General features: G+C 44.6%; 1 long non-coding RNA gene and 1 other non-coding gene across 2 annotated transcripts; one reads left to right on the top strand and one right to left on the bottom strand.

The window, feature by feature from the left end:
- Window positions 1-21,750: 21,750 nt before the first annotated feature.
- Window positions 21,751-48,999, bottom strand: LOC146188598 (uncharacterized). Its single transcript, XR_014707237.1, has 3 exons — window positions 48,899-48,999; window positions 21,898-22,002; window positions 21,751-21,822 (listed from the first exon to the last, which is right to left on the bottom strand). It is a non-coding gene; the product is annotated as an uncharacterized LOC146188598 (long non-coding RNA).
- Window positions 48,184-48,256, top strand: TRNAT-AGU (transfer RNA threonine (anticodon AGU)). Its single transcript has one exon. It is a non-coding gene; the product is annotated as a tRNA-Thr (tRNA).
- Window positions 49,000-72,089: the final 23,090 nt, after the last annotated feature.

Genomic DNA, 72,089 nt, shown 5'->3' with positions numbered 1-72,089 from the left:
TATACAATTATACAAAATAAGAATGTCTTTATACAATACTCTCAACACACGAACATCGTAGCTGAAAGGAAAAAATGAACACAACGCACATACATACATGAGCGTCCCGAACGAAAATAACAATTCAAACCACATAACCCAGTGACATGCCGCCCATAAATGTGACACTTGAACTCCAGATACCATCAACGTATGACGCTACTCGTCAACACTTTGCCTTAATTTTTCAACGAGAGCGCACCAATTCGACCAATACATGTTTTAAGTAAAGTTGCACTCAGGCTCACTACACGCGTCATGCGGCAGCGTACATTACATAGCATACCACATTTTCACAATCTTCATTGGTAATTAGCAGTACAAAGCTTAATTCACATCTACGCAGGCGGTTCACGCATGTTACGCATCAAATTTTAAAACACTTCTGACTCGCGAGGATTCTGTCTTAGTTCTCCACTCTGTTATACCGTGTACATGCCTGTTCCTAGTTCGGCTACTACTTTCTTTAGGCATGACTGATAGTTGCTTCCCAAACCAAGCCAACAATGTGGCCTAGTGATGCGCCTACAACCAGTAGTGCCGACGGATAGAAACTCACCTGCATCAGGGTGCACAAACGCCCAAAAATAACCATTGTGGCAGTACTCTTCCCGAGGTAGCGGTATGCCTTCCGCCCAGAGCTGAATATTCCCAGTAGTACTCCCACAAGCAGGAGAAACACTTTCTACACCAACTTCTGCTTAGGTATTCAAGACTCAATTTCATGCGCCATCTCTTTTTGGCCATCGGCATGTGGCGTGTTCGTTTCACTATTACTTTCTCGGGGTTTACCTCCGACTTCTCCGACCCTTGCTTTTCTCGCGTTCCATTTTCGTTTTATGATCACTGCAGCGCCAGGGGGGGGGGGGGGGGGGGTTGGATCTTGGTCCTCAGTAAACTTTGCTCCGTTAATGTTGCCAAAGTCCATATCATAGATAGTGCTATTCATGCAGAGTTCTGTCAGTTCTAAATGCTTTGGGGAGTAGTTGAACTGAGCCATCAATTATTCTTACAGGGCTTTTCTCACTAGCCAAATCGCTATCTTGAATCAAACTTCGCTTCACGAAAACAGCACTGTTACCGGTGTCTCGCAGCACAGAAAGTAACTTGCCCCCTATCTTTCTTCTCGACACCGCCTTCCGTCTCGCCACAGATCCAGGCTGCGTATATACTACGGTGTTAACCACCCAGACTTTCTTGCCCTTCTTCAGATACTCAAACTTATCTGCATCCTCTTCCTTTAACTAATCTGCATCCTCTTTCTTTCGGCTGTCCAACACATGACATTTTTGCGTTCTTCAGAACCCACCTTTTGCTCGGAGTCGTCATTCTGCTAATAAATCAGCCTCGCTGCCCGGACTCCCGGTGATGACCTTCTGCACTGTCGTCTTTTTAGCATATCTGTCAATTTACCTGCAGTCTTCATCTAAGACTGCAATGAATTACTAACTATCCACGTTCATTGCATGCTTGCCTACTTCTCCTCCTGGTTCTATGTCGTCTGTGATTATTAAATATCCAAATGTCTCATATGCAGTGTCAGCGTATCAGTGTGCACACTCTTGAACCTCCAAGATCATTTTTATAGCATTCTCCTTCCTGACATGTTGCGCTTACCACATTATTTTTCTGGTTCTTGGCAGCTTTAACAAGAAGGTATGAGCCTGGCTCGTTTGTTGGCTCCGGCGACCGCACATGCGTTGCCAACGAAGTCGTTTGCATGTACCTGGCGCGTTTCCGAAGTGCAGGGGCAGAACCTACCTCTACGAATTTTGTCATGAAGGCGCGAATTGATTAAGGATACCCCTTGTCAAGCACCTGCGTCACGTAGAGGTATCAGAACGCTTCACGCTTCCCTCAATTTTATCAAAAATTACCTTGGCAGTCGGTACACCCAGTAGTCAATATCGAAAATTGCGACGAAAGGCAGGAATTGGCATCGAAAGTGAAATTCGGGGTAATGTTAAAGCTCTGTATCGATCACTGTGAAGGCGTGCAGACGGTTAGCGTGCATGCTCCGATGAAGCTCCGCTGCGCACACCTGTAGTTGGGAAACAGGATCTGGGCTTTACTCTGGCCTCTCCAGGCACTTGGCACTGCGATGGTTTCAAGTTGATTTCGATAAACATACCGTGATAACTGACAGCTCAAGCGAGTGGCTGTTTCAAGTAGTACACAGGAAAGCACACAAGCACTAGGGAGGCCGCTGTCAGGAAGTGACCACATCATATATGGCTAGACTGAATTCCTCGCCAACGGGCCTCGGGCCTGCTGGTACCTGGTGGCGGACGATGACTGCACTTATTGGTCGGTGGCTTGTATGCCACTACGACACCAGATGACATCATCAAGTGCAAATGAGGCGCCAGTTCCAGCAGCTTCTTAAGTATGAAGAGGTGAGATAAGAAAACACTGTCCGAGACCATGTGCATTCAATTTATTGGCTCAGCTGATTCGTGGCATCACAAACACATGAGCTTTTGCCATTTATTCGACTAATGTCACTAATGCTGAGTCTGCGGCTGACCAATGACTGACCATGACCTAAACTTAGAGCTTTCTCCTTGAAATGACCTTTGGTTTAACATTTCGGCGGTTACCAGAGCCACGAGATGGAGGTGGTGGAAGGGTGGCTGATCCTGGCCCTGATGGGGCTGGGACAGGTAGGTCCCCGCCGCAAGCGGCGGGGCTTAGCCTGCCACGGAATTTTTATCTATTGTAGGCCGTCATTGCACATGCCACCGCTTCGGTGGTGGGGGACGATGGCTTTTGCGGCGCGCCTTTTTCTCTCCCTCTTCTTTTTCTTTCTTCCAATTTTCTCTTCTGTCCGCACGAGGGAGCGTAGGTGGCTGAGCTACAGAACCAGTAGCAGGCCCATGCATTTTCTTTGCCTCATTCCTGCAGCCGCACCAACCAGAGCCATGAGCAAACCAAGTAGTTTCTGAGCAGTAGTTCTTAACTCCGTGATATGGGTTGTGTAACCGAAAATCTTGAGATTTGTTTTGCTCACCGATCGTTTACAAGCCATTGCGTTAAGGCACCCTTCACCTACAAATGCACATGTACGCTTTGCGAGCAAAACTTAGTGGCATGGGAATTGCAGGGATAGCTAAAAGGTGATATGGTCACATAATCTCGGTTATTCTGGTTTTGTTACCTCATGACACCAGATGACATGGCCAATCTCCCGGTGCTACAAACTAGAGCCTTGCCTTTCAGACGCTAGGTTAAGATGATAATCCTTGTTTTCAGGATGCCTCGATCTCAATGTAGACGCGTTACTCCTAGGCTATGCGGGCAGGTTTTGGCGGCCTCGATAAACAGTGATCTATATATGAAGGATATCATTACATGTTATTTTGTATCTCATAATTCTATGCCGATCCTTGTGCATAAGATCGTCGGGGCACTAATTGCCGCATTACTGAAAAGCGGTTCCCGAAGTGCACGCACAAGAATAAAGATCAAAAAGGGAAGGCAGTAAATTGAATGCACTAAGACTGTCGCAATACACCCTTAAATGTTCTGCCTTCTAGAAGGTGAGTTATTGGGCGAATCTTTGGTTGGCTCGGTCTTGGGTGTTGCCTTCAATGTCTACAATATTCGTGTGCGATAAAGAAAACAAAGTTTTTATAATCCCTAAAATAAATTTGCCTTTATAAAAGAGCAAATATCTCTATGTTAATTGGCGCCACTTTCTGCCTAAAAAAGAACCACATGTTCTCTTTTCTTGAATGCTGCGACTAATCTTTTAGAGGCAGGTAGCCTCTAAATCTACTGGGCAGGTGGCCCGTTTCTTACTAGGCGTCGCTAGATAGTTTATTTTCAAAATACGGCTATCCAGGAAACAATGAAATACCGTAGCAGCAGAAGAATCAAATAAGCAATTGCCTCTTTACAAGATTGAGACTAATCCCTCCTTTCAAGTCTTCCATTTTGAATAGTTGCAGTTTTTGTTAATGGAATTTTTATGTTTCTCTTATTTGCGTTATTGGCTTATTTGCGAAGTCTCGAAACCTGTGGTCACTGCAGCCAAGACTTCACAAGAAAGGTCTGTATTTGGAGAAATAGAGAAGGAAGAATGTATGCATAATCAAGACTTCTTCCAAACAAGAAGTTCTCATGAGTACAGAATAAAAGAAAATGACCAAAAGCATCTCTGATGACAGCAATTGTTCCTGCTGAACAATTGCTGTAAACGCATTCCCAATATTCCGTAATTGTGAGCAAAAACATCCGAGACAACCTGCCCACTTTTAAATGATGCCGCACTGGCAACAATTGATTCCTACGGTTGCCTGGGGCATGCCTGGTGGGAGGTTATTTTTTTTTTTGAAACCGACTTGCCACCTTCTTTTCTGGCTTCTTCTAAGACACCAATCGAAACACACAACCAGACCGACCAAGTTGCCAGCGTATTTTTTATCTGAAGGCACTGAGGGGATGAGAGTGTGATGACCGAGTAGGACGACGACTGAACACAAATTGTCGAAAGTCGACAGGTCTATATTCGCCCTGCAATGAAGTTTGCTGTAGCGATAGCCGCGCCGTAATACATAGCCTAGTGGGAAGAGCAAATACATTTGAGACGCTTTCGTAAGGATTTTTCAGGCCCCTGCGTGAGCTTACAGGGATCAGATTGCATGCCCTGTCGAACCTTTCCATGACGTGTCAGATAACTGGACTACATTGAGAGCGCCTAGGCAATGAAGTTATCCGTTATATGCCTATCTGTAACAGTGATGAATATGCTCTGTTGTTTATCGCGAATCAAGCGGTTAACCGCAACACGTTTTAGGCGCGCTGAGGAACAGATGCAGTGCCACCTCGGAAGTGCAGGTTCCCGATGGGTGAGAACAGTCGTTGCAGATGTTTCGGGTGTCAGATTGTGCAGGATCAGAAAGGTAGGGCCTAGGTAAGCTCAGCAGAATGTTAGGCCACTAGACGGGGCTCAGTAGAGGCAAGCAGCCTCAGGTAGCCGTTCCACGGCTGATGCGTCAGGTTTCCAGGCGTTCGTTAGCACGGCGCGGCACCTAACGCATGGGCTGGCGATGAGCTGCAGTCAGGGACCGAATCGCCTACTCCCAGGTCCGTTCACCCGGGACAGGAACAGTGCCACGACAGGGTACAGCAGGCAGGCCCCAGGTCTGGACACCCGAGTCAGGCTTCCCAGAACACGAACTGCCCGAGCTCCGTGGAAGCCCGAACAATAGCACCGCCCGAACAAAAATCTTTGGTGCAAGACTCTGAAGAACTGTTTTGGAGGAGCGTACCACACAACGCTGCCGGACACATCACTGGACACACCACAGAGCAGCCACACCATTGATACTGTCTGTTGAGAGTCTGTGTCACGCGTACACACAAAAGAAAAACAAGTGACGTCATCACTAAAAATGCTAATTAGACAGGCCAGAAACATGTTTGGGAAACCGGAATCGTCACTCGTTCAGGACCGGCTCCACTATTCTGCGGCAAAGTTAGTGGAGCTTTTAATGGGTTCAACCCGGAAAAAATACACCTGCAGTACTGGGCTCCATTGCAGCACACGACTTTTAAAATGTTTGCCCTGCGTTAAGTACTCTAGCGTTTGGTGGTCCGTCTGGATAATAAAAGTACAACCATAGAATTAAATATGGCATTTTCCCACCGCCCACATGAGTGCTAAGTTTTCCGGTTCTATTGCGGAATATTGTGTCTCCGTCTGAAGAGGTTGCATGCTAGCGTGCAATATCGGATGGAGGGTATCTCTCTGCTCTTGCATAAGAACTACACCTAGGCCTGTGTAAGAAGCATCGGTGCGCTGAATAAATTCCTTCGCAAGGTTTGGTGCCCGAACAACCGGCCGTGTTACAAAGGCATCTTCCAGTGTTTCAAATGCCTTTTCCCGCTCGGGGTTCCAAATCACCAGATTACTTTCGGTCTTGCGGGTAAGTTCAACCAAAAGTTGCTCCTTAGCGACATAGTAGGAGATTAGGTCCCGATATAATCTGCTTCCAGCGAAAGGAAAGACCAAGTCTGCTTCTTAGTTGTAGAATTAGCTGTCTGTCCGATTTCGCAATGATTGAATCAACTGGCCGAATCACACCCTCGCCCATCGAATGTCCCATGAGGATCACGAGACTGGTAGCCTGCTCACATTTCTTTGGTTTGATGGTGAGACGTGCCTTCTTGATGCGCCTAAACAACTCTCGAAGCGTTGCCAAATGCTCCGACCACTTTTTGGTAGAGACAAGGACATATATACGTAGTGAACCCTGTTAGGTTAGGGGTTCTCATAAGGCGGGTGAAAATCGCAGAGGCAGTTTTGATGCCAAAAAGCATGAATAAAAACTAATAGTGACCTGACTGGGAGGAAAATGATGTTAGAGGCCTACATGTGTCACTTGGAGCCGCTTGCAAATAACTTTTCCAGAGATGTAGTTTAGAAAAAACATGTTTTGGTGCCCACCTCGGCAAACATCAAATCCGCCCGCTAAATGGGCTCGAAATCGTCGACCAATATGCTGTTTATCCGACAAAATTGAATGCACCCAAGGTATCTTTTGTCCATTTTCTCAACTAATCCGAGCTGCGAGTTGCAAGGTGAGAGCGAGCATTCGATAACTCCAAGCTTCAACATGTCCGAAACTTCATCCTCAACATCCTCCTGCATTGAAAATGGCAATCGATATTGTGTACTGTTGAAGATGTCTCATATCAAATCTACGTGACACTGAAATGAATTAATATGGCCAGCACTTCGGAAAAGATATCGCAATGGTATTCGAACAACGTTTGCAGTTTGTCTAACTGCTCCTTATTCAAGCTGTGAGCTCGCTTGATGGCTCTTATTCCGGGAGCAGGTATGCACTCAACGTTGGCAGAATGATTTCATACGCCACATCCTCAACAACTACAAAAGCTGAAGCTTGAAGGGAATTCACCGGCCGGCGCTCTTCGTAGCGTTTTAGCATGCTTTTGTGGAATAACGTTTTTCTAGAGCCCACGTCAAGCCAGTAATCTACATCCTTTTCTTGCTAGTAACCACAAAAGGTCCTTTCCAGTGTATAATGAGCTTATTATGGGATGCGGGTAAGAGAATTAGAGCTCGATCTCCCACCTTCAACTTCTTACCTAAGTGCGCCTACCATGGTACATCTTTTGTGATCTATAGGCCTTCATCAAATTATGGTGTGCAAGTTGCAGCGCCTATTTTAAGCCTTCCTTAAATCAGGAGCATCCCCGTACGTTGTTCTGACAGTGTCAGACAGTTTCTCAGCCATCCAGAATTTTTTTAAAACGGTGACTGGCCCACGCAGTTCGCGACCATATATCAGTTCAAACAGCGAAAATGCCAGGTTAGCTTGGAGTGCCTCTGCGCACGCAAAAGGCAGTGGAGCAAGACAACAATCCCATGACTTCGGTTGTTTCTGGCACAATTTCCGTAGCGTACTCTTAAAAGGGCCAATAAACCATTCCACCAACCTTTTGAACTTTGGATGATATGGTGTTGAACTCAAGTGCTTAATACCTAGCAAGTCATTCACGTCCTGAATAATGGCAGACGTGAAGCATGAGGCCCGATCGCAAAAGACATCGAGCAGGAATCCAATCCCGCAGAACATCTCCAGAAGACCCTCAGCCACCATGACTGAGGGTCCTTAAGGATGGAGTCTTCTGAGGTAACCCATTAGCAATCTTTAACACATTGTTTCGAAACACAGGCATCGTTTCTTTTTCTGTGTGGGCTTAGGATCCTATTAGAATACCAGATTTACTGCTCATTGCTTCAGCCAGCATGTATGACTAAAACCAACAAAAACATTTTGCAACAAGTGAAAACGAAAATGTGCTTTATTTTCCAAACAAGTGTTTCTATTTTAATCCCTTCCCACCAAAACATGGTTCTCTCATGCAAACAAAGGGCTTTAAGATTTTATATTCGTCTATCTAGAATGCAATTCACCACAAACTGCATCTTTCGGCCTCTTGCTTGTACATTGCAGAGTCTTTAGAGCAGTTGAATGCTGTTGCAAATGCTTCAAGGTTTTGCAGAGGTAGATTCACCCTGAAAAAACAAATGTTTCTACTTTAGGTAAAAGGTTTACTCCAGAAAAGGATTTCGGTCCGTTAGTTGTGCTGGGTATCATAAATAAACAAGACTTATTCATGAATTTTAAGAACACCATCAAACTGAATATCATTTCCTCTGCAATAAGAAACTGGGTGCAGTGGTGGCGTAGAGGAGAACATTCCTCTCGTATACTAGGTGGCCGTGTTTCGAATCCCGGTGCGGCGTAATTCCCTATCAGATTCGAAAACATTCGCGTGTAAATGCAATTGCATAAACATGTTTGGGGTGCGACATGGTGCCATTTAACATTTCCGGAAACGCAGACCTACACCAGTGCAGTGTTTCGTCACGTTTTTGCTTTGAATGGCCACAACCTCCTAGGAATGCCAAAATAAACTTGTAGCCCTCAGTCCCTTGTTGCTGCGTGCAACTGACAACAGTGGCAGTCAGGTCTGTGACGCAGTGGAGGGAGTTAATAATTCCTCGCTCCGTACTGGCTCCCATTGGAAACTTACCTTGGAAACATTTATTTCTAGAACCTTAACAGGTGAGGCTAGTTTAGCAATGCTGTAAGAGGACCTAGAGGGCATGAAATGGAATATTATGAGGCTTATAGTGTTTTGGAGGCCAAATGAGGCATATACTCGAATAAAGGGGTGTTATGTACTATGTCACCGAGGTGTACCGGAGACGCGATGACCAGGAGTAGGGTTCCTTGTCAATAAGCATATAGCTGGTAACATGCATAAGTTCTATAGCATTAATGAGAGAATGTCATACATCGTAATAAGCTTAATAAGCGGTATAAGCTGCATTTTGTACAGACCCACACACCTAAATATAGGCAGGTTAACCAGGCAGCCAAAAGCTTTCATGAAGATTTAGAATCGGTAATACGGAAAGTAAAAACTGACTATAATGTATTTATGGGTGACTTAAATTCCAAGGTAGCAGAAAAGGCAGCTGAAGACAAAGCCCTTGTTAGCAACTCGGAAGAATACCAGGTGTATTTAGTTGAGTTCGCCGAACAAAATAACTAACGGATTATGCATACCTCCTTCCGAAAACCGAGGAACCTGAAGTGGACCTGGAAACGCAATAGCATGGGGACTAAAATTTATTTGACCTTCAACTGTAAACCGTTAAGTAGGGTGGGCGTTATGACTGTTTTTTTTGTGGGGTCTAATGTCCTAAAGCGACTCGGGCTATGAGACGCCGCAATGAAGGACTGCGCAAATGTTGACAACGTATGATTATTTAATGTGCATTGGCATCACACACCACTAGGACGATTTGCTTTTCGCCGTCATCGAAAAGTAGCCGCCGAGGCCGGGATTCGAACCTGCATCACTAGGAGCAGTAGTCGAGCGTCTTATCCCCTGCGCACATGGGCGGGTAGTGTGGACGTTACAGTGGACATCAAATTGGAACTTAGAGAGGACTTCAGCTTGAAACGGTAAGTGGCAAGCCACCATCGTGAACACTGCTTGGTCATAGAGAAATTTTGGACCCAAAGCCTAGATAGTCAGCCGTCTAATTTGGAGCTGCCGACAGACCAATAGGGATCGCCAAACGTGAGAAGTTCTCCCATTATTAAAACCTGTCAGTTGGCCAGTCACAACTGCTGACTGAGGTTCAAGGCCTTAGTGCACAATTGAGAGCTAGTGAAGTAACCTTCTCTAATCTTACCAGCAGATTACCTAACCTAGAATTGCATACTGACCTAGTCCGAGGCACCATCAACAAGAGGGAGCAAGAAACAACCAAACGATTTAAAGGATGAAAGCCCGCCTAGACGATGCTGAGAATCGCGTCCGAAGCAGAAATGTCATTTTTCTACAATATGTAAAACAACATTGTGTCAGAAACATACGCTGAGTATCAACAAACTATCTTCCACCTTTGCTGTGGTCACTAAGATCTAACAATCGAACCTAAAGAAATTAAAACTGCTACCAGCCTTGGCTGCTATCCTGTTGAGTACATTCGCTGCATGGTAGTAAATTGAAGAGAGGTTAATTGGTTTGTCCGGAAAACTTGAGACGGCGACGAGTGGCGCACGGTGATAGTCCTGAAAAGCACAGTATCGGCAACGCCAACCCAGCTCCAGATTTTAGTGCGTACGAAGAAGCCTTCATATTTTGGGCAACTGCAGTTTCAACTTCTTTACAATTGTTGGGCGGAAAGAGAAATCCTGGCTAGTCAAGGCGAGGGGACAACAAAGGGGTCGAAGTATGGTTTTAGGGGACTAATTTCAACAACTCTTCGCACACGAGGATGATGATCCGAAGAAAACGTTGCCGCCTCCACGATGCAGTTCACTGGAGATGTACACAGCAGTGCACAGTCAGTAAGGGAAACGATACTTTGCTGAGAATTTTGAATCAGCCGGAGCAGACAGTCAAACGATGTTGTTCGTAATTAAGCCAGAAGCGGGCTTGCAGGGATTGCTCTCTTCTCGGCAAAGATCTTGAATGTCGGACGTGAAAGTGATTCAACTGGCAACACTGCTCATAATGACGGCACACCTATGGATAACATTGCATTTGAACCGCGCGGCATCGCCATGGTCATCGATAAACTAAAAAATTCTTCATCCGCTGGTATTGACGGCATCAATGCCAAAATCCTCAAAAACACCAAAGACCTCTGCAGTATCATATTGTCTCTGATTTTTCAGCAGTCATATTCTACGTGCTCATTACCACGGGACTGGCGCATTGGGAAGGTCATTCCAGTCCACAAGAAAGGTAACAGATATTCACCACTTAACTATAGACCAATCTCATTAACCTGTGTTTGTTGTAAAATTATGGAACATATCATATATTCTCATACTGCCAAGTTTTTATCATCTCGTAATTTTTTTCATTCTAACCAACACGGCTTTCGTAAACACCATTCCTGTGACACGCAACTTGTTCTTTTTCTTCATGATATACACGCATGCCTAGATCGTAACATTCCCACGGATTCAATATTTCTGGATTTCGAAAAAGCATTTGATAAAGTCCCGCACGCGGGCCTAATTCTTAAACTGCCACGCCTAAACCTTCATCCCCTAGTTCTGGATTGGATTCGAGCCTTCCTTACTGATCGTTATCAATTCGTTCATGCTAACTCACACTCGCCATCCCTCTCCCCTGTCTTGTCTGGCGTCCCTCAGGGGACCGTTTTAGGCCCTCTTCTGTTCCTTATCTACATAAATGATTTACCCTCTAACATCAGATCTAATGTCCGACTCTTTGCGAATGATTGCGTCATCTACCGCCCAATACATAATTCCTCCGACGCCACCATTCTTCAAGAAGATCTCGCACGCGTCGAAGAATGGTGTAGTACTTGGCTCATGTCCTTAAATAGCAGTAAAACGTCACTTATTTCTTTCCATCGCCGGCGCAACCACCGTGAAAATACTTATACAATTATCAACAATCCTATTTCATCCGTTGACTCATACAAGTATCTTGGTATCCATTTAAGTAAAGATTTAACCTGGTCGCATCATATTCACCACATCACCAATTCAGCCAATCAAGTTCTAGGGTATTTGCGCCGTAACCTATCACTAGCTCCCCCTCCCATTAAGCTTCTTGCTTATATAACTTTCATACGTCCTAAACTTGATTACGCATGTGCTGCATATGATCCCCACTATACTAACCTAATCACCACGCTCGAAGCAGTCCAAAACCGCGCCGCCAGATTCATTTGCTCAGACTACTCTCGCTATACTAGCGCTACAGCACTAAAATCTCAGCTTAATCTCCCAACACTGGCCTGTCGGCGTAAAATCGCCCGTCTTTCGCTGTATCATAAATTTTATCACACTTCCGATCATGAAACTGCCCCGATAACACGCGCTCATCGCTTTTCTCGTCATAGTCACCCTAACGCCGTCTACCCTGAACGGGCCCGCACCGAAACATATAAAATGTCATTTTTTCTTCGAACAGCCAATGACTGGAATGACCTTCCATCCGAAGTGGCGGCCATCATCAATCGTGTTCTATTCAAAACCGCCATTGAAGACCATCTGTGTTCGTATTAACTTTTTGTTTGCCCACCCCTCATGTAATGTCCCCTGTGGACCCTTGAGGTAACAATAAATAAATAAATAAAATAAATAAACAGCAGAAAGTGACTTGTATTCCGAGTTGTTTGGATTGCAGAGAAGTACGGTGTCTAGCAGACAGGAAGGCTCGCCACAGTATACAAAGGAGAAAATCCAGTCGTTGCCTGAGACGCAGTGTTGTAGGCTGAGGTACGGAAGTACGCGGTCCTAAACCTGGCTTCAGACAAAATGCATATGGCCAGCACGTCGCCAAGAATCTGGTTAAATCTTTCTGTGAAGCTGTTTGGCTGCGGCTGGTAAGCAGCGGTGGTGCGATGTATTGTGTGGAAAACATCCAATATGCCGCGGAACACTTGTGTTATGAAAAGCATCCACGGTTGCTGAGATGTGGCTAGGTACCCCGTGAGGCAAAACGAATTGACGTAGGATGAAGGAGGTGGCGTCGAAAGCTCTATCTGTAGTCATGGTTGAGGTCTATGCGTAGTGAATCAGCTAGTCCATGGCGAGGATTATCCAGCGAATGCCTGCGTTCGACTATGGAAGGAGCCCATACACGTGGGTTCCAAGCCAATCTAAGGGTTGAGCTAGAAACGGCTATGGTTGAAACTGGCCTGGGAAGAGGCGTGGAGACGACTTCCGCTGCTGACAAGCCCTGCAGGAGAGTATATATTGGCGGACAATGTTGTACATACCCCACCAGTAGTACCGCCGGCGGAGACTCATGTCAGTAGCAAGCTAGCATGTATGCTTTACTGGTGAGGATAATGATGGCACAATTATCTCAGCTAAGATGGCGAGCAATGACCAAGAGCCATTTACGGCCATCTTTATGTCAGAAGATTTGGACAACCCTGCAGTGGCCACAGGATTGGAGGAAGTCAGTTTACATCCCCATTCCAAAGAAAGGCAGTGCCAAAGATTGTTCCAACTACCGCACTATCGCGCTTAATTCGCATGCTAGCAAGGTGATGTTGAAAATCGTCCAAGGTAGGCTGCAGCAGTATGTGGATTGGGAGCTTCCGGACGTGCAAGCTGGGTTTCGCAAGGGCAGAGGAACTAGAGACCAAATTGCCAACCTTCGATGGATCATGGAAAAAGCAAGAGAGTTCCAGAAACCCATCTACTTCTGTTTCATTGATTATACGAAAGCGTTTGATTGCGTAGATCACAGCAGATTGTGGCAAGCTCTCCAAGAGATGGGAGTTCCAATTCACCTCATCTGTCTCCTCAGGAACCTTTATAAAGGGCAAGAGGCCACAGTCAGAACTGGGCATGGTCTTACTGATTGGTTTCCGTTCGAGAAAGGAGTGAGGCAAGGCTACACACTGTCGCCCTGCCTATTTCACCTGTATGCAGAGTGCATCATGAGGAAGGCCGGTCTGGACGAGTCTTCAGCTGGAGTGAAGATTGCTGGAAAACGTATCAACAACCTTATATATGCGGATAATACCACTTTAATGGCAGAAAGTGAAGTGGAACTCAAGAGACTTCTGATGCTTGTACAAGGAGAGAGTGAGAAGATTGGGCTTAAACTGAACATTAAAAAGACAAAGATCATGGCGTCTTGCCCTATCAAGTCCTGGAGCATCAATGGACAAGAAGTGGATGCTGTGACAGATTTTCTGTTCTTGGGCTCCAAGATTACCTCGGAAGGAGACTGCAGCCATGAAATTAGGAGACGCCTGCTTCTGGGAAAGAGAGCAATGGTTAGCCTTGGCCGCCGTATAACTCGTGCTATGGTCTTTTCAGTTGTGAGGCATGTATGCGAGAGTTGGACTGTGAAAAAGGCTGACCGCCGAAGAATTGACGCATTTTAATTGTGGTGCTGGCGAAGACTCTTGAGAGTTCCTTGGACTGCCAGAAGATCAAATCAGTAGATATTGTCGACCATAAACCCTGACTGCTCATTGGAGGGTCAAATTCTAAAGTTAAAGCTCAGCTACTTTGGTCATCTGATGGGAAGAGAGGAGTCGCTGGAGAAAGATTTGATGTTGGGAAAGGTTGAGGGTCGCCGGAGAAGGGGTAGGCAGCAAACGCGATGGTTAGATGGCATCCTCGAGGCACTGCAGATGAAGTTATATAATGTTAGGAAGATAGTGAGAGACCGAAAAGCGTGACGTGACATGGTGCATAGGGTCACGGAGAGTCGGACACGACTGAACGACTGAACTGAACTGGATGAAGCAGATCGTCCTGGAACTCAAAATAGGGAGACTGACAAAAACGTCTTACGGGAACGAAAACGCAGAGGACGCAGCGAGGACGTCGAGTAGCGAAGATATCCAACGATTCCGGCGTTGTTCCAAAAACAGGTCCTGGGGAGTAAGGGTTTTAATTGGGGATTCTGATATCGCCTTCGATTTTGCAGGAGAAGGCAGTGCTGAGATCGATAAGGCGTCAGCGTCGGAGTATGAGTGTCCGGACCGGTAAATGAAATCAAAATCTAAGTCTTGAAGACAAGGGTTCAGCAGCTGAGGGGTCAAAGAGTCTTACATGGAAGCCAAGCTAAAGAGAGTATTGTGCTAGCTGATGACGTTTTTTTTTAACTAAGAGGCAAGCATATAAGTAGAGGCAAAACTGTGTTAAGGCCTACACTATTGCAAGAGAGTTCTTTTCCGTGACGGTGTAAATACATTAAGCTTTGCCTAGCGCCCGTCTAGCTTAGGCAGCTACATATTGAGAACATCCCTGTTTAGTTGAGTGAGGCCAGCGCATAGACCGCTTCCGCTGTAGTCAGTGTTCACCTCAGTAGGGCTAGAGCGATCGTAATGAGGGAGAATTGGCGGTGAAGTGCCTGGATGTGTCGCAGGTTTGGGTCAAGTCGGGCAAGTATGTGGGACCATTCAACAATTTTGTAAGCAGTGCAGTAATGGTTGAAAAGTTGCAGACAAAACGGCAAAAATATGAGCACCAGCCAAAAAAGCGGCGCAACGCTTAATGAAGTTGGTTTCGGGAACTCAGTTACCGCACGTAACCTGTCTGAATCAGGCAAGACGCTGTCTTTGGACTCGAGATGGGCCATTATCGCCAACTTGTGGGTGCCAAAGCAACATTTCGTCTAATTAAACACCGGCACCTGTGAGACAGTTCAGTATTTGGTGTAAGCGCACGAAGTGCTACAGAAAATCGGGTTACAAAACGACAACATCAATCAAAAATCAGAAATGTTCCATCCACCGCATACGATATTGTCCATCATTTGCTGAAACATAGTAGGAGCGTTGCAAAGGCCAATCGGCATCATGGTGAACTCATTGCCTCCATCAAGGGTGAGAAATGTTTTCTGTGGTAGGTAAGATTCAGCCATGAGAACGTGCCAACAGCTAGAACGGAGATACATGGACCGATAAAACTCGGCTCGGTGTAATCATTAGATGGCGTCGTGAATGCGAGGTAGGGGTATATACCTTTACAAGTAATTTTGTCTAGATGGTGGTAGTCAGCAGAAAATTATATTTAAAAAACAATCTTCTGTCGACTACCGCCCATACGAACGCTGAGTTGCACTGCATTGCAGCATTTCGTTGAATTGCTACGCAATCACACGGTGCTTGAAGGCGACACACGGTAAGGCCTCTGGCAAAAAGGAGAATTTTTACCGGTGTTGATGTGGCCAACTACCACGGCCACACGGTTAAGGAGAGCTAGAAGGGGCTACCGGTGAATTGAGTTGAAGTCATTGGCCACGGAAGATTGAAAAAGGTCCAAACTCACTCGATATGAAGAAGAAGCGGTAATTTGGCTGACGGAGGCTGCATGGCCAAGTTGTAATATACATCAACATAAAAAGACTAGCTCAGGGCAGCAGCTTCAACATGTTCAATGCATTCACCACGAAGTGGTAGGACCTCAGCGGATGAGGTATTCGCGAAAAAAACGTCGTTGGAACTGCGGGTAATGTCGACGAGAGCAAAGGTGAAGAGGTGGCAGCGAAAAGCGACCATACGAGACGGTGCAAAGAGGACAGTTGCGTCAAAACAAGAGGTCATACTCCGGAACACTAAGGGAATAGTTGAATAGTTGGAGGAATGTCGGTCCGGGCAGCGAAAACACGTTCAGCGCAAGAGAATGACAGCGCGCCGTCGATAACCGCATCACAGACTGCAGAGAAGACGATGTGGGCACAGGCGCCGTCAATAACAGCATAGTGGCGGGAATAAAATCCCAGCCAATAATTAGGTCATGCGAGCATGAGGACAATTAGGTCATGCGAGCATGAGGACATCACCAAAAACTCGAATATGTATAAGACGTACGCGATGACAATGCGCGTTATTGAATCAGCAGACGGACGAATGCTATAGGCGGTAGCGTTGCGAAGGAAGAGTCCGGAAGGCGGTGTGGTGATTTTATGAAGCGAGGGGCAAAACGGTTTACCTAATGACGGAAATACTAGCACCGGTATCCACAAACGCAGGGTCACGAACGCCAACAAAACTTCGATAACATTTTGTGGATAGAGACGATGACTTGTAGGCGAAACGAGCGTAGTTTGCGCCTCAGAAACTGCGGCTGCTAGCTTTCCAAAATTTGGGCCACGCTGCGACGCCGCGTTGGCGACAAGGAACGACGTCTAGGGGATAGCGAACGGTGCGATAGAATGTGCTGGCTGCCTGGCGAGTTGAGGGCCGGCCTTGAAGGTATCACCGAAGGTGGGCTCAAGATATCGCACGAATGCGAGTAGCCAGGCGTAGTTTTTTAAAAAAGTTCTTTTTTTTTATCTCGAGCTTCTGCTTCCCTTTTATTTATTTTTAATTGGTTTTAGGCCTGGCAAAGCTTTTGCTGGTCAAAGCTCCCTCTTCTATTTATGTTTTTTTCTCAGTTCGAGAGGACGAATAAATGGTGAAATGGCAAGGCGCCGAGCTCAGCGACACAGGCAGCGACGGGGCCTGGAATACATAAGCATAGCAGATAGGTCGGTTGTCATTAGTGCGCCAGAGATCCTAGGAAGTTATCATTGACCGGAGCCGTGTAGCGACAGACGGTAGAGCCATAGTCTGCAATTATGCAAATAGCTGCTACGGTGATGGTCGGGTGGTAACTTCGGCTTATGTAGAAGACTTCTGCACCTGTAAAGAGAGAGGCGGCAAAACAACAGGTGGGCCGTATCTTAAGATCTAGCAAAAAGTGACGGGCGCAGCAAAACGGGGTCGACTTGAGGTGCTATAGGCACCCGGTGCCAAAACCAGCAACCGGTTTCGCCAGCTCGAGCCTCTCCTTTCATGTGGGAGGGTGACATTAGACTTGCCTGCTATGACATTGCATGACAGTTGGATTCATGTTACCCTCATACCATGCAGTAACATTCATAGGTGTTAGTTCAACTGGGGCTTTATATGTCGGTTGATAGCCTAAAATGTCGCATCATACCCTTCAAGATAGAGCTGAATTGTGAACATATATTTGTCACAAAAGGCACACTACACTAGCCTTGAGCATTTCGCCTGTGCCTGAAACAGAGTCGCATTGTCTAGCAACTGATTTCGCTACCTCGGGCCTCTTCTTTCATGTGGGAGTCTAACGTTGGGATCAAAACGGAACGGTGTTTGTGTACGATGCAACGGGTGGCCACCCGCAGCAAAACCGTTAGATCCACATTCGGTTCAGCAGCGTTGAAAATACTACAGTATATTAAAACGCTACACTTATTTCTTTCTAATGGCCGCAAGGTAGAAAATTCCGACTGCAACATTGCGGATGATGTTTCACGCCCTGTCCGTAATGCATGCAGGCATGCTGCCTTCGGAAATTCGAAAGCCACAAATTTTTTCCTGTGCTTCAAAACACAGTTCATCGCAACTAAACTCAATACGTTTGATAGATCGTCGCGGACAGCAGAAAATATCTCATACACACTTTTATCATTGAGCAATTACACTTAGGAAACTTCCTCGCAGTAAAATGCAAATTTTGTTCTTGTCGAATATTTTCACAAAATTACGCAGTTTCCTTCCCAAGAGTAGCATGTTTTTAAATCTTGTCCTATCCTCGCAAGCAACTCACTTATCCTAACTGAAACATTGCGCACAGAAGACATCAAAGATTCAGATGCTCTACCAAATGTCCATATTTTTTGTAAGGACCGCGACAGCTTTCGCCGAGGAGAGGTCTTTATCACCACAAAGAGTGGCCGCGTACCCTTATTAACATCCAATCGGAGTTATCAATTATAAGGTGAAGTTTTGGTTCTGCACCACAATGCATTATATTTCATTATATTAGGTGACTACTACAGACCACCCCAAAGTAAAATGACGTTTTCTTGTAGATTTAATGATAGCCTAAACCAATGCCTAATGAATATCCCAACGCGCGCATTCTTTATGGTCATTTTCCGAATATTAACAGCCAATCATAACTCCAACAAGTAATAGAAAAATAACAAACTGCATAGCTGCTTTCCTAAATTTCGGCCATACCCAATTAGCAGCAAAACCCACACGCGTCCCCCGTGGATCTGATCTTCGGACATGTTAGATTTGAGAACCTGAAAGACTTTTGTCTCTTCCTTCTGCGAAATCAGCGACTACAGAGTTTATGCAAAAATCACTTTTTTAAAGCAATCAAGCTAAATATACAGTTAAAATATTTGCCTTTATATTAGAGTCAATCTCAATGAAATCAACCATAAATTGCAGTTTTTTTTTTAATTTTGCAAGCTCCACCCTTCAAGGTTCGCTTAGTTGGAGGCACCTGGCTGGCTTTAATAACCGTGATTACAAAATTTAGCAATCCCGTTTATTCTCACAATAAAATTTCGTGCAAATCGCAATCAACCATGGTGTTCGAAGCCACTAAAGACACTCGAAACCACGACAAAGCGTTTTTTACGAGCAGCTGAGTTCAATTCCGAGCGTTTGCGTACCGGACAAGTACTACGCAGCCGAGGATATCTATTTCCAGTGTATTGGTTACGCCAAACCAACCTTTTTTTGCACTGATCTGTTCAACCTCACAAAAATAAATCGGGAAAGTTCTGGAAAGTACTTAACCCTCAAAAGGGAGCCATCATCAAACTTACCTACTCAGTTGTGAGGAGGCAAGCATCACTGATAGTGCAGATAGGTTCCAATCTGCATTCTCATTATGTTGATACGTTCAAGTCTTTACAATACAAACTAATATGCCACAAACCATGACTACTGCTTATCATTGGCCATTTATATCCATAATCACATTTTCTGTTCAGAAATATCTTGTATCATAAGAAATATTATATCAACGTCTTCCACAGTCGCTACTGAACTCTCAACCAAACTAGTAAAAAATACTCGGCACATTACCATATCATATTGTTATTGTTTTCGCAATCACATAGCCAACGATTGAAAGGGGGAAAATGTCGTTCCTTCCTTTAAATCAAGTAACAAAGAATCACCTCTTAACTACCGCCCTATTTCTTTAACCAGCGTGCCATGCATAATCATGGAACATGTCTTTAGTTTCCACATAATGAATTTTTTCGAAGGTAATAATTTTTCATCTCTCCCGCACGTTCTTCGTCAGCGCCTCTACAGCGAAAAGTTATTAGCCATTTTCGCTTATGACTTGCCTGTGAATCTTCAGTCTAACCTTCCAATTAACTTCTGGGCTTTGCCAAAGAGTTTTGCATAATACCCCACAATCGTTTACTACTGAATCTTTCTCGGTTGAACTTACACCCTAACATACCGCATGGGATTAAAATAATTTCTAAGTAACAGCACCCAGTTTGTTTATAATAATGGGGCCTCTATTTTTCAATCAGTACAATCAGGCGCCCTACATATCAGTCATTGGTACTTGTCTATGTTTAATATATATTGGTTGGTTAAACCCCAAAACCAACCAATATATATATTAACGGCCTACCCCTATGTCTCCAGTAACAACCGTATGTTTGCCGATGACTGTGTTATCTATCGAACTCATCATAACCCCGCTGATCAAACAGCTGCGCAAATCAATTACATACAGGACTGGCCTAAAAAATAAATGCGAAAATGATTGCAATTAGCCGCTACACGTGCTCGTCTCATGTTTTCTTGTGTAATCCTTGTTTAATCTCCCATGTTAGGATTGAAATAACAGAATCTTACAGTAATCTGGGCGTAATCATAATCAACAATTTAATATAGAACGCGCATATCACAGGTGTAATATTATATGCTAAAAGGAGCTTGGATAGGTAAAACGCCCTCTGCGCCATTCGCCACGAAACCAAAAATCACTTGTCCAGTCTAAGCTGGAATATGTCTCGCCTATTCAGACCCCTACCCAAATATCTCTAAGCAGTTCCTTACAAACGGTTTCGAACCGAGGCACTAGATTTATTCATTCATGCTACTCGTATAAAATCAGCATATCATCCTTCAAGAGGGAGTTTTGTCTAAGAAACCCGGCTTGTCGCCATCGAATCGCAAGTATGTGATTACGTCACAAGTTTTTTCTTTACATTTCACTTCGTCTAGAACCCTACATCAGCCCTCAAGCATACATTGAGCACCGCATCGGTCGTGCCCTTCAAATTGCCCGGCCATGTTTTACTATATTTGCCGCATCATTATTTTCCAATCAGCCCTGGCCTGGCGTTCTACACCACGTTGTGGCGATCACTTGTCCGTCCTATTTTTCAACTTTGTCGGTATCATCAATAAAGGAGAATAATATTAGCGTTTTCAACTTTTTTGCATGTTTTTTGTTCTTCTAAGTGTTACCGACTCCTAAGGTAACACCGCCAAACTTGGTGCCATTTAAGGTATTGAAGTGGAGTGAGGTGCAAGGAGTCATTGCTCCTGTAAGGTCACAGACAAATGCACAGCTTAAGTTTCGCACGCAATATTTTGATATGGCATTTTGCGGCGTCTCGCGCTGACTGATAGTTTCAATTACGAGGCCTTCGTCCCTAGAAATACTAGCAGAATTTAACAAGCTATATGATTTGCTCTCGAGCTATGAGAGCAAAAAAACTCGGGCTGAGAGACGCAGCTATAAGCTGCGCTTAGGCACATATGATAAACTGTAATAAAGACTCGGTAGGGAAGTCTTCATTTTTAGAGGTGGAAGAAATACACCAACATAAGCCTTCGGAATGCACAGAATATTCAGAAATAGGTAATTGCATTTTCATATTGTTATGATATTACCCGTGCTCGTCAAGCAGTACAGTGGCAGAAGCACAACTGTTATTTGGTCTGTTTAAAAGGAGTATATGAAAAATTATTTATCCTTTGCCACAAGCATCGTCTAGCATTAGAAACATATTACAAGAAGTCAATGAATCATACCGTGCCGATTGAGGGCTATAACAATTAGTGAAATCAGCTAAGCAGTGTTGAAGGCCTAAAATAACTATTTATTGCGTCCATTGCTTGCACTACTCGATACTTAACTAACAAGCTAGTAATATTTTGAAGGAAGTCCAAATACTTCCGTAAACGAATAGAACACGTTTTTACAAAGATTACGACATGCAGTGGCGGCATTTATTGGTAACCAGACTATTGTTTCAACGAGCATTAGCTGCAACATTATTTTTTCATCTATGCATTATAAAAGTATATTTAAGACGATCACTAATCATCTCTACTTACCTGTGATGGTACGGGCTGTGGCCCATTACTGTGGTCAGCCACCAAAGCAGATTTGGGTAAGTAGTTGCCCCACACAATGACTGCGTTAAGAGAAGAATGTTGCATTTTGTTGCCTCACGTTCATTATGTTATCTAAAAATTTAGGAAACACTTACCATGGCCCTAGTAGTAAAGAACAGGGCCAACCCTGAAAATCGCTCCAGACCTTCTAGTCGAGTTTCAATATTTTCGCATTCATCCTCAAGAAGTTGGGTGTAAGCCTGAAAATAAAATATATTTCAAGAAGTCCTGCAAAATTTAAGCAAAAACACACATATAAAAGGCACATATCTCAGGAAACATGCGTTAATAGTGATTTGTCTTGCTGTAAACGGAGTTTGTTGTGGCCTGAATCGCTAGCTAAGAAACCCACAAAGCTTAAGTCACATGCCCTTTAGTCATTAGTACATTACATACTTTTGCATTGCCCTTGGTAGGCTGGAATATAATTATACTTATGCGAAGATATAAATTCAGTTTATTACGAACTGTATTCTTTTAAGCAGTTGAGGTGTTGATTAAGAACTATTTTTCAATATAATTGTGTACTAATTTATGCTGTGCATGATGTTTCTTTTTCGCAACCCCAAAGTAATGCCAGGAAACAATCTTATGGGATACTTACCTATCCTTTAGAACTTGGTGTTAGGGCCCATTACCGGAAGAATATTAATTATTGCTAAAGATTGGTTACAATGTTGTAATTACTATCTTTCATTAGTAGTGTGAGCAAGTAGTATTAAGTAAAAAGGATATGTGGTAATGATGCTCCGTGCTGTTAGTACAGCTATACAGTGTGCAAACCTAGGTGGGCACCTTTGAAGTTACTGGGCTTAACTACCTCTACTCATAGGTATCATTGTTCCTGGAGTGTGTTTTATGTTACAACATGGGGGCACAAGGAATTCAAACTATCGCAGTGAACGAACACTTGTCATTGGTGTAAGCAAAGCACGCCTGGTTTGATAACCAAGACACAGTATTTCGATTCCGCATAACCATCTTGTTTATTCTAAGCAAAAGTGCTCCTCGTTTTGCCATTGCATATTTAATGCGGTTTTGGTTCACGCCCCCAGATTATATTAGAAACCGCAGGATCCTAACAAAATACATACAAACTCCACTCTTTCATGTTGTTATATGACATCTCGCAAGTTGTCAACGTATCCGCTGTCACTCTCTAAACCTGACTAATATCTGCTTAGAACCCCTCCCTAACGGGCTGCGAAATTAAATTGGTTTATATGTTTACCATAGCTTAAAACGTTATGTAACAAAACACACCGATACTGGTCACATGGGGGAGAAAATCACATGATCACATAATTTCATGGCGCTTAATAAATTTTTGTGAGAGACGCTTTTTTATAAACCCCATACTTTAGTTACTGATGCTGCACGCCACTTGGTTAATCTCTGAATGACGGCCGCAAGGTTACTGAAATAAAGTACCGTAGGCAGAGCTTATGGACTAAAATAATTCAATCATTTGAAACGTATATAGGGCCACTAAAACATGACAAAGTGGCGAAACAATTAGCTGACGCATTATTACCGGCAATAGACTTGCAAAAATAAAATATAATTTTTATGATTTATACAAAACCCGCGTGACACTATAAGATATGCGGCCGCTACATGTGCGCTCTATCTCAGTGATGAATGATTGAATGAATAGAAAATTTAAATCTAATACCTTCATCGTGCCGCCGAGTGGTTACAGTGCTGACATTTTAGATGGTATTGTAGTGGGGTGATCGATTGAAAATATAATTCTACCTTGAAATTCCTTCACTGATTCCTCTTCCTCCTTGTTTTTTCTTCTTTATAACTTATTGAAAGCTCTGTCTAAAGTGGTATTCCGGGGTGGACGCATTGCATATGTTAAGCTATGTCAGGCGCTCTCTAACATCGGCGAAAACATAAGATGTATTTCATTGAAAGGGTTGGCGGTAGCTCACCTCAGCACTTAAGGATTGTGCGCGCGTAGCGCTCGTTAAATGTCGACTAAGCAAGCCGCAAAAAGGATCTGCAAAGGGCAGCGCGTACGGAAGTCCTTAAAGCTCTCCTACCATCTCCTTCAAGGCGGAGGTCCTGTTTCTCCCGAGAGTTTTCATTTTGTTCCTTATTTTTCTTGAATATATAATATACTAGAATAAGGAAAATTAAATCGAATTTGTATTTATTAGACAATTAAACGGTTTCACGTCATTAATGCTGTCCCTGCACATGTCTGAACGAGCACTAAAGTTTAGTCTTTCAGCCTTACTTTATTCGTCATTTTCTCCCAAGAGAACAAACTTGACGCTGACAAATTTAAAAGAAGGCTAGAACAACTCTTCTGCCGAAGACTTTAACCCACTGCTTATAAATACTACAATGAGTCAGACTACATTGCGTAGGTACGATTTCTTTGTGCCAACTGCACCTTGAGGTAAGTACTTATTGAGATCAAGGTTTGTGGTGGTCACGTGCGGAGTGCAAAATTATCTTTCATCTCTAAGGCATTCCTTCAAGGCAGGTGGCTAAATATGTTCTGTTTAGGTAGCTAAACAGCTCAACAACAGCTCACTCAATGCTGCCTCGCCGTGCTTGTTTTTGTTTTCTGTACCGAGTACTCCTCTGTTATAAAAAAGAACATTTTGGAGTGCGGTGGCTTCGCCTGATAGCAGACAAAACAAGAGGATGAAAATACTGCTATATGTGGGTGTACGTTCGTCTGATTTGTGTGGGCGCGTGCAAACGGAGCGCCCATGGCACGCGCATCATTCTACGTAATGGTTTCAACTTGTGAGGAGAAGGCGGGCTGGCCCCGCACTGTCGTCAGCCAGCGGAAGAGCATATGAGATTGGTCGCAGAAAGGCGTCGTTCCCGAAAGGACGCCCGGCCCTCCCCTAACAATCCCCAGCCATGCCAGAGAGTTGGTTTCTAATTATTTGAGGGGCGCTGGTGATAAAAATTTGTAACAGCGGTGGAAGACACTTGCAGCTGCCCCGAATAGCCACGGCAAAACTACAGAGCAAGGGGGTATTTCCCAGGATCTTGGTGAGAACTTCGAGAAGGGAGATCTACTTTAAAGAGAGCCAATTGAGGCAAGAGGATCAGAGAGACTGAATTCGGGTGCCTAGAAGAGAGGCCGCACCCTGGAGAGCAGTTACGGCACGTTTTATGTATAGCTGTGAGTAAATTTGTATTCTGCCCAAGTTAATCAGGAGCGAATGGAAATTTGAAGTAAAAGATAATAACCTTCTAGTTTAACTGGCGCAGTCGGCAGGGTCTCTTCATTTTAAGGGGACCGGCTATCGGAGTCGATGGAAGTAGGACAACTAAATAGCCAATACAGAGCCATGAACCTCGCGCGCTGACAAGCGGGTCATGCCATCTCCGGAGCACGGCACTATAGCAGATATATGTCTTGTATGTCTCTGTTCAGCGGCAGACTACAAGAATGGTGGGACGTAGTTGGCTGTACTTCATGGGGAAGGAGGGGGCATGGTGCAGAAGATCTACAGAATAAGCTGGTGGCGGGGACGGAGGTTGGGGACGTGTGCGGGAGGTGGGGTTGTCCGTCGAAGAGATGACTGGTGCGCTTAAAAGCAAAAATTGCAAAACCAGAACTGGAGACTGCAAAACTGCAATACAAGGAAGCTGCCAGGGTAGCGGTGGCAGACTTGAAATGAGTAATGAGTTCAGAAAAGGGATGGGCATTATAGAAAATTTTGAAAACAAACATGCCTCGCGGACTGGCACACCGTAGACTGGCAGTTTTAGAAAGCGGTACTGAGACCGAGGTTTAAAGGAAATAGGCAGTTGAGGTGCATTCTGATGAAGCAAAAGAACATTCTTAGAAATGGCTAGGTTAAGCTTTTCGGCGCGGCAAAAAGCACGCTGTCATCTGATGGAGATGAGATCGTTGCGGATTACACACCTCGTGAGAGGAGAGGATACAAGAGAAGCCCATAGTGCGCATAGAGATGATGACACTGAATTAGTATTGAGACAACGTGGAGAGATGTGCTGTAGCATATGAGGCTGTAAAATTATTCGTACCAGAGCAGGATGGAGAAAAAAGAGTAAAACTTGCATGAAAGTGTTACAAAATGCAAACACTTCATACTTGGTCGGTTCGTCAAAGGACGCGGGGGACGGCGCGAGTGCGTGCCTTGACGATGAGGTGAGAAACGAATTTTGGCTTTACTAGGGAGATAAAGTCTCAGGTCAGCTGCGGGCACCAAGACTGCGTGCGAACCATTCACCAGGGTGACAGATTCTAGCCGAGGGATGAAGCGCGTCGTTAGCTCGAGAGACATCAAAAGTATAGAATCTTCAATCAAAGCTTTTGAGAGAACGGACAAAATCTGGCTTGTGGACAAAATGTAGGGCGCAATGGGATCACATTGCCAGGGGGGGGGGGGGGGCAAATTTAGAGTGGATTAGTATGGGCTACACTGAAATGACTGATCGCGCATTTCCGAATGCGTCAGTCACCAAATAGCTGGGTGGACGTGCTGCTGAGACTTGTAGCCCCAGCTCTATTCCTCAGAGGGAGCGATTATCTTTCGTTTTATTATTTTTTTTTGGGAGGGGGGGGGGGCGTTATTGGTGGGCATGGCGCGACGGAGGGTGATTAGGGACATCAGCCGCGCACTGTTGTTTGCACCCTTCACAGTGGCAGTTGAGGTTTAGGTGCGTACTTGCACCGACTTGACCCCGATACAAGTGGGATAAACGGCTGCTGTATGCGCATGTATATTCGTATGTATTGGTGTGTTTGCATACAAACAGAGTGGACGTGGCAGATGCCTTCTTCCTTTGAACGATTTCAACTTTTGAGGAGGTCGGCTTGCTATCGCCGCACAGTCGGTAAGCGGAAGATTAACGAGTTTAGTCCCAGAAAAGCGCCGCTCCCGAAAGGATGCCCCATCCATCTCTAACCATCCCCAGAAAAGCTAGCGAGTGGGTTTCTTGAGCATTTGAGGGGCGCTGGTGATCAACAGTTGTTACGGTGGTGGAAGATGCCTGGAGCACCCACATACAGGCCCGGTGAAACGACAGAGCAGGTGGGAGGGGAGGGGGGAGGGTATCTCAGATACAGGCCATTGCCCTGTGCTAGAGAATTCGTCTTGCATTCGCGAGGTACGAGATTCAATCCACGGTATGGCCCGGTACTCACCGGGTTAGGTAATAGATTTCCCCCGGCCTGGTGCTCGTTTCTTTGGGATGAAATGCTTGGCAAAGGGGTCATGGGCAAATTGGAGTCTCGGGCTCGTCTACCTCCCATGTAACTCGTGCCTTTTCTCTCCTTTGATACATGGTTGGGTCGAGTACTTTTGGCGCCCGTCTCGGCGGTGGAGATGGTTGGTGTGAAACCCGCAGCCGGACCCGGACCGTTTAAATGGTCCAAACTTATCCGGCCCGTAGCCCGGCTCTGACAGGCATGTGCGCTTAGACGAGGCTCCGCTAGCCCTGCGCTGATGGGCTGGCTATTGTTGTTAGACGATCTGAGTAGCTGTTGATAGACATCCACATATGAGCGCATGCTACTGCTGTAGGGTATGAAGGCCATCGTTGATTCAACGCCGCATAAAGCTCACTTTGTGGTAGAGCATCCGCTTCCCACGGGGGAGGTACAGGTTGGGTGTCCGATAACGCCGGGTGCCCGTCGGTTTGCAGTGGGTACAAGGTTTCCTTGATCCTCGGGGTCAATTCTTGGGGGTGAAAGCTTTGGGAAAGGGGTCATGGACCACAAAGAGACGAATAGTGGACTGCTGGTACATGAGGCCAACTCACGGCTGTCCGATGGCGGAATAAGGCCCTGTTTTAGCACATTTGTTCAACTTATCATTGCGAGCTGGTGTTTTTTCTTTTTCTTGTCATTGGAAATTGTCAGTAGTTGTTCCTGTATTCAAGTCTGGCGATGCTTGTGATGTGAACAACTTTCGACCTGTGTCAATGATTTGTTCTTTTGCGAAAGTTTTTGAAATGATTATGTACGAACGCATGGCCTCATACTTCAAGCAGAAGAACTCAATTCTGCAGCACGGGTTTTTAAAAGGTCGATCTGTGGAAACGAATTTATGCAGCTTTCTTGATTATACTGGCCCACATGTATTTATTCGCGGTCAGGTAGACGCAGTCTACTTTGACATGACTAAAGCTTTCGATACGGTTTCCCATGAGGTACTTCTGATGAAGATGGAAAGATACGGACTTTGCCCCATGTACTGTAGGTGGCTCAAAAGCTACCTTGGCAGCCGCCGGAACATGGTCCGATTTTCCGGCTGTGTGTCCAACGAATTTCTATCATCTTCGGGAGTGCCTCAAGGCTCCAACTTAGGACCTTTGTTGTTTTTAGTGTTTGTTAATGATTTGCCGTTACATATCAAGAACTCGAGAATTTTGCTCTTCGCAGATGATTTCAAATTATTCCGTAATATTGAAGATATTGAGGACTGCCGCCAATTGCAAGCTGACATTAACAACGTCGAGAAATGGTGTTTGTTGAATCGCTTAAAGTTGAATATTAAGAAGACTTCCGTCTTGTCTCTAACTAGGAAACGCGACGCAGTTGTGTTTGATTATACACTTTTGGCGGATCATATTTCTCGTGTGGCCCATGTACGAGACCTTGGTGTTGTTGTTGATTCAAGGCTTGATTTTAGATTGCATGTAAATTCAATTGTGTTACGCGCATTGAGACATATCGGTCTTATCTCTAGACTAACAAAAAAATTTCAACGGCACGAATGTCTACGCACTCTATACTGTGCCCTTGTGAGACCGCGTCTTGAGTTCGCATCAGTGGCCTGGAATAACTTATCTGCCACCTATTGCGCAAAAATTGAAAATGTACAGCGTAAGTTCATACGCATCTTTTATGACAGATATATTGGACGCCGCCGTTTCTACGACTACGATTCTCTCTTGGCAGACCTCCAAATGTGTACTCTTTGCGACAGGCGACTCATACGTGACATGCAGTTTTTGCAAAAAATTGTGCGTGGTTTCATTAACTGTGAGACCTTACTGATGTCACTGAATTTTCGTGTGCCGCATGCAAAGGCTGCAAAATGTTCTGACACATTTTATCCAGATTTGAACGCCAACTGTCCGATGACTCGTATACAAAGCTTGTATAACAAAAAGTTTATTGACATGGACATATTTGCCTAATTGTTGTTTTCATGCCTGGTTTTAAATGTTATTAAGTGTTCTGATGTATCTGACCTAGTGTGCGCTCCTTTAGGCCACTTGGCTGTTGAGGCACACTCAAATAAACATTATCTATCTATCTATCTATCTATCTAAATCACTGGTCCATCGCGCGCAACCTTTTAAGAAGTGTTACAGCTCGATAAGCAGCGTCCGTCGGGCTTACATGGACTCGCAAAAGCGGAGCCTGCAGCTAAGCCCCACAAATCGCGGACACCCACGCAGTGGACAGCTCCCTGGTGAATTTAAGTTCAGTCATCGTCGAGCCATCCTACTATCCTGACAGCCCTCTCACTGAGCAAGGAAGATCTGTTTACTACTGTCTCCGCGTTGGTCGTGTGTCGGTCCACGCCATGTGGCCAGGCAGACGGGGTAGAAACAACCGTGGTGTAATACTATGACGTATACCCGTTCTAGACTGCATAGCTCCCGCGACTTGAGTAACTATCTTCATACCGCGCAACCAGCGAGTGCCCGGATTTACCAATTTTTATTCATCATCATCATCATCATCAGCCTGATTATACCCACTGCAGGGCGAAGGCCTCTCCCATATTTCTCCACTTAACCCGGTTCTGTGCTAGCTGCATCCACTTGACCCCTGCGAACTTCTTAATCTCATCCGCCCACCTAACTTTCTGCCGCCCCCTGCTACGCTTTCCTTCCCTTGGAATCCAGTTTGTTACCCTCAGCGACCATCGGTTATCCTCTCTTCGCCCTACATGTCCTGCCCATGTCCATTTCTTCTTCTTAATTTCCACTAGAATGTCGGTAACTTGAGTTATTTCCCTGACCCACTCTGCACGCTTTCTATCTCTTAATGTTACCCCTACCATTTTTCGTTCCATAGCCCTCTGGGTTGTCCTCAACTTAAGTAGAACTCTCTTGGTTAGCCTCCACGTTTCAGCCCCATAGGTGAGTACAGGAAAGATGCAACTGTTGTATACCTTCCTCTTGAGCGATACCGGTAAGCTGCTAGTCATAATCTGCGAGTGCTTGCCAAATGCGTACCATCCAAATCTTAGTCTTCTTGTTATTTCCTTTTCATGGTCCGGATCTGCGGTTACTACCTGTCCTAAGTAGACATATTCGCCTACTACTTCCAGTATTTCGCTACCTAATGTAAACTGCTGTTCCTTCCCGAGGCTGTTGAACATTACCTTAGTCTTCTGCATATTGATTTTCAAGCCTACCTTTCTACTTTTTCTGTCTAGGTCATCAATCATTATTTGCAGTTCATCCCCCGAGTTGCTTAGCAAGGCAATGTCATCAGCAAATCGCAGATTACTGAGGTATTCTCCATCTACCCTTATCCCTAACTGCTCCCATTCCAAGTCTCTGAATACTTCCTCTAAACAAGCTGTGAATAGTACTGGGGAGATTGTGTCTCCTTGCCTAACACCTTTCTTTATGGGAATTTTGTTACTTTCTTTATGCAGAACTATGGTTGCTGTGCAGCCACTATATATATCTTCCAGCACTTTCACGTACGGCTCGTCTACCCCCTGATTTCGCAATGCCTGCATCACCGCCGAGGTTTCAACTGAGTCAAATGCTTTTTCGTAATCAATGAATGCTATGTATAAGGGCTGGTTATACTCCGAGCATTTTTCTATCACCTGGTTGATGGTATGGATATGATCGATAGTAGAGTACCGTTTCCGAAACCCTGCTTGATCCTTTGATTGATTGCAGTCTAAGGTTGTCCTGATTCTATTAGCGATTACCTTAGTAAATACCTTATTATTTTTATTAAACGGCTTGAATGACGCCAGGCCTGTTGCTTCATCCATGACCTGCCGCCTACGTACCGGAAGCGCGAGTAGAGGCTTCGTACCCCCATTTGGTCTCACAGCGATGCTACTAACAGAAGCATGGAGGGTGTTTGCTCCAGTTCTTTCGTTATCTTAGACTACCGAGACTCTCGCAGGTCTCAGCGTTTCCCAGGATAGCCATGGTTTCCCGAAGGGGGAGTGAAGACAGTCTCTAATAGCATCCCCATGCAACCTATCGGTCTGAGTTATACAGGGTTAATAGGAGGGGTTCCCCTGCGGTGTCGACTTACAGATACGTTTTCTAATCCGATGCAGTGGCCTTGTGGTAGAGCACCCGCTTCGAATTCGGAAAGTACTAGTATTCATCGTAGGTACAGACTGCTACCCACCGGTTTAATTGAGCAAAAGATTTCATCCATGCAGGTCTTCGTCTGCTTGGATCAAATTCTTGGGAAAAGGGCCATGCACCAAAGATGTTTCATGCTTTTTTTCTTTTTTTTTTGTAGCCAACAGTTTTGTTCATCACCACTTTTCCAAGCACTACGCCCAATGGAGCCGCGCACCAGACAGAGAGAAAGCTTGTACTCATTGGAAACGGGTGGGTAATCGGTGGCACCGGGTATCGAAACAGGAACCTCCCGAATGCGAGGTAGACACCAACGGCGATATCAAAAGGAACCTTGTACCGCCCGATTGCGAGGCGGAGCTTGGCAATGAGGCCTTTGTTGGAGAGATCAAAATAAATGGGAGCTGATCGACTCAAGAGGAGAAGGGAGACTGGATTCAGGTGCTGAGACCACAGGCCGCACCATGACAGAGATGTCGTCATGACAATTATGTATTTCCGTAAATAAATTATATGTTCCGCATATAAAGGAATCCAACTTAATTAGGAGAAAATAGAAATTAACGCTTTTATAACCTTTCTTAGCAGCTTCTGTATGGAAAACGCCTGCAGTTAAAGGTAAATTTCGCACTTTATTTTGATCATTGCGCCCATTATCCCATCTCATGTTATGAAACATGAGATCTTTGTATTAGAATAACTGTTTCTTCGCTGGGAGTATTCAGCTCAAAATCTCGGTAGCCCTCAATAGGACCCTTGCACGCTCGTCTACGACCAGCTAAGATCAAAGTAGGCGTTTGTGCCGCTATTCCACGATGGCGGTCACGAGCAAACGATAATTTGTTTGAGCAGGAAGCGTCTAATTCAAATGCTTGGGCGGATATTGTTGGTTACGCATTATGTTGGAGCTTGCCGATGTATATTAGCAGAACGGATAGGTCTATACTTTCACTTGCAAATACGCAGTAGCACATCCAACTGTTCATTGCCTGCTCTCCAACATTATTATGTTAGTCACGTCGCTGGTGGCAATTACCATTATCAGCAATGACTTCTGGCCTTTCGTTCCTAAAATGCGGCGAAAATCTTTCATGGGTTCTTAGAAAACTTTGCGGTACTTTGACTGTAAAACGCCTACGAATGTTGTTGCAGTTTATGTAATTAAAGCCGAATGAAGATAAGTCATACTTTATTCCTCTTAAATGATTTTCGTCTAATTGAGGATGAGAACTGACAGTTTCAATTTTGAATTTACTAAAAATATGGATGCAGGAAAGACATAACAAAGCAAGCAAGAATCCTGAGCAGTATTTTCTTTAATGGAGTCAACATTGATTGAGCAAGTGTCCTCGGTTGTCATGATAGCCGCATAGTTGGAATCAATGAGGCGGACGTTTTCAAATTTCAGAAAAAGAGGGTCGGATGCAAGCCACACTAAGACAGTTGTTCAGTATTTGACGTGGTGACCTCCTGATATATAAATTGAATGTAGCTCCCGCACAAGTACGGGACAGAAATATTCCTAGAGCTGTCCCATAACCGTTTCATGAAGTCGCACGTTCGGAATTCGATTTAATATAGACAAAAATATTAGTTCAATCCTTTTCGCGATCTCTACAAAAGAGGTAGTTTGGCAACGTTTATTTTTTCACTTCTTTTACATGTATCATGCCCTTTCTCTGATACCTAATTCTTCATATATCATCCTCCATAAGTATATATATAATATATATATATATTGTGAAGAGGAAGGAGTGCACAAGGAACATGCCAGTCAGTGGCATCGTGATCGCTGCGCGTGCTGTATCAGACTGTGTTCGTTGCCGCTGTGTTCACCGCTGATCTGCTCAGTCCTGCTGATCAAGTCCTGTCGATCTGCTGAATAAACGCCCCATTCTTACATTTGGTGGAGCTGCCGGTCAAGATCTATCCTCTCGCCCTGGAACTCCGCAGCCGTACATTACCACCTACTGCGATGCCTGAGGACGTCAACCACCAAGCAGTACAAGTTGGCTCGGCCATCATCTGTCCCGGCTCCCTCCGCCAGTGAGACCCCGCCCTCTTCAGCGGCACTGACGACCACGATGTCGAGGACTGGCTCACATCCTATGAACGAGTGAGCATTTACAACAAATGGGACGCGGAAAAAAAGTTAAGCAACGTCATTTTCTATATCACCGGCGTAGCAAACCTATGATTTCGAAACCATGAAGCGGACATTCCATCATGGTCCGCGTTTAAAGCCAGCTTCTCTGAAGTTTTCGGCCGACCAGCTGTGAGGAAACTCCGCGCTGAACAGCGCTTGCGTACGCGGTCTCAGCAAGTTGGCAAAACTTTCACGAGCTATATCGAGGGCGTCGTCGACTTGTGCAAGCGCGTTAACCCACACATGTCAGAGGCCGAGAAGATCAAGCACATTCTTTCAAGGCATCGAGGTATCCGCACCGTCGCGGAAGTGGTCACACTGTGTCAAAGTTATGATGAACTGCGGAGAAAAAGGGCCATAACTCGCGCGAACACCATGCACTGTGAGTCCCTTGCTGGCCTGACAGATGCAGGCGAACATTCTGCGCTCCTGCCACAAATTAAGCGCCCCCGTACGGCCGTTTTTAGAGGCGCTGCGCTCGTCCGCCTTCCGCCAGCTGGCGGACACGTTCGGCACGGGAGGCGCATAGGGTGCTATACGGTCACTTTTGGGCATCTTTTGGGTGGCGGATTTCTCCAGCGCTCTGATTGGCGCGCCCGGCGCGCGCTGCTTCGAACGTCGAAACGCTGCATATGACGGCCGCGGCGCTGGTTTGGGGAAACTTTTCCTCTTCACGGTGGCTCTCGATCGTCGGCTATCAAATTAATTTGCACCTAGCTGTAGAGTTATTGAGCCCCTGCATATACAGCACAAACAGTATGAACTGACCATTAGTAGAGCGATTAAGTCGCCGGCGATGCACCATGCAACAGCGTAGACGCACGCATATGCCCCAACGGCACCTGCTTTCGCCGTCTACTTGGTGTGTTTATGTTAGTATGAGGAGAAGACGGCACGAATTTTGTAAGTACTCCCGAACGTATACATTGAAAGGTAAAATGTATATATTCATACCTCCACTGCCTGTGTTCGCGCGTTCACTTCGGTATAGCACTCGCGGCAAAGATGCAGGAGCTGGCAATTTAATGTTTTCATCCGAAATTACAGCCTAAACACATTTTACAACACGCCTGTTTTACTGTGAGAAAATAGACTGCAAAGCATAAACAAACATGCACATCATTTGTAACATGTACAGAAGCACTGTTTTCCGCGCGGTTCTCCCCGGTGGTAGCAATTTCCTAGTGGCGTACATTTCGCCACGTAATCCTCATTTCTGGCTGCAACATACAGCTGTGGTGTTGCATATGAGATGCATTTGCACGCAGAAAATGTGTCGAGGTTCATGACAGTAACAAATCTTTAAAAGTGCATGGAATTATTTGTTATGGTATCCATGCCATAGCAAATGATTCAAACAGTGCATGTTCAAATTATCTCTAAAATTCAATGTGTTTACTTCTTCAAACACATTTAAAATAGCTGCTCAACTAGTTTATTTGTATTCAGTTTGGTTTTCAGCACTACTCATATTTGATTCAGCAGCAAGACTATGCTATTCATAATCAGTTTGGTTGGCAAAACTACAATTCGCATGCCCCCAGTAATACTAGTTTCTCCATCTCTGTGCAGCCTATATTAATAAGTGCCTTCATGTCAAGTGCAGCATACACTTCCTTTTCTTGACCTATGCCATTTGGTCTTCCTAGGTTTCATGTGTGTGCACTGCTTTTGTCATTTCAGACACAGAAAGTAGCAAATGAAATCTGGCGATTGAGCGTTAACATGCAACACAGCTCAAGCTACTCAGCTGCGGCATGTACTGAAAAGAATTGTTACCAATTGAGACAGCCTCTACCAGTCAAATTTCAAGTGAAATATTTGTACAGTTAGTGCTGAGCACAAATAAACAAGAATTATGGCACAATTGTGCTGCTGCTGAGGAAGAGTCCATAAAGTTTTCGAAACATTGCATGATATGAAATGACTATTCTAAGTACAAATATGTATATATCGTATGTTTTGTGTGGAATGAGTGTTTTATTCTTCTGTTGTTTTATTTCACTGTTTCTCATACTTAAAAACAATACAGCTAACAGTAAGCACTGAAAAGTCGCGTCACTGCACGAAAGAGTAATAGGGCATGGCCGAAGCGGTCAGTTGGGATCAAGAAATACTTAGCGCCCACTGCCTTGCATCAGCTAAGGGTCCCCACTTGTAGAGAAAAACTGTCCAGGGGCTAAATGTAAAACAGTGACCAAGTGTAATGGCATGTCACTTAGTTGCCAGGACAGCATGCAGACTTGATAGAATTTTGACTTGTCTATGAACACGAAATACTATACTTCTATGACTAGTGTACTTACCTACCCGAGTCCTTTGCTTTGTTACATAACTATCCTGCAAGCCCATACATCAAGTTTATCGTGGAGTGAATACACAGATCCTCAATACAATTCAAAGAACAGAAACCAATTGTAGTGGCATGTAAACACAGTGCAGTTCTCCAAAAGAGTCACGACAAAACTGCACCTTGTGATATCGAATAAAATATCCCCTCTGAGAATTTCAAGAATTAGATCTAGAAGACAGAGCCTGAAGAGATGTGGACTGATGTTTGTTATATAATACAAGAAGTTGCTACTAAGGTGGTTCCAAAGCAAAAGAAATGCAAGAAAGCAAACTGGTTATCTGAAGAGGCTTTGCAAATAGCTGAGGAAAGAAGGATGGCAAAAGTCATGGGGGAAAGAGAAAGATACAAGGTTCTCAATGTGGATTTTCAGAAAATAGCAAGGAGAGATAAGAATGCCTTCCTGAACATACAGTGCCAAGCTGTTGAGGACAACAGCCAATTAAGGAACACAAGAGCTCTGTATAAGACAATCAAAGATATCAAAGGAAGCTTCTGTGCTAAGCTGGGTGTGATAAAGGACAAACGAGGCAAGGACCTCACTGAAGCCTCAGAGATAAAGAAGAGGTGGCAGGAATACACAGAAGAACTGTACAAGAAGGACCCGAATGTGCAAACCCAACATAAGACGGTTGTGATTGCTGATCTCAAGCCAGGCATCCTGAAGAGTGAAGTTGAATGGGCCTTAGCCAGCCTTGCTAAGAACAAAGCTAGCGGAATTGATGGCATTCCAGCTGAGTTGCTTCAAAACTTCAACCATGACGCTGTTAACATTCTGCATACATTATGTCAGAAGATTTGGACAACCCTGCAGTGGCCACAGGATTGGAGGAAGTCTGTTTACATCCCCATTCCAAAGAAAGGCAGTGCCAAAGATTGTTCCAACTACCGCACGGTCACGCTTATTTCGCATGCTAGCAAGGTGATGTTGAAAATCCTCCAAGGTAGGCTGCAGCAGTATGTGGATCGGGAGCTTCCGGACGTGCAAGCTGGGTTTCGCAAGGGCAGAGGAACTAGAGACCAAATTGCCAACCTTCGCTGATCATGGAAAAAGCAAGAGAGTTCCAGAAACCCATCTACTTCTGCTTTATTGATTATGCGAAAGCGTTTGACTGCGTAGATCACAGCAGATTGTGGCAAGCTCTCCAAGAGATGGGAGTTCCAATTCACCTCATCTGTCTCCTCAGGAACATATATGAAGGACAAGAGGCCACAGTCAGAACTGGGCATGGTCTTACTGATTAGCTTCCAATTGAGAAAGGAGTGAGGCAAGGCTGCATACTGTCGCCCTGCCTATTTAACCTATATGCAGAGTGCATCATGAGGAAGGCCGGTCTGGACGAGTCTTCAGCTGGAGTGAAGATTGCTGGAAAACGTATCAACAACCTTAGATATGCGGATGATACCACTTTAATGGCAGAAAGTGAAGTGGAACTCAGGAGACTTCTGATGCGCCTACAAGAAGAGAGTGAGAAGTTTGGGCTTAAACTGAACATTAAAAAGACAAAGATCATGGCGTTTTGCCCTATCAAGTCCTGGAGCATCAATAGACAAGAAGTGGAAGCTGTGAGAGATTTTATCTTTTTGGGCTCCAAGATTACCTCGGAAGGAGACTACAGCCATGAAACTAGGAGACGCCTGCTTTTGGGAAAGAGAGCAACGGTTAGCCTTGGCCGCCTAGTAAAGAGCAGAGACATTAGTCTGCCAACCAAGATCCGTATAACTTGTGCTATGGTCTTTCCAGTTGTGATGTATGGATGCGAGAGTTGGACTGTGAAAAAGGCTGACCGCCGAAGAATGGACGCGTTTGAATTGTGGTGCTGGCGAAGACTCTTGAGAGTTCCTTGGACTGCCAGAAGATCAAATCAGTCGATATTGTCGACCATAAACCCTGACTGCTCATTGGAGGGTCAAATTCTAAAGTTAAAGCTCAGCTACTTTGGTCATCTGATGAGAAGAGAGGAGTCGCTGGAGAAAGATTTGATGTTGGGAAAGGTTGAGGGTCGCCGGAGAAGGGGTAGGCAGCGAACACGATGGTTAGATGGCATCCTCGAGGCACTGCAGATGAAGTTATGTGATGTTAGGAAGATAGTGAGAGACTGGAAAGCGTGGCGTGACATGGTCCACAGGGTCACGAAGAGTCGGACACGATTGAACTGAACTGAAAAAAATGCTGGCTATGCCCACTATCGAACCGTTTGAAATTATGGTTGCATTTTGTATACTTACTTATTTCCTTAATCAACTGAAACTGGCAGTGTTTTTTTTCCTCAATGCTAACTATTCTTAAAAACCCATCTAATGTAGCTTTGTGTTTTGGATTGCTCATCTCATTGAATTTTGTGTATTTACAGGCACATATGGAGGCTTCTGGGTCATTTTACAATATCACCAAGCAGCAGGTGTACCATAAAAAACACATTTCATGCTTTGGTCAACCGCTGCAGGATCCTTCGTCAGGGAGTCTGTCTCTACAAAAGCATCGAATGTAAATGTATGGACCAGTGAGGCTTTACATACCTACCAGAGGATGCGTGCATATGTAATAGTCATTCGCAACTCATCCATATGTGCCATTTAGTAACTCAAACAGCATCTGCCTTGCAATGGAAACATGCCACTAGGATGCTACATGTGCTGACCATTTTATGCTTGCAGTACTTGCTGTAATGCTAGTTGGTTCACACTGACCATTTGAGCGGCACAAGGATATGATCGCAGGAAAAGAAGATGGAAAGAAAGAGCGCCTTTCAATCCCTCTTCTTTTCTTGTGATCGTGTTCTTGTGCCGTTTTATTAATCCTGTTATGCTGGGTTACTATTTCTTGAATGCGTAACGGCGCCCTCGCTTCACTGCCACTGGAAGGTTCTAGTCTGTGCCTGGTTCAATAGCCCTTAGTTTAGCTCGCCTGAAGAGCTCATGCTGCATGATACGTCATCCTGTCCCGTGTTAGATGCGTGTAGGTTTCTATATGCATTCCTGAATTTATTTTTTTTTGTCTGTTTTTCATTGTTACTTTTTAGATGTTTCCAGGATCATGCACAAATTCCTGAGAAGCTTTGTGGATGCGTTCCTACCTGCGCTGTAGTGTGTTCATTTCCTTCTCTGCTGGTGTCATTTCCCTTCATTCACTCTCCAGACCTTTGGGCTGCGTCAAATAACATTGGCCAGCACTACTGCTTCTTGTGCGCCTTGTTTTTGTGCTTTTCGTTTCCACCACTTTGTTCCCCTTGAAGCTGGACAGAAACTAGTCCATGCAGTTTCACACTTGGAAGATCCTGTCTGCTTTAATGCGTAGTCCCCAAGTAGACGAGAGAAGGGGGGGGGGGGGTTACTGTTGTAATGCAGCAGTGATACACAGCGGCATGCACAACATATAATAGTGATGATCGCACCTTGTAGACTAGCAGACAATGCTGTTTTGCCTTTGAGCAGTGTGGGTGACTATACTGCTGGGTTCTTTTCTATCACAAATTGGTTGGTTGGTTGGTTGGTTGGTTTGTGGGGTTTAACATCTCAAAGCAACTCAGGCTGCGAGAGACGCCGTAGTGGAGGACTCTGGAAATTTCGACCACCTGGGGTTCTTTAACGTGCACTGACATCGCACAGCACACGGGCGCCTTGCTTTTCGCCGCCATCGAAAAGCTGCCGCCGAGGCCAGGATTCGATCCCACGTCTTTGGGAACAGTAGTCGAGCGCCGTAACTACTGCACCACCCCAACAAATTGAATAAATAGATAAGGTGGCAAAGCACTACTCTTGCTCATTCATTACAAGTGTGTTTTCTTCAAGCATGCAGCCTTGTACTGTAATCTCACTTCTTCACACTTGTGCAGCGTTGCATCTGGAGACAGGCTCTGTGGAATTTTCCATACAAAGGGGTCCTTGCAATGGGTGTATACAGTGACAGCTTCATTTAGGGGGACATTATAAAAATAGCCACTGAGCTCAACAGGGAAAGAGAAGTACATTGCTCTGAGAGGACACATAACATGCTGTAAGGTGCTGTGTTCCAGAGTCGTGAAGCGCACTAAGCTTTCGGTCAGTCCGAGATTGCTAATTAGGTACATGCTGATGCAACTGCATGAATTTTCACTTGACAACCATATCTGTGGAGTACTTAGAAGCACTCCAGTGATTTTAGGTGTGTGTAACATGGCTTTTTTGAGATTTCAAGCTGTTCGTGTTGCCTGATAGTAATGCTGCACTGCTCTGGTTGAAGCCAGGAAATTCAACAAAGCAAAGGATATTTTATCCAGATTTCTGCATGCTATACCATGAACAAAAAATGAATGTTGCCTGTCTGTAGCAGCAAACTTAAGCTGTTATATGCATATCCCCAGTTGTAGCATCTCGCATCTGTTACCAGTATAGTGGTCTTTGAAGCCAAAAAATAAATGTTTATCCTCCCCATTCTGGTTTTTCTCAACATTTGGTTCTTGCCAAGTAATTTCCATTTTCTAGCTACACTAAGCAGCAGCATTTAACATTCTCAAGAATCATCACTTTATGCAGCTCAAGGCAATGCAAGGTAATGTGGTTGTGCGACGGGATTCTATCCGAATTATCATGCTGTAGAGGTTGACACTATCGAACCTTCACGGTTAAGTCTCAAGGAAACTTGTTTGAAAATTCATCTTGCTCAGTTGCAACTCGTTATTTGAATTCGTCTTCCCCTCAGCGTGATCAAGGGCCTTGCCCTGGTAAAAGTGTGCAAGTACCTGTATATTGTTGTATCATTGCAACTGGAAGAATGTTTAGCCAAGTTGAAAAATCCTTTCAGATTGTACATTTTTTTTCATTCTGCACCATAATATTGCCCAGTTCATTACAGTCTTATAATAGGCCTTACCATCTTTCTTAGCCATTCATTTGGTGGCATCTTGCTCTGTTGAGCTAAGGATAGAATGACAGAAGTTAATTACACGGCATGTGCTCTATTGGGACATGAATGTCTCCTCTCGTTTTTGGCTCAGCACCAAACCCACGGTACCCATTATAGATATGTACCCTTTTCAGAGAGACAAGAAAATTAACAGTTTTGTCGGCACACCATCATGATGCCCAGCACCCACAACATAGCGATTAATCAGAACAAGACGTGGCACAGACAATACAGGCTTGCTATAATCTAGCTATAATTGCAAGAATTATACTTCATGAAGAATCAAGCCACCGAGTGGTGCCGATGCTTCTGTAGTCACATCAGAAAGCAGACAGCGGAGATCATTTCATTATTACAAAATAGTTTCCAGAAAGGTCACATCGCACCCAAGGCTGTTTTCAGGCACAGTACACACGAGCCACAATCAATATTTATGATGGACACGTTGCAGGGAAAAAGCCGTGCATGCATGGTCACTACAGGGGGAAGAACAAACGCGACTACCTGCACAGATCGAACTTTATTTCAGCATTCAGAATGCAAGATATGTGTAGTGAGCTTTTCAAATGAATCAAATACTTGTAGGCAATTTCAACCACGAAAAATAATAGGTGCATGTTATTGCCATTATGAAAAGCATTTTTTTTTGGCTGTTCATAAGACAATGAGGGAAATGTATATTGCAGAACAATGCCGCTGGTCAGCTGTTCACAGGATTTCACGTGACGTCTGAAGTGGTTACATGTGCAAACTGCCTGTCTTGAGAGTACAAAAGCTTATGATATGCTATTTTCTGCATATACCTTTGGTTTTTCATTGCAATGCACTTGAAAGAACTGTGGTAGCAGCCCATTTCTTAGCAAACTCAGTCTGAAATTACCTGCTCCTTCTTATAGCTCTGCGACGCGAACACTTGTGATCCTCATTGAGGTTTTCAGGAAGCATTGAAGCATCTGGTGCTGCACGGCCGTTTTGAATGACCACTGAGAAGCTTTCTTCGTGTGCGTTAGGTGACATCGAGGGTGGCGACGCCCACTCTCGGATGTGCTTCAAAACTCGAGTGCTCAGAAACAGCTTCGATCCAAGCAAGCTCGGGCACGATTGCACGAGTTGAATGCAGATCGAGTTCAATGAGGATCGAAAGTGTTCGTGTGACAGAGGTATTACATACATTCTACTCATTAATTTCTGCTATGAATATTCCTAAAATCTTTGCTCCTTGAGTCATACTTGAGAGTACCAGCATTCATCACTCTCATGAAGTGTTACTGCATGCAGCTTAAGGCATGCCAGATGTAAACAAATGCCTTGTGCCATGTATTTGCACCCCAAGGTTCACACTATGCTCTGTGAGCCGCATGATAAAGCTGAATCCATAGAGCCTCATACACTTTCGTGCAGGTGGTTTTCTACTGAGATCTTGCCTGCAGGTACTCTTATTCTTTATTATTATGGCTTGCAGTGTGAGTTTTTTTTTTATGGGAATATCATGAGGACTGTCCTGCACAATGTGCAGAAAACTTCCATCCTTCTAACCTTATACTGCTCCAATGGGGAAACTGAATAACACATAAGATTGCATTTCATTTCAGATTGTGTCTGTACTTTTCTTCCTGTACCATATAACACTGCCCAATCTATTACACTTGTCCTAAAAAATCTTACACACCTTCTTAGCTTTCTCAGCCATTTCTACGGTAATCGTTCCATTCACAGAACAAGAATGCGTTGTTTTTTTTTTCTCGGCACTAAAACTTGGTTACAAGCCCGCCGTGGTTGTGTGCCCACAACTCATACCTATATATAAAGAGGCCAAGAACACTAGCAACAATGCCGTCGCGCACGGTTGTAATGAGAGCATTCGGAGTACAACGATTAATCCCAATAAACACATCTGTCGAGACATCACACGAAGCAACGATAACAAGCAACCATCACAAACATACTTCACGAAGCATCAAGCAGCAGATAGGTGCCGGCTTCCCGACGCTTCTCCGTGCAGACAAAATCGTTTCGCGCACGTAAAACACAGTTTTCAGAAAGGGCACTTCACACCCACGGCAGTTCTGAAGCACAGCACATACACGAAACACGATTGATATCAGTGATCGGCACGTAACACGAACATCGTATGCTCGCGATCGCTGCACGCAGACGAATGAATGCGACTAGCACAGCTCAAAATTCATATCAACATTCGGAAAACAAAGCGTGCGCAGTGAGCTTTTCACTCGTAACAGATATACTTGCAGGCGATTTCCAACTTGGCAAAACAGCAGACGTTCCGAACGTATCACTTTCGCTACACTCCCACTAATTGTGGCTGCTATGAAACTGTCTACGCGCACAGGGAATTAATTCACTGCGGGGAGCTGCTTCTTGATGCTGTCCGTGAAAATCCTGCAGCAATAAACACGTCGAGGCACCGCAACTGTGTAGCAGTAGTAGTATACATCTTCCGTAGGTTTGTCGGCCACTCGTCAACTCGGTGCAGGCCAACTCAGCAGGGGGAACTGTCACTCGATGCTTGTGCACATGGCAAGCCAAACTTCCAAGTCGCTTTGAATAATCGTAATAAACGAGCAATAGCGACATGAAGTCTATCTTTCATCGACAGGCACCGTCCGCCTAGGCCTTGTTTCGCCTACGCTCGGTCGGCGGCCATCTTTGAAAAAGTAGGAGGAGCTTGCGATGCGTCTTCAGAACGCATGCGACAAAAGTTGAAGTTCGCGAACTCTGTGCGGCAGCCGGGCGGAGGACGCATGCCTCCGTCCGCCCCATTGTTAGGACCTGGCGGATGCGTTCTCGAGCGGACGGGCGCAGCGCCCAAATAGTGCCCGTACAGCGGCCTTAAGAGCTTCATTCGGGAAGAAGTTGCTCGATAGCTCTCCCTTAATCCTGCCATCAAGAACCTTCCTCACACCTAGCTCCCAGTTTGCGCCACATTATTCAAGAACAGGTAGCTGAATCTCTTCCCCCAGCCCCTCAACCCATGCCTGTTACAGCACCGTTAGCATATGCGGCTGTTGCGGCCCGACCGCCACCTACATATGCTCCACCGCCACCTGCCTACGTTCAGCCGCCTCCTGCGCCTGCGCGAGAACCTGCGCAGTTTATGCGACCGGCTCCAAGACCACGTAATCCCTGGCGCACGACGGATAACTGGCCAATTTGTTACACTTGCGGGCTTGCTGGACACATTTCTCGTTATTGCCGCATCCCTCTCCCGGCGTCTGCACCACCTACTCATGGTTCTGCATACTGGACTCCGACGCCTCAGTATTCCGCGCCTACTGAGCCTCCAGCCCGCCCTCAGTTCTCCCCAAACCGCTCAGGCAAGTCCGACCGCCGTTCACCGTCGCCGCGACGCCGCTCTATCTCTCCGATGCGACGTCGACAGAACGCTTCACATGAGCAAAAGTAGAAGCTGCAGTTCCTGAGGCGAGAACTGCGACCCAGTCGAACTTCCCAAGTCCTCATCTGTCGCCGACAAACCTAATTGAAGTTTTCGTCGAGGGTGTTGCTATCACGGCTTTAATTGACACTGGTGCTGCGATTTCAGTAATGGACGAAAAACTATGTCGCATTTTAAAGAAAGTGAAGACGCCAATTGCGGGACTTTCGTTGCGAACGGCCAGCGCTCAGCATATCAAGCCTTTAGCAGCGTTCACCGCTCGAGTAGTTATCCAGAACTCCCTTTATACGATTGAGTTCGTCGTGCTGTCAAGTTGCTCGCACGCTGTAATTTTAGGCTGGGATTTCCTGTCGCGTCATGCTGCTATTATCGATTGTGCTCGAGTTGAAGTAGGATTCTCGACTGCGCCCGATGCCTTACCAAACGCTTATCAATCAAATTTCGGTGCTAAAGCCCTCGTCAACCGAAGATATCGACCTTCCTCCCTGCTCTTGAGTGCTTGTTCGTGTCGCTTGTGCATCTATTAGCGATGACACCGTTCTCTTCACACCAGCCCATACTTTCCTGCGCCGCAAGTGCCTTCCATTGCCCTACGCAGTGCTCGCTATTTCCGATGGCCTTTCCATGTTATGGGTCTCTAACCCATTTAACTCCCCTACTGCTTTGCGCCATGGCGAATGCCTCGGAAGTATCCAGCCAATCGCATCTCTTCTGATCTCTGAGGATTCTGACGACGCGCCACACTGTGCCGTGACTGCGCTCAGCCCCCCTTTACCTGCGCCCGCTCCCCCCTCTACAGACTTGTTCCTCCGTTCCATCGATGCCGATCTTTCTCCAGAGCAGCGCACTGAGCTTTTGAACCTACTACATCACTTTCGCTCCTCCGACTCTCATCAAAGTTCTTTGGGTCAAACTTCTACAGTCACTCATCGCATCGACACCAGCACCCACGCACCACTGCGACAGCGCCCCTATCGTGTGTCTGCAGACGAACGCCAGGCTATTGAAGAGCAAGTCGACCTAATGATCCACAATGGCGTGATTCAGCCCTCAAGCAGCCCTTGGGCCTCACCTGTCGTGCTTGTAAAAAAGAAAGATGGTTCTATCCGCTTCTGTGTCTATTATCGCCGCCTTAATAAGATTACACGAAAGGACGTCTATCCTCTCCCACGCATCGACGACGCTCTCAATTGTTTGCAAGGCGCCGAACTCTTTTCTTCCCTAGATTTACGTTCCGGGTACTGGCAAGTCCCCTTGCAAAATGCTGATAGCCCCAAAACTGCCTTTGTAACTCCCGATGGCTTGTGCGAATTCACAGTTATGCCGTTTGGCCTTTGTAGGGCTCCGGCAACATTTGAGCGGGTGATGGACACCATTTTGCGTGGCCTAAAGTGGAAGACATGCCTCTGCTACCTCGATGACATTGTCGTCTTTTCTTGTGACTTTGACACACACCTCTACCGTCTGAAGCACGTTTTGACCTGCCCATCTTATGCTGGACTGCAGCTGAATTTGAAAAAATGTCGTTTTGCCGCCCGCCAGCTCACCATTCTCGGCCACGTTGTTTCCAAAGAAGGTGTATCTCCAGACCCTGCCAAACTTCGTGCCGTAACAGCCTTTCCCAAACCGACTTCCATCAAAGATCTACGTAGCTTCCTCGGGCTGTGCTCTTACTTTCGCCGCTTTATTAGGAGTTTTGCTTCCATTGCTGCTCCCTTGACAGAACTTCTGTCCGGCAGTTCCGACCTTTCGTCGTGGTCACCAGCGTGCGACGATGCCTACAATGCTTTACGACACATCCTCACGGCACCGCCTGTCCTACGTCACTTCGACCCCACAGCGCCTACTGAGGTCCACACAGACGCCAGTGGTATTGGTCTCGGCGCTGTGCTCGCTCAGCGCAAAGCAGGTCATACTGAATACGTGGTCGCCTATGCTAGCCGTACACTCACGAAGGCTGAATCCAACTACTCTGTCACTGAAAAAGAATGCTTAGCGATTATTTGGGCTGTTACTATATTCCGCCCTTACCTCTATGGTCGCCCTTTTGATAACGTAGTGACGGACCACCATGCGCTTTGCTGGCTTTCCTCACTGAAAGACCTGTCCGGCAGACTGGCACGATGGGCTCTTCGCCTTCAGGAATATGATGTCCGCGTTGTTTACCGCTCTGGCCGCAAACATCACGATGCCGATGCACTTTCCCGCTGCCCTCTTACAGCTGAGGTCGCCAGACTTTCCCCTTCCGACGATTCCCCGCCATCGCTTCACATCAATGACATGCCGTCAGCGCAGCAGCAAGATCTTTGGATAAACTCTATCCTCGGTTTTATCTCCAATCCTACAGCTGCTTCTCCATCGCGTGCTCTCCGCCGCCATGCTTCCCACTTCGCCATTCGTGATAACCTCCTCTACCGCCGCAACTACTGCGCAGCTATCCGCAAGTGGTTGCTAGTTATTCCCCGGCAGCTACGTTCGCAAATTTGTGACTATTTCCACGCTGACCCACAATCCGGTCACGCGGGCGTCTTCAAGACATACACTCGTCTCCGGCCTACTGGCGGGGCATGTACACCTTTGTACTCAAGTACGTTCGCTCATGCCTCACCTGTCAACGTCGCAAGCCATCTCCTCAACGTTCTGCTGGAGAGTTGCTGCCGTTACCCAGCCCACCACGTCCTTTCGACCGCGTCGGTATTGATTTGTACCGGCCGCTTCCCTACACTGCGGCCGGCAACCGCTGGGCTATCGTAGCCGTTGATCATCTGACGAGGTATGCAGAAACCATCGCACTTCCATCCGCCACAGCGTCAGAAGTAGCTTCCTTCATTTTGCAGCGATTTGTTCTTCGCCATGGCGCACCTCGAGAGCTGCTCAGCGACAGAGGACGCGTTTTCTTGAGTGACGTTGTGAAAGCCTTGCTCACCAAGTGCAACGGTATGCATAGAACCACCTCCGCCTATCATCCCCAGATTAATGGTCTCACTGAGCGTATCAATCGTACCCTTGGCGACATGCTCTCTATGTACGTCTCCTCCAACCACTCAAACTGGGACCTCGTCCTTCCGTATGTCACGTACGCATACAATACCACAACTCAGTCTACTACTGGCTTCTATCCTTTTTTTCTCCTCTACAGCCGTCACCCCTCTGCTATAATCGACATCACACTCCCGTATCAGCCAGACATATCAGAGTATACACCTGCGTCTCAAGTAGCCCAGCATGCGGAAGACTGTCGACAAATCTCCCGCGCATTCACGGCTAACACCCAGTACCGCCATAAATCCAACCATGACAGCCAACACTCGACACCGCACTTCTCGTCTGGCGCTCTTGTGTGGCTATGGATACCTTCCAATGCCCTTGGACTGTCTTCAAAATTTCTTGCTAAATACCATGGCCCATACCGTGTTCTGGAGCGCACCTCTCCGGTTAATTATGTGGTGGAACTTGTTACACCGCCCTTTAATCTACACCGGCGCGGACGCGAGATTGTTCACGTCCAGCGCCTCAAACCCTATTACGACCCTGCCGTCTTGCTAACGCCGTAAGTCGCCAGGATGTGTCCTCTTCGTCCCGCGGGTAATTGTGAAGAGGAAGAAGTGCACAAGGAACATGCCAGTAGTGGCATCGTGTTCGCTGCCGCTGTGTTCACCCCTGATCTGCTCAGTCCTGCTGATGAAGTCCTGTTGATCTGCTGAATAAACCCCCATATATATATATATATATATATATATATATATATATATATATATATATATATATATATATATATATATATATATATAAGCAGATCAATTAAGGGGAAATGAGGGTGCTCGTTATAATACATGAAGGAAAGAAGCCAATAGTCGGCGAGGCCAAGGAAAGCGTTGGGGATGGTACTTTATGTTTATTTTATGTTTATGTTAATTGATCTGCTTATATATAAATATATATATATATATATATATATATATATATATATATGGGGGTTTATTCACTGTTGGCTTCTTGCCTTCATGTATTATAACGAGCACCCTCATTTCCCCTTAATTGATCTGCTTGTAGCTTACGGGGGTCTCGGTTCTGGCAGTCTTGAAGCCATAGGTAGCGTAAGAGGGTTCTAGCACAGCTTTCGCCCTCGCTCTTGATCACGTTCTACGTGACGCTGGCGGTAACAAAGGACGTTCCACGTCCGCCGCCTTGGCTGAGGGTGGCGCTGGTGAACACTCTCAAGGTACGTATACAGACAACATAAATACCCAAGAAAGTAGCAGGGGGGACAGCGGCCGATGTAGCTCAGTTGGAAGAGCACCGGACGAGTTATTCGGAGGTCGTGGGTTCGGTTCCCACCATCGGCACGTTGTTTTTTCTTCTACTTTGTGTTTAATTATCTTTCCCCTAAACAGATTACATTACTAATCTCTGTGATTATCCAAATAAACATAAAGTACCATGCCCAACGCTTTCTTTGGCCTCGCCGACTGTTGGCTTCTTTCCTTCATATATATATATATATATATATATATATATATATATATATATATATATATATATATATATATATTCAAAGCAGGTGTGTTGCTTTACTTCCGCACTTCCGCAATAAGTTTCCTTTTAAAGCCACACGTAGACGTTAGCTGACAGTCAAAGCTAAGGCAAAGCAACCATTAAGTTTACCTTTATTCGGATAGAAACAATGCGGTTCTTTCACGAATTGGTTGCTCGCCTCGCGCTTATAAGTAATCACGTCAGATTGCGGGCCTCCGTAAACTTTCATTGTTTCTTCACTTTCTTCTGATTTTCGAGTTACAACCACAACGCCGACGCCGGCTTTTCTGCGACACCGCGCCCTTAACGCTATCGCATTAAATGCCTTAGTGTTTGGGAGCCAACGTGGCAGAGATATAATAATCTGTATCACACAGACATCAATCTATATAACCACATCGCACATCCCCGGAGCGGCATGTTCCAGAATAAAATATTGTTAAACAACTTACCGATAGAGCCAGCGAAAGCCCACTTACATCCGCAATGTTTGAGTCTAAATGTTTTTTCAGAACAGCTTCAAACTGTGTTTTGTAATGCTTTTCTGCGTTCTGAAATACATTGTCCATAATTAGTGTCAAATATCAGTAGTTTATTTAGGCATCCCACTGAATAATTTCAAACTACGAAACTACATTTTCAATTCAGGTAAACATGCAAATACTGAACATACAATTATTCGCGTGTTAGAAGTAGACTCCAATCATATTTTCTCGGGGTGGAATTGTCTACACATGTATTCACAATATTAAATATCCATCATGACTTCAAAGCATTCGAGAGAAGGTAATTTCATATTTACAAAACGCATTTTTGAATCCCTCTTTATAAGCTAAAATTCATACAGTTTTTGACGTATTCGAAATATGCTCGCCGTAAACATTTGAGATATAAATTTTCGACAGATTTTAAACTAGTTTGTATATTCGGATAGAAATTGTACACACCTATTTCTAAAATCGTTAGGTCTGATTAATTACAAATATTTTATTATTACATAAAGAATATCCCCACTCCATATTCCAAAACACACAACGTCTCGCTAATGGAAGCGTAGAGCTCATTATTTATAACGTTCATATTGAAATACAGTTTAGTGTAGAATAACTCAACGGCATTTGTGCCTGTTAATAGAGAGTTACTTTCGTGATGAATGAAATTATACACGTACATTCAGGTTAATGCCCCCCGCTAGTGTTGAATATGTTCAACACCATGTAAGATAGTTCAAAAGACTTTGTCGTGAGATTTACAACACCTAGTGAATCTCATGGTATTATGGTTGATCCAATCGCAGTACTGTGCGCTTAGTCCAGCAAAAGGCATCAGTCTTGAAAGGGTTATATTTGGCCACAAAATACCAATAAACAGCCATACAGATGCCGGGAGAACGTAAGTGTTCATCAATTCCTTCATACGCGAAATGAATGCCCGGAGTTTTAGGGAAGCTGTTGGAGACCCGATATCTAATTGCAAAGTACTCTTCAGAAGACGCGCGGCATCAAATGACCAGAAGGCGGAAACGCCCACACATATAACTACAAAAAAGTACCAGCGGCCCTTGAAAAAGAAAATGAGCAAGGCGAACAAGTACTTTCTACGGCCAAGTCGGATTATTAAGAGCCACGCCGATTTTAGGGTACACGCTCATCACAACAGAGATGCGAGAAGCCTATCTAAGACGGATTGGGGGGTTCTGAATACATCAGGACGCTGCCACCAGCCGGGTAGCACAGGTAAATTGTACGCGATTACTACGGGTACAGTGCACATCCTAGTGTGATCTTTACGGCCGGAGGAAATAATTTACGGGATGTGAATTCCTTTCAACGGCCATCAGATATCTTTCCACGGGCCGCAAAGAATAATCTCGCGTTCGCCTTGACATCATTATTGGCCATATCATTTAAAAATGTCGGTCTGTGTGCAAGATTAAATTCAAGTTATTGCTCTAGTGTCATAACCTACATTTCGAGCAGACGCGAAATTCTATCTGGTAGGCTAGAAGCTATCACAAGCGCTCACCCCGTCGGCAAGCAACACGGAACTCTTGCAATTGGTGTTCAGTCTCGAAGGTTAAAACTCGCTTCGGCGGTTTCATGGCTTCAGGTCAATCACGTGACTGCACACTTGCACTTAAGTTTGTTCAAACACGGCACTTCTTTCTCCTAGTGCTCTGCCTCCGCGACAATCTACCGACCGGCAGGACAACAACGCGGTAAAAGGATTCACCGCGAGAACAGGGCTAGTCTTGCCTTTCTTGCATTTCTATGTTTCGGTCTACCACAAGTTGCCACCTTCCTTTTGGGGATAGGTGAGCACGGTTTTGTCAACACAAAGTTTTAGCATTTGTAAAGTGGGCTATTACTGAGAAGAATAAACCAGACGCAAAGCATACTTCCGAATGACGCCGTCATTGTAGGCGCTGTCTATCGCCTTGTCACACATGACAAAATGAAGCATTCCAATTGTTTTTGTCTGTCTGCTTACTAGTCGATTGATTATCGTGGATTATAAAGGAGCGCGAAAAGAAAGGCCAAAAGCGAGGAAACACCACAGGTCTCGCGGTTCTGTGGTGAATGTTCCTTCGCCTTCGTCGTTTCGCCGTTGTTGCTTTAGAGGCGTTTATATTTCAGTGTTGTTTCTCTTGCGCCCATATAGCCGCGTGTAGAATCCTTCTCTCCACCTTGATCCAATATCTAGCAATCATTTTTCTCTCGCCTGTGCTCTCGACATATAAGGAGCCTTCGAGTCACATTTCTAACTAGTGCCGCTGGGACAAGACACTGGAGGTCGTTAAGTTGTTTCTAAATGGCTGGAGACAGGTCGTGAGACTTAACCCGAGTTGCAAACATCTTCACTTAGTACGTCATCGTCTTGCATAAGTAACAAAAAGTAAGCAGCCAAAAAAAAAAACTATGTTTACTCTATTTCTATTGTAAATAATACAGCGGTAAATTATAGCATCAGAAAATTCTCTGACATATGAAAAACAGTAGTCAATTACAATTGCATTTCTTGTCTTCGCTCTTTATTTCCCTTTAACAAAATTGCTCAAGCAGCTATTAATTATTGTCGCTTTCATGAACATTTTTGAAAGCAATGAATTATAAACGCGGCAGCCGCAATATTGACCACTCTTTAGATATGAGCGATATGAAGCATGCTGGTGTTGAAACGTAAGAACACGTTTCGCACACGCTCGCAATTGCGCAATGCTTTGTTGCCAGTTTCTTTACCTTCAAATCTTTCATGTTCCGCCGGGGAGGACGGGAGGGGGGGAGGGGGCGGGGGGTCAATTTCTACTGCGCTCAACGCCTGAACCTAATGGACTCTAGATGGAATCCGGGCGGTTACGGCCGCTTTTGGATTTACGGTAAAAACGATATGTGGCAATATACTATGCGTTCGCTGTTCATAACAGAGAACCCTAGGTTGACGAACCTTCCGGAGCCCTCCACTACGACGTCTCTGATAGCCTGGGGTTCTTTGTGATGTTAAACCCTGTCATCTAAACCAAATGAAACATACTCGTTTAAGCACCGTTCTTCGTTTTTGGCCGTGTAAAAAGGCACTGCAGCTAAGTTCACTCAAGGCTGAAAACATCATGTCGGTGCTTTCTTTCGCGCATCAGATACTTCGTATCATGTGAAACATTGCAAAGCCAGTTTATAACTTGGGGAAAAAATATTGTAGAAATCTTATCGTACTTTCAACTGGATATGCGATTACACTTAAATCTTAATTAGAAATGATGTCACCAGTATCTAAACTAATAATGAAGAGTGCAATATGTCTAGGAGCCATAACACTTGCTTGCGGCTGAAAACTCTGACGCAATAACATCGTCAGAGATGCTTCGTTACTCTAGCGTTTCATCCACAGAAAGAATTGATGAGGGTTATTCAATTCCCAAGAAGTATTTAAAGTTTCCAAAACGTTGCTGATTCAGAATATAAATAAATAACTATAAATTATACCAAATATAATAAATACAAGTTATCAATTACGCTTCGGCTGCTTTTCGATGGGGAGGAAAGGTAAGGCGCCCGTGTGCTGTGCGATGACAGTGCGATGTCAGATTGAGTCGCTTTGCGACGTTGAAGACCATAAACCAAGTCAAACAAAAAAACTATGCACAACTGTTATTCCTAGTAAGCGGAACATATTGTCATCTTCCGTGAGCTTGCAATTGTCATTATTGTCTTCCTTATGGACCATAATCTTATTCCAAGTTACAAAAAGACAAGTGAAAATTACGCCGAGCACTTCTATCAATGTTGTTAATTGCTCAAAGTGCGTAGCCCGTAACTCAACTTAATCTTTACAAACGGTGTGTTCCTCGCCTTGACACCAGTAAGGAGGCGTTTTTGTTTGATCTGAAACTTAGCTCACCATCTTACAAAGAGGTATAAAAATCTGCTGAGTTGATCTGGAATGAAGGTTCCTGAAATATATTTCTCCTTATCTCTCAGGGACAGGGCCCCCATCGCGCTTTCTCTTGCTTCATTACTTTCTTCGTAGATTAATTCCTTTAATTGAATACCAGCTTGAAAGGCATCCATTTTAATGCACTTTCACTCTCGTCCTTACGTTTGATTCAAATATTTTCAATTCGCCTTCCTGCTGCTATTTTACGGCAACGCGGAGGGATTCGAGCTACCTCTTAGCAGCTTTTGAAACGTAGGTTTAAAGCTAGCATGGCTGAAAAAAATAAATGCTGTCCTTGGCATTGCTACCGAATGTCACGGCATTCCTCTTATTGGTGGTGACTGCCCGTTGCCAAATCCGGGCACTGATATTTCGGCGGGCTGGGTGACCTCCCGAGCTACAGCACTAAATTGATGTCACATATTTTCTGAACGGAATAGTTTCGATTGGTTTATAGGGTTTAACGTCGCACAGCGTCTAAGGCTATGAGTGAAACCATAAAAGAGGGAGCCTGAAGTTTTGACCACCAAGAGGTTTTTTATTACACTCATTTTACATAGCTTTAATGAGGGTTGCCTCCAACTGCGCCGAAATCAAGGCTGAATTCAATCCCGCATACTTGAGCAAAGCGGTTCATTACTCTATACACTGCACCATCAAAGCGGTGTATTTGTGAAAGACGGGAGTGCCTGGTGTGTGATTGAGATGGCAGCTGAAATTGGGAGAGGCGGAAATTATGAGATTACTTTCAATAACAAGCAATTGAACGGAGCAGCGCAAAGGAACTTGCAGTTGAGAGCTATTAATGTGCTTGCGAAACTCGATGAAGTCGTGAGCTCTGCTGTGTAGGGCCACCCAAGATAGACAGGTCACGGCAGAGAGTTGAGACAAAATGTGCTTCACTGGAGAAGGTAATAGCAACCCACTCCAGTATTTCCTGCCAAGAAAACCCTATGACCAGTCACAAAAGCATTAAGGATATGGCGCCGGAAGATTAGCCCCCTAGGTTGGAAGGCGTCCCACATGTACTGGGGATGAACAAAGGGCGATTCCTAGTAGCTCCAGGACAAATGAAGCGGCTGGGCTAAAGCCGAAAGGACGCTTAGTTGTGGATGTGTCGGGAAGCGACCGGGACGTCCGATGATACAAGGAGATATATCACATAGCAAAAGGGAATGTAAGATCTATGACGAAAGGTGAACTGTATGTCGTCAAGCGAGAAATGGACAGATTGGACATTGATATCTTGGGTATCAGCGAGCTCAAGTTGACCGTAATGGGAGAATTTATTCACAGCGACTATTATGTATTTTATTGTTTGAACCAATTCCGGAGAAGGAATAAGGTCGCTCGCATAGTAAACAGAATAATGGGCAAAGTAGTCCTAGGGTACAACCCTAAAAACGGCCGAATGATTTCAGGTCGGATCGAAGGTCATCCTTTCAACATAACAGTTATCCAAGTCTATGAACCAACCAATACTGCTGAAGAAGCTATTGTTGAGATATTTGTAGGCTGACCTGCAATGCCTTTTCGACCGCACTCCATCATCAGACGTCCTTTTTCTTATAGCAGACTGGAATGCTAAGGTGGGGAGTGAAGACATATCCAGAATTACAGGCAAGTTCGGTCTTGGTGAGCGAAATGAAGCTGGGCAGAGGCTAGTGGAGTTTTGTCAAGAAAACAACCTGACCGTAGCGAATACTTATTTTCAACAGCACAATAGGCGCCTGTACACATGGACTTCACCGGACGGTCTGTACAGGAATCAGATTGATTATAATCTTTGTCGGCAGAGATGGAGAAGGGCTATACAAGCAGTAAAACAAAGCCTGGGGCCGATTGTGGTACCGATCATCAGCTTCTTGTTGCCAAATTTAAGCTTCGGTTGAGGAAAACGCACAAAAACTATAAGGCCTTTCAGGTATGATCTGGATCAGATTCCATTAGAATATGCTGTGGAAGTGAGGAATCGATTTCAATAATTAGTTCTAGAAGACAGAGAGCCTGAAGAGATGTGAACTAATGTTCGTGATATAATGCAAGAAGTTGCTACTAAGGTAGTTCCAAAGCAAAAGAAATGCAAGAAAGCAAACTGGTTATCTGAAGAGGCTTTGCAAATAGCTGAGGAAAGGAGGATGGCAAAAGTTATGAGGGAAAGAGAAAGATACAAGGTTCTCATTGCGGATTTTCAGAAAATAGCAAGGAGAGATAAGAATGCCTTCCTGAACATGCAGTGCCAAGCAGTTGAGGACAACAGCCAATTAAGGGCCACAAGAGCTCTGTATAAGACAATAAAAGATATCAAAGGAAGCTTCTCTGCTAAGCTGGGCGTGATAAAGGACAAACGAGGCAGGGATCTCACTGAAGCCTCAGCGATAAAGAAGAGGTGGCAGGAATACACAGAAGTGTACAAGAATGACCCGGATGTGAAAACCCAACATACGACGGTTGTAATTACTGATCTCGAGCCGGGCATCCTGAAGAGTGAAGTTGAATGGGCCTTAGCCAGCCTTGCTAAGAAAAAAGCTAGCAGAATTGATGGCATTCCAGCTGAGTTGTTTCAAAACCTCAGCCATGACAACGCTGTTAACGTTCTGTATGCATTATGTCAGCAAATGTGGACAACCCTGCAGTGGCCACAGGATTGGAGGAGGTCATTTACATCCCCATTCCAAAGAAAGGCAGTGAAAAATATTGTTCCAACTATGCACGATCGCGCTTAATTCGCATGCTAGCAAGGTGATATCGAAAATCCTCCAAGGTAGGCTGCACCAGTATGTGGTTTGGGAGCTTCCGGACGTGCAAGCTGGATTTCGCAAGGGCAGAGGAACTAGAGACTAGATTGCCAACTGTCGCTGGATCATGGAAAAAGCAAGAGAGTTCCAGAAACCCATCTACTTTTGCTTTATTGATTATGCAAAAGCATTTGACTTCGTAGATCACAGCAGATTGTGGCAAGCTCTCCAAGAGATGGGAGTTACAATTCACCTCATCTGTCTTCTCAGGAACCTATATGAAGGCCAAGAGGCCACAGTCAGAACTGGGCTGGTCTTACTGATTGGTTTCCGATTTAGAAAGGAATAAGACAAGGCTGCATACTGTCACCCGGCCTATTTAACTTATATGCTGAGTGCATCATAAAGAAAGTCGATCTGAACGAGTCTTCAGCTGGAGTGAAGATTGCTGGGAAACGTATCAATAACCTTAGATATGCGGATGATACCACTTTAATGGCAGAAAGTAATGTGGAACTCAGGACACTTCTGATGCGCGTTCAAGAAGAGAGTGAGAAGTTTGGGCTTAAACTGAACATTAAAAAGACAAAGATTGTGGCGTCTTGCCCTATCACGTCTTGGAGCATCAAGGGAAAAGAAGTGGAAGCTGTGACAGATTTTCTCTTCTTGAGCTCCAAGATTACCCGGAAGGAGACCGCAGCCATGAAATTAGGAGACGCCTGCTTCTGGTAAAGAGAGCCATGGCTAGCCTTGACCGCCTAGTAAAGAGCAGAGACATTAGTCTGCCAACGAAGATCCTTATAACTCGTATTATGGTCTTTCCAGTTGGTATGTATGATTGCGAGAGTTGGACTGTGAAGAAGGCGTACCGCCGAGGAGTTGACGCGTTTGAATTGTGGTTCTGGCGGAGACACTTGAGAGCTCCTTGGACTGCCAGAAACCCTGACTGCTCATTGGAGGGTCAAATTCTAAAGTTATAGCTCAGCTACTTTGGTCATCTGATGAGAAGAGAGGAGTTGATGGAGAAAGATTTGATGTTGGGAAAGGTTGAGGGCCACCGGAGAAGGGATAGGCAGCGAACGCGATGGTTAGATGGCATCCTGGAGGCGCTGCAGATGAAGTTATGTGATGCTAGGAACATAGTGAGAGACCGGAAAGCCTGCCGTGATATGGTCCATAGGGTCATGAAGAGTCGGACACGTCTGACCGACTGAACTGAACTGAACTGAAATTGGCATTCTTTAAACACTAAGCCAGTAATCCACAGTTTTATTTTCCTCTCTGCGCAACCTTTTACTCTATTTACTAGTAATGCGGTTCGAGCATTTGGTAAAAATGAACCAATAATCTTGCGCTTTTCAATTTTACTGTTACATGTCTGACTTTAAAAGTATTCATTGTGTCCGAATTGTTTTTCTTTTGAGGCCGCCAGATTCTTCGCGGAACGACAAATCCAAATGTGTTTCGGTGAAACTGAACCGACAGTTTGAATATCTTGCTCTCAGTGAAATTAAAGAAACATTTTCACTCGTAACCTTTTTGTTTATTGCCCTCTATTCACCTTTCCATTCAGATTGAGCGGCATCGTTTAAATTATGATGAAAAGTTTGGATTTTGTTTGTTTTTGCGCATTGAAAAAATAATCGGCATTTTTCTTACTTTTTGCAGTTTTTCAGAGTCACTTTCCCGATTGAAAGGGAAGTACATTTTTCGCAAACAAATATTTAAATATAAGGGCTTCTACACGTCAGCCAAACCTTATACTCCACTACATTCTACAGCGACCGTTTGCTTATTTCGCTTTGTTTTGTGTGTTTTCGATGATAGAACAGATTTGCCAAGTAGTCTCGCGACATCTGAACCGGCTTACGTGTACTCGCTTTCATGCTTTAAGCTTCGTGTGGTCTTATGAAGAATAGGTCAGCGAACTATAGTTGAAATGTGGGATGTACGAAGTCTCAACGCCTGCGAACAGATTAATCTAAAAGAATTCGATAGCGACAAATATCTTCGCGATAGGTCGCAAAAACTGTCTTTTGTGCCAAAAACATTCAAGACGTTCGCCCATTGAGTTAACACATTGCACAGGATTTTTTAAAGGATTCGTGGTCCCAGCGGCACTAGCGTTGGGGACCAATGAGAGCAGAAGTTGTCGCTCTTGCTTATTTTAAAGGTCAGCTGAGGGCTCCACGCGGATACAAGAAGCCTGTAATAGCAACTTGACTTTTCTTCAATGCCTAGCTGTTTACATTCAATGTTGTCTCCTGCGAAAATATTTTTCGGTGCTGGTGAAAACCTCGAGACAGAAAGGTCTGACCCTTTGTTCGCCAACCGGAGAATGTGTACTTCTACAGTTTTAAAAATAGGGTAGCTCGTCGCTACGTCAGTTTCACTCCTAAAATATTGCCGGCTGCAATGATGTGCAACGGACAGGTCAGTTATCGGCTGATTTTCCCAGATTCCTTCCTTCCGTTACTTAACTCGCGACGTACTCTTTCCGCTGCGGCCAAATCTACAAGTTTATGGCCGCCTGCTGTTGACAGCCGTACTTTAGATTGCCATAGTCATCTGCAGCCGGACACTATATCGCATTGCTGTACGTTCCTTTCTGAAAAAGACATCGTTTCTGACTGAACAGAATGAGTGTCTTCGATTTTCAGTGCACTGCTTTATCTTTTTATAAATACGTGCACATTAGCTCCTTTAAAAAATGACCTGTTACAAAACCCCTGGAAGAAAACTATTAAGACAAAATAATGTGTTAGCAAGCATTTTGCTTCAGAAAATTCACAGCTCTATATGTGCAAGAATTCATGTACATGGCTGGGAATCAAAAGACGTTTCATAACTCTTGGATGACAGAAGTGCTTCAAAAAAGAGACTGGTACCAGCTTGCCTTCAGGCCACGCTTCTCGAATCTTGAAAGAAGAGGATTGCAAACGCTCTAAACGTCTAGACACCTGTTAAATTTTCGACAAGGAATTAAAACATAGCAAAATCCTTGAATATTATTTTAATTGACTACTATAGAGACAGTCTCTAGACCAAACAAAATGGTGTAATGCGTCGAATGAAAACGCTTATACTAAGAAAGAAATGTTTGTACGTGGAAGCCTTTTAACCACAAATAGCCTTGTCAGTACATTTGACGAACGGTTTACACACGCAGTGGTTTATTTAATTCAATACCAATTATACGCAATTAGGTTCCCTGAATCCATCTTTATTTTTTTCGTGGAATATCTGCAGCGGGTGTTGGTTTTATCTCAGTCAAAATGAAATATTCTTCTAAATGCTACGCTGATTACCTCGAGATATGTGTATTGTCATTTTGTTAGTTCATATTGATAACGTATGCATAATATGTGACAATGTTCTTGCAGGAAGTAAAAATCGCACCATAATTGAGTTGTATTAAAATTTGCTGAAGATATTAAGTAAATATCATTAACAAATTTACAGACTTTGATGGGCAAGACCAGATAAATCGAACGCGCTCATTATATAATTCAACAAGAAATATCAACAAAGCTAGACTTCTAGCAGAGAAAGCACATTTATTGAAAAACCTGAAAAGCAGGTAATTTGTAAATGAAATATTCAAGGATTTTACAAAGTCATTTGATGTTGTCATATATTACTAACTCAAACATTAAAAAAAAAAACACGTAGAAAGCCACTGCCATTAAGGGCTAAAGCTCGGTCGCGCAGCAATGCCCGATTATGCCCATGCTACTAAGCAAGGTCATATGGTACAGTGTGATGATTAGGTTATACAACTGGCGGTACATAAATCGATTCGAATTCGTATAGATGAAGCATACCATCGAACGCATGTCAATTAGGCAGCTAAATAGCGTACTTTGGTCACTACACAAAGAAAGGGCGTGCTATCTTTTAATAAAAAAGATCAGATCTGGCCTCTCGAGAAGTAACGTCCGCGACGGCGCCCTGGAGGCTAACAGGGGACGGAACATTGCCACAGAAATATAGGAAAAGAACGGCTCGAGATATGGATGTAATCTAAAACTCGAGAACTCGACTTTTCTATGCCTCGATCCCGATGCCTTCTATTAGACTCGAATCCACGATCTCTTTAACTTCAACCTTGAGATAAACGCCATATGTTAACGTAAAACTTTGGCCCTTGAACATTGTTTGATGCTCGAGCCTTCTAGCATCTCTAAAAAGTTCTAAAGGCCACGTAAGACTCGTGTAGCGCTACAAGGAAAAAGTCGTTGGGGCTAGTCCTACTTTAGTTTTTGTTTTACAGCACTGTCTTAGGCACATTTTGAAGAAAGTTTATTTAATCGCCTTGCCGTTGTCAGATAGGAAGAGGGCTTCACACTCAAACGTACCAGGTCCCAAGATTCTAGATAATCCAGAAAACTATTATCATCAGTTCGACACCCCCGGCAAGCTCCTTCCCCATCCCAAGTAGGGAAATTCTTTTTATTCGGGGCAAATGTCCTAACATGACAAGGGCGACACGAGCCATGAAGGCTGTCATGGTCCGGTGGTTGTAGCCTGCTCCTTGGACGATGATCTCAGATCGCGGCAATCGCATCGATCGCGCGTGGCGCTTCAGATGACACAGGTCAGAGGAAGGCCATGATGCCGAATTGGAGGCTAGCAGCTTGACATTGCGGGAACGGCGTGCTCTAGCTCCACCGCTTAGCCTTTGAGGCTGCCGGCAGATAGCGTTTGCCAGTGGTCGATGCGTTGCTGTGGCCCGCGACACACCCGGGACGATGGTCGGCATGGACGGCTGGAGACATATGTGACGGAAAGAGGAGGCTACGAAGGTTGGTAGCCGGGACGTGATGTGTAAAGGTTGGGCTGGCAACAAGAAGGAACAAAACGCCCGCCTGACTCAGTAAACATCAACTTTGACGGGCAGGGGAAAGCAGGGCTAGAATAAAGTCGTTGGTAAAGCAAGATACCAGTGGCAAAGAGCCTGCTGGTAGGGGTGGTTACAGGGAGGTTTAGAGTTGCATTGTAGAGGTCCAATATTGCGGTCGGGAGGCTGTTTAGCAGAGTGTGGGTAAAGGGAATGTAAGATACAAAGTAGAGGAGATTTTGCTTGACTGAATCTCTAAAATCTCCGATAAAGCGGTCTGCTGTAGTTTCCTTATCGGCCAGCTGCATAAAGCTTGCTGATCTTACTGCAGAACCGAGCAACTCAGTAAGTGTCCCCTCGAAGATATCTTTCGCAGCTTATGTCCAGAGGGTATACATGGCGGCTGCAGTGCAGGATAACTTATCTGCTTAGCTGAAACCAAGCCAGCAAGGCAGTTGCTTGTTCTTACTGCATGACAGGCTTACAGATTTTCAAAATTTAGATCTAAAGCACAGGGCCGGTATCATCAGTTCCGATGATAACCACGCAAATATTATCCAAAGTTTTGAATGTGTTAAGCATTTTTTGATAATTGCTTTATTTTATTTGCCACACTATCATGAACTCTGAAAAGAATTTTTAAAGTACCCATAAAAGCAAAGTTAGGCCTCATTAGACTTGAGACAGTCATGCCTAATCAACTTCAGATAATAACATTTAATGAAACTCACCTTCGCCGATTCTGTGTCGCCTTCATCTGAGTGCACCTTCACGCTGGCTTTAGATAGCTCATTGAATTCCTGAAACAAACGTATCGCTCACCAATAGCGAAAGTAAAGCAGGCTAAAATTTGTGAAATAAACACCTTCACCAGCACCTCATAACCTTTAGGAAGGATTATAAGGAAAGGATGTAAGCATTATTATTTTCTTGTGGACATCACCAATCTCCATGTTTACATATTTCACCATTTTGGCTACAATGACGTGAGGATTAAGACTGTATGCTCCATCGAAATTTTAGGTCTAATATTTATGTTAACTTTATCATTCGGAACAAAATGTAAGAATAAAAAATTTGGTTGCTCCACCACTCAATAACAATAATTGATATCACGAGAAAGCAAATAAGCCTCGAAGAAACTTAGACATCTAAACTTAGCTTTGTGAATATTTTGAAGCACATGGGGTCATAAACCAATTTTCGTAATAATTTTACTAATATTGATAAAAAGAATTATAAGAATTTCATAGGTTTATCTACAACGTTAATATTACTGAAGAACAGGTCTGCAATACATTCTTCCGGCATTAAAATGAGCTTATACGAAGTATTCAAAAGACTTCACGCACGCCATTTTGTTGTGCAAATCCCAGATTTAGCAGTGCAATCCGGACCAGTCATTGATAAGGCGATCAGATAAGCCTACAGCCTTTAGACATGCTACATGCAACACAAAACACGAAATGACCGCCAATTTAACGTGGTTGGAAGCGCCCTATTCCAGTTGTTACAGAAAGATGTAACAATAGTTTTAAAAGGTACGGAGCGACTACGTCTTCTGAAATCATTATAGGATGCTGGTAATGGCGTGACCTATTTCGCTACACTTCTCCTTCCTGCGAAGTTTGTATCTTGTAAAAACTAATTGGGTAAAATTTAAATTTTAGCCTGCAAAACAAAATAAATTCGTAAGTACTCGATCTTGGTGAGAAAAATTAACTGAAACATTCCCATGAAACCACTGCTTACAAAAATGATGTGTTTCTGGCCTTAAGTTTAACTACATAAAAAGCCTTCTTTGGGGTGGCAACATTATTACTTCAGTGCTCACAGATGCGTCTTTTGGTGTGAAATGTTTAACGTTCTAAAGAAATGCACGCTATGAGAAACACCGGAGTGTAGGGCTCCCAAAATTTCAACTACCTGGGGTTCTTTAACATGTATTGGCATTGTATTCATACTAGATAGACCCGTTGCTTTTGGCTTCCGTGAAAAAGCGTCTGTTCAATCTGGATTTCACCCCAGGTAAACGAGATGCCGGGGATACGCGCCGTTTAGGTGAAAAAAAAGGGAGCGCCAGAAATTACCCTATTTTCGAGAGTCTAAGCAACACCGACTCTAACTAACCTCTCCCTAATACTCGCAAAAATATTCTGAAAAAAGTTTGCATGACAATCTAAGCACTGCCAATTTTAAGCAAGTGAGCGTATACAAGTTCGTGGAGCGCGTTTTAACCGTCGCCGAACCGGAGCTGTCAGAGCCCAGAGTTGGCAAAGTGCTCGTGGCGATCTTCAGTTTTATTCGTTGCTGTGTTTAGGCATTACGTGACAGATGCGGCCTAAAACAACGAAAACCGCATGACACCGACCACGATAGCTATACCAGTGTCCTGTCACGTTGGCCTGGTTGGCTGGTATCAGCGGCGCTCGTTGGGTTTCCCGGGCATTGCGGGCGTGTTGCTTTTTTTTGGTGTCAGTTGTTTGGAGATGTAACGAAAGTCTGAACGAGTTTTCAAATGGCTGCTGGCATATTAAAGCTTAATCGAGCTGTAATCTCGTTTGTGGAAAATGTTTTCTAATATTGTTTTGCCACAGTTATCTATTGCGGCCTGCTGGTCGAGGTAAGGTCGCTAAAAATTGTGTGACTTGGAGGTTGCTTCATTTTAAATTTTTCTAATGTAAACACCCCCCTCCCCATTTCGGTCATTCCTGTCGTCAACAAACGGCAGTGCTTACAGTTGATTACCTACGGCAGGTGTCCGGTGGATGCCCAGTCGCGAGCGCACGGCCTGCTTGTTATCGTGTTGAAACAGCGCATCCTCGGTTCCGTTAAATTATTCGTAGAGACCGTTCTCTTTCGTAGAAACTACAAATTCCGTGCTACGGTTACTGTTGATTAGCGTTACGTTTTTAAAATCAGCCGTGTTATTGTTTTGTACGTTCATCCCTACTCTCCTTTTCTCTCTCTTAAAGGGCTTATCATCGATCCCCCCTGTACAAGCTATTCAGTTCACTTCAGTCGTTCAGTCGTGTCCGACTCTTTGTGACCCTATGGACCATGTCACGCCACGCTTTCCGGTCTCTCACTATCATCCTAACATCAGATAACTTCATCTGCAGTGCCTCGAGGCTATTACTCTTCCACAAATAAACGGATATTGTTGTGAGCTCAGTCCCATTATTGAGGCTCCAGGTAGTATTTTGAAGGCCCTGCTCCTAACAACTTCGATTTCCAACCACCGCACGGGCACGACACCCGTAAGCCAACGCGGCAGGAAAAAAGCAAATGTTTTTGTGGCTCGCTGGCTCCATCACTGCTCTACATGTGCACTAAGGGTGAAAGAAGCGCTAGCGACTGGTCACGCTAGAACTTCTTTATGTGGCTGGTGAATGAGATGGTTCTTCGTTGCAACAATCACAATGTACTATAATTATAGACTCCCTACGACGTCTTATTTTTGAAATTTGCTTTCTGCAATCAATATATTATGAGCTGGAGCTTCCAAATATTTGGTTTACAGAATTCAACCTATGACACCGAATAGTCCATGTATGGCCTCACTTTGCAACGAGGCTATATTTTTATAGATTTATACATTTTGCAGCAACCGTGGACATGTTAGTCAAGTTGATGGGTGTAAGGTGTAAAAAGTATAATTTTTTGCTTTAGGACTTTGCAACCAACAGGCGTGGACGAAAGTGACATCACCACCTGCCGGACTACGTCCACTGTAGGGTGAAGGCCTCCCCCACACAAATCCACTTAACTCAGCTATATGCCAGCTGCATACACTTGATCCATGCACACTTCTTACCCCCTCCGCCCACCTACCTTTCTGCTGCCCTCTGCTACGCCTTGCTCACCTTGGAATGAATTTTCTTACCCTAAGCGACAATCGGTTATAATTTCTTCCTCCTATATGTCCAGCCCATGGTCATTTTAAGGAGAAAGCCTTTATTGCGTCATAGTTGTCGAGAGAAGGTTGTCAGTAAAACTGTCACACTTTGGAGAGCGAGTTAATATAAATGAATAAACCTTATCTCCACAGAAAATCGAACCTTCATTCTGGACCCTCAGCCCAGCGCTTTACCAACTGCGCCACGCCCCGGATCGTGAAACACTGAATAATTTCCTTTGTCTGCCACAAGGCTGATTGCGAAATTCCGCGAGTGATATGTACTGCGCTCTTCCTTTCCTGCAAACGAATTATAGAATGCTGGTGAGCTTGCATGCGTTCAATGAAATGCAGTTGTGTTGTTGTGTGGCTGTGGTGCAATATTAATGACACTATAGCTTCAGGAAGAAGGAAAAGAAAATGCACGGCCTGCTACTGGCTCTGTAGCGGAGCCACTCTGCTACCTCGTGCGGACAGAACAGATAAAGTAGAAAAGAAAGAAAAGGAAAGAAGAGGCAGAAAAAGACACGCGCTCAGCAGCCGTCGTCCACGACCTGAGCGGTGGCTGGTGCAATGACGGCCTACACCAGATAAAACATCGGTGGCAGGGTAGCCCCCGCCGCAAACGGCGTTGACCTGCCTGTCCTAAGCCCCGTAGGGCCAGGAACAGCCGCCCTTCGCCACCTAAATGCGCGTATTGTACCGTCACGGCAAGTTATGACGTCACAAGGTGGCCTACAGGAAGCTGACCCCTCCGGTTGTCTGATACAGGAATCTGCGTGGCGCCTTTCATTTGCCACTTCCTTAAACACCGCACCACACAGCAAGAAGAGGCAGACCCAGATGTCTACGAGGCGTTAGTATAGGGACCGGGCGCCCGTTGTATGGCGCCACCGTCGCCTCGGTGGAACAGCGCCGCCCGCGGCGGAGTGCCGAAACAGCGGAATGGCGAGGCAGCTGAGCGGCGCAGTCGTTTCCGTTCTGCGAGGCGTTTTTGAGCCTGTTCCTACCCGTCGTTTTGCGGTGTGGCTTTGAGAGCTTTGAGCTGCTTTGAGTAATCGCAAGGAGTCTTTTTTGACGGGGAAATCTTGAAAAAGAAGCCGTTCTCGGCAGGGTGTGCGTGTTTTTTTTTTGTTGTTGTTGTTGTTTTGAAACCGCCCGGCGCATGGTATTTCTGTTATATATACTCGAAAATGCCGCGCGCATGATTTCACCATGCGCTAGGAAACCTTCGTTAGGCACTTGTTAAGGCGACTTCGAAGACGGGAATTGCGCCTGCACTGCGCGTCTATCTCATATTAGGTCTAGTCTGAATCTGCCTGAAGATCAAATACCGCCGAGCCGTGTAGCGTGGTAGTTGTAATGGTCAGCGTTCATGTAAAATGAAAAAGATTCTGCACCTGTCTTTTTTTGGTAATAGCTAGGCTCAAACGATTCAGAGACATTCCAGTTTCAACCTTACAACGAGAGCTGTAAAAGGAGAAAAATAAACAAGCAAGACAAAAGTAGGATCCTATTTATGGTTGGAATAGCAAACACACATATACTTCCAGGACTTCCTGCACAATTACGCTACAATAGCTCACTGAACCCGGCCTTGAGACCGTCAAACTTAATCATAATATAAGCCAAATTAGTAATACCACCTCAGCATCATTTTCACATATACGGCAATGCTCTTGTTGAACACGTCGGAGCTGCTACATATAATTGACTTAGAAAATATTATACTATGCATGCCTTTCTCCCGACATGCTGCGTAGGTTGTGAAAAGAAAAAAAATTAAATTTCCTGCTAGCGTTCTCTCAGCGCAGGAAGTTCAATGCGATTGACCGCACCTGCCTTGAACATCTGAAGGCAATAGTCCAATACTGTCAAACTGTTAAATACAATCGAAAAAAAAAAACACAGTGTGATGTGTTGTAAGATAAGCCACCGACAACTAAGAAAGCGTTCTATTGTTAAATTAATCCCTCTGATGGCTCGTTCGCTAAGGTGGTCTACTTTCTCAGCGTACCACGAACTTACGGGGCCGATACCTAGCTAACCTCGATACCTGATGAGTGTGAGAGGACACGACCATGTATGTAGTTTTCTATTTGCACGTAAAGGGATCCGGATAACTGAAAGCCATTCCTTTTACAACTTTGTCACTGCAGCTTGCCGGACTGCTGCTAAATCTGTTTACATTGGCCATACCTAGAATCAATTTCTGAGAGAGGTAAAACGGTCTTGCCATACTACGCCACAATCAAGAAATCTCACGTTCACTAAAACACCGATGAGAAACACACGTATTTAGGCGGGCCAGGAAATGAACACTGCTGAGAAAATACGTAAAGCCGCGTCAGATGCAACGTGAATGCGAAAAAAAAAAATAAATAACTGCTACATGGCCTTCGAAATTAAAAAAAAAAAAAAAAAAACATGCTACGTTTATGCTCGTTTCCACAATTAAATTGTATTTTTTTTTCTTGTTCGACTTTTATATGAAGCCGATAGCAGATTCTGTGACCATGCGGTATTGACTGAGCTGTGAAATGAGTGATTTTATTAGGTGAAATGGACATGCCACAAACAAATGTTAACAAATTCCAAGAGTATCAACGCAGAGCTAGCTCTCAGCGCATTTTCATTGGTTGACAAACGAAAAGAGGAAAAATGACAGGATCATGGCAATAGGGATTGTTCATGTCTCCTGTCTGCTCTTCTGTTAAGAGAAAAAAGTAAATTATCTTTGACTATGTCAGCGTAAGTATGCGCACAAACATTGTCTCTACCCATCACTGAAGGTCGTAACGCAGCCCGAACGACGATGGTGGAGCTGCCTTTTCTTTTTCCGTGCTGGGGCTTTCTTGTACACAGGCGGGGAAATGCTAGCGTTGTAACTTACGCTGTTGGGTTACTTCGATTTCCAATTGTCAATAAAGTGACTACAGATGAAGGAGTGCGGCTTCGGTTCCGAGACTCTCGTGCCGTCACTCGTGGGGAACAGAAGGCACAGAGCATCCGGTACCAAGCGGAATTTTAAAAATTCGGCGCTTTCCATGACCACACAGTAACCAAATACGTAGATTCGTGCCTTTGCCTTTCAAATAACCATGCTTAGGTCACCCGCCATTCATGCTTCTGTGGAAACCCGTAGAAATGAATCGACTTAAAAACGTCCGACGAGTTTGCGTAGCTGCCAGTGGAGCCAACAACGCACCGCGCTTCGCCAGCCTTGTTCGACCAGACTTCATTTCACTGGATATATTCACACAATTAACTAGCCCAACTTTCTGTTCTCTTCAGGATATATGCAGGCACAACGTCATCTAGACCTTAGGATTTCCAATTTCCACACAAACCAACGACAAACAGTAACCTCCAATGCGCTGGCAATGCGCCGGCCGGGGCCGGCGCATTCCTGTGATTGAGCGATGCGCCGAGAGGCGGCGCCACCCATTCAGCTGTCCGGTCCCTATAGGAGGCCTCAGTGGCGTTTGAAAATGATTTACAGATTACAAAAGGCGCAGTATCTGTCGCACTTCTACGCAGAGACATTTACCACGCCGCAAGAGCAGGGAGGAAGGTAGGAGTGAAAGAAGAGATGGAGATGGAAGTGCCGTAGTGGAGGACTAGGAACCACCGCGCTATATTGTATTTCGCCTTATCGCACTTTAGGGGTCCAAAGTGGCCTCTATAATTTTGAGTGTTACTACAATGTAATTAGCTCGTTATTTCTCAGACCAACACTTAACACTTCTTATCTCTCAAACGTACACCCACGGCGCAAGAATATAGTTACACCGGGCTTACAACTATCCTTTTCCATTCCATAACTCTCTCTGATTGGTCCTAAACTTGCGTGGAACCCTTTTCATTTTACATGACATTTCAGGCCCATGTGAACACAGCTGTAATGTAACTATTATATACATTATTCTTGAGCGATACTTGTAAATGCTGGACATAATACGTCAGTACTTGCTAAATGCGCTGCATCCTCATATTAATCTACTATTGATTTCCTTTTACTGTTCGGAAATGTGATTACCCCTTAATTAGGCATATCGGCCTTGCATTTCCAGTGATTCCCTACGTATTGTAAACTGTTTCTCTCCGAGGCTGTTCAATATTGCCTTGAGCATGATAGCATCTTAGCGGCATGTGTCGTTTCATGCAGTGGGGTACTTTTTTCTAATGCGAAATAATTTTTTTTTCACTCAATAAAGGCGGAACGCATAGCCGCGATGCCAGTTGCAACGCGAAATAGGCTCTAATTATATTGTTTCTTTTCTAGCGCTTTCATTCTGGACATGTCTTAACACCAATTACGTGAAAAGGCTTCACATGTACTGTTTTTGCTTCAGCATTGGCGATGGCATGACAGCATTTTTTTTCATTTCAGTTGTAATGGTAAATTTTCTGATCAGTACAACATTGCCACTATTGATAAAACACAGTGGATAATTAAATTCAGAAACAAAAACGAGAGCCTAAACCGGAAATATCGTTAAATGTTTTGCAACGTATTTGAGAGGAGCTTGAAAAACATTTCTTCCCTTGAAGCTGCTCTTCAGGACCAACTGTTACGCACTAACATATGTGCAATTCTTTTCTAAATTTAGTGTACCCTAAATTTAAATCCAGCTGCATAAATCGAGTATTAGCAGGAAAGCATAAAACATGTTGCAGGAGTTTGATGCCAGGGCAGATATGAAACCCTCTATTAGGAAAAGAAAGCCATGTTCCCCGTTTTGTTTTCTTCAAGTTTTGAGAGTTGAAATGCATAAACGTTTCACGGAAAGGGCTTTAAAGATGCATCGCGCTGCAAAAACGAAGATATATCCCGTTGTCGGAAGGTTCGCTCGGAGTCCAAACTGAGGATACCCCGTCAACTAGCGTTCTTGTTCTTTGAAACTGTGCATCTGTGTTTTTAGTCTCGTTCTATCCAGAATTTTAAAAACCTTGTTATTGTTGTAGTGATTTACTCTGCAATTATAGGCGCTGAGTAAAAGCACAGAGCTTAGCAAGTATTTAAATATACAAAATAGCGGATGTAAATTTATATTTACCGCTGTTGTCCACATAGAATTTCTGTTAGGTCAGATACAGGCACCTACAGTTGTGCTGCGTGCTCGAAATATCATAAATGTTTTAGCTACAACATCACTAATACTAAATACGATAGGAAACTGCCACGGCAAAAAAGCCAATATATATATAGCGAAGTATACGCTTCATTAAAGGAAACATTTTTTATTTTTCGTTTCACTCGACGTTTCGATCGGAGACCGTTCTTTGAGAGAGAAAGATCTTGAGAAAGATCGGTCTCCGATCGAAACGTCGAGTGAAATAACAAATAAAAAATGTTTCCTTTAATAAAGCGTATACTTCGCTATATACTCTTTTAGCAGTCCATTACATTATGTTCTCGCAACCTATATATATATATATATATATATATATATATATATATTCAGCTTTGTGCGCACGCGTAAATGAGGTGTACGCTATCCGTGAACAATATGCCAATGCGTACAAGGAGCCCAGCTCACAATCCTAATGCTGTGGATGCTGACAACAAAACATTGAGTTTTTGCACATATCTGTTTCTCATATTTTGAACTACCAGACCAGCTTCTCCGTAAGAAGTTTGCGTCTCTTAGCCAGACAAAAGACTGCCTTGCATAGGTACCACAAGAGGAGTCTTTTCAATCTATTAAGCTCCATCCGACCCGACTAATGTAGACTCATACTCACCGGCTCCATGGCTGTCTTGTACTGCTGAAGGAAACAAGCAGATTTGTTCTGGCAGAAATCGTCGTCATTGTCAAATAGGCCACATGTTTTAACATCCATAGGGTATTGGCAATTACCTTCAGGGTGGAACAGAAATCAATTCCTAAGAGGTGAAATTAAATTTCATCTGCGCAAAATTCATTTTTATACGCACCACGGCTCAGATTTAATTTCTAGCCCCTGCATTTCTAACCGGCGAAATGAGAAGATAGTTTACCCATTAAGTCAAAATGATAAAGATATATCTGGTGTGATTCCAGTTTATTACATACCTTTCCTAGAAGTAATTACATAAAGGCGAACATTTCAGAGAAGATGCGGAGGTTTTTATGTAATCAGTTTCAAGGAATAAAGTACAGAACAAAATACCAATACGGCACAAATATGCTAAAGCGCTTAATCATGAGATCATTTTAGGGTTTCGCCTGTAACGACTCCTTATACCGTTTGGTTCATGTCGAGTGGTCGTGCGGGGAGCGGCAAGGGCGCTTAGACTGCAGTTACTTCTGGTCATCCATCCGACGATAAGTGGCCTGATACAAAGTCAAATTTCGAAGATACTCTGCCATAAAATGTGGCCTGATGGTGGGGGCTAAATCGTGGCTTAAGGGAGCTCGGTCCAGATGGGATGCGACAGAGCGAAGCGAATTTCATTAAGCGATAGAAGTAGTATTGCAGCCCTGCGTTCGAAGACATTAGAAGCCCAGAGCTATTTTATTTATCTAACGCTTCGCCGCGCAACTGGTGCAAATTTTGTCATAATCATGATTTAGGAACCCCGTGCAGCCCAAATAGCGCAAAAATCGTAGAAGGTTTAAATTTATTGTAACGGTTTCACGCTCCATGAACAGACTTTTCCAACAAGAGAAAAGCCTAAATGTATAACCTCTATTTATATGGTCACTTTGAACATATTGAACGCACTAAGCATCGCAACGAACCAATGAGTAAATAACAAGTCATGAACTCGAAAGAGGGTATGCGGCTGCCCAAGACGCAAAAGATTTAGTTTTTTAATGGCACCGGTTTATATTTCGTGCTCACCACACAGCCTAAGTATAATTGTGATCACCATCATCATCAGCCTGACTATATTCACTCCAGGGCGAAGGCTTCTCTCATATTCCTCCAATTATTCCAGTCCTGTACTAGCTACATCTATTTGAAACCTGCGAACTTCTGAACCTTATCCGCCGACCTATTTTTAATCCACCTTCCCTTGGAATCGTTTTTGTTACCATAAGCGACCTTCAGTTATCTTCTCTTCGCACTATATGTCATGTCATGATAATTGTATTAACTGATGAATACACAAACGTATTATTGCATATGCAAATTACTTGTTCGCGTTTCTAACAGTCCAGAAGCACACAATGACACGAGAATGTCTATAATCTCACGAGAGATTGTGCCCATCCGGATTAACAGCAGGTATAAGTAAGTAATCATAGCTGTTAGGAAGAGACAGTCTTTAAATACATTATAATTAACACGTTTACTACTACTTTAGCTGGTCTCAAAATGCAATATTCTGATCCGGCAAACCGCTATCTCATCGAAGGATAATCTTTGTCTTCTACGATCGATGACATGGCGGCGTCACGACCGGGCACCTCGTGACTGGCCTTAAGATAGGTGGGACCACTACAAAAGCTGAACTAGATTTCTAATATTAATAATACTAATTATTTGGTTCACAGGAAGATAAAGGCGCAGTATCTGTTACACTTGTTTCTGTCGACACCTGAACCGCGCCGTTAGGAAAGATAGGAAGGTGGGAGTGAAAGTGAATAGAGAGAAACTGGAGCCGTAGTGGAGGACTACGGACTAATTTCGACCACCTGGGGAGCTCTGACGTGCGCTCACATCGCACAGCACACGGACGCCGCTTCGTTTCGCCTCCATCTAAACGCAGCCGCCGCTGGTCGGGATCGAACTCGGGTACTCCG

Source organism: Amblyomma maculatum, chromosome 5 (assembly GCF_055883805.1).
Source record: "Amblyomma maculatum isolate TAMU_Amacu chromosome 5, ASM5588380v1, whole genome shotgun sequence".
Classification (NCBI taxonomy): Eukaryota; Metazoa; Arthropoda; class Arachnida; order Ixodida; family Ixodidae; genus Amblyomma; species Amblyomma maculatum.
This window is presented reverse-complemented; position numbering and strand designations above follow the sequence as displayed.